Here is a 72089-nt window from a genome sequence, read left to right as displayed (position 1 = left end):
CATTTATAATTTCTATATTTTGAAATGTCATCATGTCCAAAAAATGATTAAACAGATTTAAAAAACCAGAAGTTAGAAGAAACGGTGCAACAAATGCTAGAACTACTCAACTGCATAGTGCAAGCAAAGTCTGGCGTACGTTTCACCATGTGCGTAGTGGAGAAATAGGGAAGGAATGGAACAACCTTCCCCCTCGATGGTGGAAGGCCCAAATTTCAAATAGAAATTCCCCATGTTCGGAGTAGCATGGAAGTTCTATGCCAAAGATGTGGCCAAAAAATTGGGAGCGAACATAAGGAGCAAATAGCTTCGCCTCCGAGGAGACACTGATGGATGAGAGAGGCATGCTTCAACAAAGAGAAGATGGAGATAAGGGAGAGAAAGCCCCCAAGACCTTTTTCATAAAGAAGAATAAAACACCAGCCTTGCCAAATAACGACCTTCTGAACTCATCAAACAAGAGGAGGAAGGAGCTAGACTAAAAAATGTAGGATCTTAGAAGCAAGAGAGTAGCTGTGCCAGGAGGAAAGCTAGGTGCCAATGAGTTTGATTAAAAATCTTAACTTTTGAGGGAGATCCAAGTAGAATATCTCCCTTCCCACATCAAAGAGCCACGAATTCCACCTTAAGTTATAACAAACCCAAAATGTCACTTGGATGCCTTTAATGAATTGATGAAATTGAAAGGAGTATCAACAAATGCTAGATACCAATGTTTTGCAATTACACTAAGAGGAGCCGCCTACAAGCGGTTCATATTCCTAGGGACAGGGATAATTTCTTCTTAGAGGCACCTTGCAGGGGAATTGCTTTGGCAATACTACGCCTTCCACGACTACACGACACACACTATGAGTTTTTCCTATGTAAATCAAGTTGAAAATGAAAATCTAGGAAAGCACATTAAACTCTTCAACACGAAGGTAGCTAAAGTGGGAATGTTATCTAAGGACGAGCTAAAATGGCCATCACTGCAGGGCTACATCCAAAGAGCAAAATGTTGGATAGTATGCTCAAGGTAGAAATAGAGGACATAAACAACTTTTATAAAAGGGTACTAAAGTAGATCTGAGTAGAAGATGACCATGACCACCTAAGGATAGGTAGAGCAGAGCTTCGATTTAAACCACCCACATAAACACCCACAAACACTCCACAAAACTAGAGAACGCTACAACATCCTTCTATGAAAATTCACCAATCCCTGAGAACTCGTGATGTCAATGGTTGTGAGGGCGAAAAGACCTACATTGTAACCCAAGTAATTCCCACCAATATAAGCACCTGGGAGGGAATACTTGTGCAAGCAAGAGCAAAATGATCAAAGTACTCTATGAGCTTAATCTCGCCAACCACTTGGAAGGCATCTCTTGAATCCATAAGTATTAGCTACCTTATGGATAGAAACTGAGTTAAAAGGTTCCACAAGGATGACCTCCTGATTAAGGCTACTACCTCCATGGGGGTGTAGGATCTCAAGAACGACGCCCACTAATTAGCATAAAGCGGCCACCAAGTCGTCTAGCCAAAATGGGTCTTAAGAAAGAAGCTTGCAAAAATAGTACTATGCCTAATAATGAGAAGGAAGCTTCTTGAACAAAACTAAAGCGTGTAGAAATATTATAAAAGGATGGCAAAAATCCAATGGGTTCACATGTCCTTACAAAAGAAAATATAGTCAAGGTGCACCAAAAAGACTATTGTTATCATGGCAAAGAAGACATAAATCATTCCTCATAAAGGAAGGGCTTATCAAAGTTCCATACATATAATGTCAAAAGAGGATGACAATGGCTCAAGTAACCAAAACATCCTCACAACCACTATAAAAATAAAAAAGGAGTAGCCAAAGCCCGAAGGGCTAATACACATTTAATAAAGACAATCAACAACACAAACGTTGTCACTAAAACAAGAGAAATTGTGTAAGTTCCTTACAAAAGAAGAACTTATATAAAAGTTCTCACAAAAGAAAGGGACTCACAAAAGTTCTCACTAAAAAAATAAAACGACTTATGAAAGTTGCTCACTAAACATAAAAGTCCTGGAGAAACCTCTCACACAAAATAAGATGAACAACAATATAACCAAACCGAAAGGCTAAATAAAAGCATGAGGCATTAAAACATGCAGGAACAATCAATCTGCTTTCAGGCCACCTTGCCTAGGAGGGGACGACTTCTTGTTGGCAGCACATTCACTAGTAAGTTGGACCGTGTCTTCTCCAAAGTGAGAGAAATCAAAGTTGGGGTCGATGTTCCATACCACAAAAATAAGATTCTTTGTTACTTCATCCTCAATATTTGTCTGAGCGGCCTCTAGCGAGCCAACCTTTGCCTCCAACAAAGCCATTGTGGACTTCTCAAGTCCCATACTAAAGAAAAATGAGGGCTTCTGAAAGTCTCGTGGTAAAGAAAGATGTGGTTCTCAAAGTCCCATGTCAAAGATAACAAGATTTCTTAAAGTCCCATATTTAAGAAAAAAGTGGGCTTCTCGAAGTCCCATGCCAAAGATAACATGATGTTGAAAATGAGAAATTGTCAACAATTTTAGGTCGGAAGACTCAAAGCTTAGCAAGAATAGAACTAAGAAAAAACTTAGAATGGACTTGAATAAAAATAAGCACAGATCAACAATGGAGTAAAAACACATATATTTCTTAATAGCTTGAGTATACAATGAATTTTTCAAATCCCTTTATTTGAGAGGTGTGGATCTTTTATAGCGCAGCTGTAATGGCTCCTGATGCACTGTGGTCCTTGGGGACCATATAGTACATAGGTACACTGTTAGTGTTGTGGAACAGATAGTAGTGGTGCAGAAGGTCGTGATGCCAACTCTGGTACATGGTTAGAGGCCTGCAAAAATGCTCATGGTCTTGTACCATATCGTACCTCCACCACTTGGCTGGCACGAACATCAGAGGTGTGCTGGGGGAGTCCTTCCCATGTACAATTCTTCTACTGCCACTACTTCTAAGGTACGGGTGTCAGGAGCGTGTTAATGGAGGCTCCACCATGTATTATCCTTGTAATGCCACCACTTGTCTGGCATGGAAATTCTGCTCATGCTTTGTCCCCTCTTGGTTTGTACATACATTATGTACCTATATGTGTACCACGTGCCTAGTGGATGTTTTCACCTTTCCGAGATGTGTTTGTGCCTCAAGCCTCTTTATATTTTGCTAAGAATCAGATTACATGTAGACTAGGAAGGGATTCATATAGGAGGCACGCTCTACTTATGGCACGCTCTCCTGGTGGCATGCTCTGGTGGTGACACGCTCTTCTGGTGGTACCTACCCTAGCAAATAGGGAAGGGCCTCATCAGTATGGCACATATTTCAAGTAGGCTTGAGAAATGATGGCCTTGCTAGTTGGTTTATGGGTGCAAGGTGTGAGAGACTTTGCAGAGTGTTTAGGCGCGGCCACAACTCTCATGAGGCAACACCCTTCATGAGGTGCACCCTCGACATGAGGCCACAAACCACGCAGGGGGCCACCCTTTCCGCAAGGCCACAATCAATGCGAGGCCAACATCTTCACCAATACAAACCTCGATGCAAGGCCACCATCCACGCTGGTCCCACCCTTGGAAAGAGGCTACCATCCATGGGACGTACCACCCTTGGTGCAAGTCCCAGCCCTTGGCACGAGGCCCCGTCCTTGGCGCAAGGCTACCATCCACGCCGATCCCGCCCTCGGCGCGAGGCCACCATCCATATGAGACACCACCCTTCGCACGAGGCCCCATCCATCATGAGATGCCTCCTTCGGCATGAGTCCACATTCCTCATGTGGTGCCACCCTCGGCGCGAGGCCACCACCCATGCGAGGGGCCACCCTTGGCGCGAGGGAGGGATCTTTTGAGGGACCTTGTGACGTGGTCTCACTTGGGTACTTAATCATAGGAGGTAAGTCTCATGTTTTGGCCTTGTTAGTTATTGGTGACAAGGAGCCTGCCTCATGCACATGTCAAATTTTTGACATCCACAGACCCTTAGCCATCTATTTCAACTAGGGATCATACCTTTTTTTCCTTGATATATTTTTGGCATCCACACTTGGCCCCTAGTCTATGATATGATCTTAAGGCTCTATGGTAGACTCTTTTTGTGCCATCTTTATGACACATAAGGTATTAGTGCATTTATTTGTTTTATGACATATAGAAAAGCATACTTCATGAGTGGTGATCCTCAGAACCCCTTTGAAGTTTAATTAACATAATTCATTCCTTTGTATAGATCCCACGGGTGTCATTTTTGTACAACATATCGGGCTCCAGTTAGGAGCTCGAGGTACACTACCCAAAGGGGCCTAAGTAGTATCATCTAGACAAGTTGAGATCTCGTGTGGTGCTCTTAAGATATTTCCCTTCGTGGTGTACACGTATCCAACAGTTGTCAGATTTTCGAGTGAAAAGTGCTTTAACAATTCTGTCTTGTGGTCCTTTCATCTTGCTGGCTTCCTATTCACTATTGGAGTAGTAGGTCGACTCGACCACGAGGTCTACCAGTACTTGCTCGTTGAAGATACACAATTAGTGTCTTGTTAGTGTTCCATGCTCATTTGAGGAGCATTTTAGCTCCTCTTTTGTATGCAAGTCAGTTTATTTTAAGGATGTGTCGACATTTTGGGTGTCTCCCATCCTCTTTTTATTTTAAATTTGTCATGCGTGCACTTTTGATTTTTTTATTTTTGATACAGAAGCATCCTTCTTGTTATTATGCATTGTACTATTTTTGCAAGTATTTTCTGTGAGACCCTTTTTGCGAGCGTCTTCTTTGAGACCCTTTCTACAAGAGTTTTCTTTAAGACCATTCTTGGGCTGGGTGGCCTTGGTCCACCTAGGAATATTATGAGGGACATTTTTGGTCCTTGATGTGATCTCCCCTTGGGTCAGTAAATGTTGACGGTGAGAACTCGTCAACTAAGTTGAGTTGGAAAAATAATCAAATCAAGATCTCTAACAAAAAAGCTGTAGAAACTTAAACAATCACTCAATAACAATGATAGGATGATAATGGAGAATTCAGCCTTTCATTCATACTCAAGCCTTTGCTATAGTAAAATTTCCAACCCCCTTTCAGGTGGTGTTAGAGTTCATTTTATAGTAGGCTCTAATGGCCTAAGGTACATAGTGGTCCAGGAGACCAAGGGGTACATAAGTACTATGTCAGGGGAGTGGCTTCAGAGGTTGTGGTCGTACATCAGTACAGAAGCAGGTGTCAGGAGGATGTCTCCACTACTTGTCTGTACCCATGTCTGATGAGTGGCGGCAGGCGTAGTGGCGTAGGTGGTAGTGGTGTCGACTCTGACCCTTGGCCGTAGACGTACGGGCCATAACTCTTATCCCAGCAGTCCCACTGGTACGGGTGTCCATACTCATTACTAGGTCCTACAAGTATGTCCCATTCGACTCGTACTTGAGCCTCTAAGCATAGGGGTCTCTAGGTGTAAGGAATGGGACCCTTGGTGCATGGCTCTACTCATGTGGCCACTAGGTGACGTAGCTCTCATTCCTTCGCGAGGCCCCCCTCGGAAGGTTTATTGATGGCCCAGCTGTCTTGGCTGTTCACGGGGCCGAATGTGTTGCGGATGTGACCCCCATGAGGTTATGTGCGAGGCCGCCACCATGGGGCTTATTTGGCGAGGCCACTCCGTGGGCAGGGGTGAGGCGACCATGGGGCCTATTCGGCGAGGCCACCTTGGGGCCATGGGCGAGGCCATTCGGGCCTATGTGGCGAGGCCACATTGGGGCCACGGGCGAGGCCATTCGGGCCTATGTGGCGAGGCCACATTCGGGCCACGGGCGAGGCCATTCGGGCCTATGTGGCGAGGCCACATTCGGGCCACGGGTGAGGCCATTCGGGCCTATGTGGCGAGGCCACATTCGGGCCACAGTCGAGGCCACTTTGGGCCTAAGTGGTGAGGCCACCTTGGGGCCATGGGCGAGGCCACTTTGGGCTTAAGTGGCGAGGCCACCTTGGGGCCATGGGCGAGGCCATTCGGGCCTATGTGGCGAGGCCACTTGGGCCCTTGGAGATGCGCGCGAGGTGGCCGAACGACGCCAGGGAGATGCCCGCGTAGTGGCCGAGCGACGCCAGGGAGCGCGCGCGCGGTGGCCGAGCGACGCCATGGAGATGCGCGCGCGGTGGCCGAGCAACGCCAGGGAGACGCGCGCGCGGTGGCCGAGCGACGCCAGGGGGTGCGCGCTCGAGGAGGGCCTCACGCCTGGGGCATGGCCGAGCGTGGCCATGGTGACGGGGCTGGGACCTCACACATCGCGAGTTGCTCCGAAGTTGCCGTCAAAGGATGATGGGCCTTCACGGGATCTTATATGGGCGCGGAACATTGAGCGTCCACACTTGCCCCCCAGTCTAGGAGAGGACCTTTTGGTGCTCTTGTAGACTATTCACCTTGATTCCTATAAATAGGCCCTCATGCATGGCCTAATATTTTCACCTTACTTCTTTGGCTTATTGGTTTGGAGAGCCCTTCCTTTTTCAAGAGGTGAGGGGTTCAATCCTCCACAACCCTGTTTCTTCCATAGTTTCATTTGTTTTATTTTTTCACTTCATTTCAGTTTTTTTTTTTTTTTTACATATGAGCTAGTTTTATGGTATGTCTATTTAGCGACTAACACATCTTTCTGGTCCATTCTTGCACACGTGCATTTTCGACTCTTTGGTGCTTTTCGCTCCTCGACCTCCTTTGGACCCCAACTTTCGCTCTCTTAATCGCTTGAGGTATATTTTCTTTCCTTCTCCCTTTTATTTTTTATCGGGTCCAAACTAGCAGTACTCGGGATGGGGTACCTTAGTCTGAGCTTGTAGTGAGTTTGACCATATGCACGCCCCTCCTCTTTTATTTTTATACCCTGTAGTGGGCCATTTAGGGCGTTTGCATCTAGAGATATTAAGCCTATTCTTTTGTGTTTTGTAGCTTTCCCTCATTTACACGTGAACCGCTTTTTGCTGTTGGGACGTGGTTTCATGGCCAGTGACGGCCCGTCCGACATACACCCCGGGGCTGAGTTTATTGACCTGTCCTCAGACTTAGAGTCCCCTGAGGGCAACCCTCACTAGGACTATGACTCATTAAGGCAAGCCCGTATCCGCCACCTTGAGTGCATGGCCGAACTTAGGCGTAAAATTTGGGTGGTGGAGAGCGAAATTGACTCGGTGTCGAGAGGAGACGAAGGACCTTCACCCCCGGACCTTAGTGACCATATAGCACGCCTTAGGATGACCCTTTTTGAATTGCAGTGGGAGTTAGAGTTTATGGACGGACATCTTCCGCCAGAACCTCCCACTCCCTCCTCGCCTGATGACGGTCATGGGGCTGCTAGCTCCTCTCTCCAGCCCCTAGTCTCAGTTCATCCTAGCTTAGTGCTTCCGCCATTGCTCCCTCGATGGAAAACTCTTGCTAGGAAGAAGAAATGGAGGGTTAAGTGTTCTGCCTCTTCCTCACATCTTTCTTTTGATTTTGCAGATATGCCGAAAGCACGCAGACAGGTATCTGTCCAGGAAGAGGACAACGCCCCCTTACTGGCGTCCAGTCTTGTGTCGCACGTGTCCACGAGCAAATTGAAGGAAATCGTGAAGCACTACCGTATTCCTCCAGAATACGCCCTATACGCTCCTCAGGAGGCTTGCCGGGCCGACCGCCCAAGGGAGGGTCTGGTGGCCTTAAGTGAACACATCTTGAAGGCGGGTGGCACCATTCCCTTGCACCCGTTTTTCGTGGCAGTACTTAATTACTTCGACCTGGCCCCCCTTCAACTGTCACCCAATAGTTGGTTGACCCTGAGCTGCCTTTTTGTCTGGTTTAAGGAACAGGCTAACCGTGCTCCTACGGCGCAAGAGGTGCACTTCCTGTACAACCTCATGGGATCCCCCAAGTCCAAGGGCTTCTACTACCTGCAGAAAGCCAATAGTGAGCTCCCCCTGATAGAGGGCTCGGTATCCAACATGGGGTCTTGGAAGCAAGACTTTTTCTTCGTAGAGGGCCCTCTTTCTGTCTGCGAACGCTTTCGCGATGGCCCCAGTAAGTACCCTGGTTCTCCTTTTTTTTTTTGTTAGAACTTACGGTTTTGTACTCTTGCTTATACTGACATTGGCGTGGATCATGCAGAGCAATTTGCTGATCCTGTGGTCATTGGGACAGAGGCGGAGGCCGTAAATGACCTCATCAATGCAGACTCCGCCCTGAAGAAGGCAGTGTCCATATTTACCGTGGAAAATCTCAACCGCCACCAGCTGTCACCGGTCTTGGACTCCAAGCTCCTGTGGTCAATTACTGCGTCTAAGAAGACTATGGCTACGTCGGCCGAGCCGTTCCTCGACGGTGGCGAGGCCGAGGAAGAGATGGAGGACGCCTCCCTTGAATGTGGGGGGTCTCACCAGCGCCCCCTGTCCCCCGGGGGATGCCCCCCTTATGGCTCTCACGATCAAGACATGGCCTTTCAACCTCAGGACCAGTATGTCACATCGGGAGGTTATGCTTCCCCTGACCTTGGTGGCTGCGACGCCTTCCCTCAGGTTCCTCACGACATTGGACCACCGGGGGTTGATTTCGTCGACCTTGCGGAGCCCCCCTCTAATCTACTAGGGTCTCAGTTTTTCTCCTTCCCTGTGCCCCCTCCCGCTTCGGCGAGCGGGTCGTCTGTCCCTGTCCAACCAGATGCTCCCAGTACGGAGGCGGAGCCTTGGGTGACTAGGATGGCTTCATCTTATGGGCAGCGTTGCATTCAGATTGCCTCGGGCCTCCCTGTATCCGACTGGAGGGGTCTAGGGAATGTGACTCAGCCAGACCTTGGGGAAACCCTAAGGCGTGCCGCGGCCTGGGTGAGTTCTTGCCCCTTGCGTCGATTATTATTATGTATAGATGTACATGTGTTTTTCTTTTTGTTACTTATCGTTGATGCCATTGAATTTCTTGTGCAGATCTACACCGTGTCTCTTCGGTATGCTGACACGTCCGGCACCCTCTCCGCATCTACTGCTGAGAGGGACTGCCTCACAGCCCGGGTCCAGGAGCTCGAAAATGAGCTTAACGAAACCAAGGTCAAGTTGTCAAAGGCCCGAACTAAGTTTTCCAACTTGTTCTCAAAGAGGGAGAAAGTAAAGGCCAAGACCAAGGAGCTAAAGGGCAAGGTTAAACGCTTGGAGCGCGACCTCCAGGAGGCCAAGGTCGCTGCGGTTGCGTCGCAGCAGAGAGTTACTCAATTGGAGACCGAAGTCGAGGCCCTTAGGGCCGAGCTACAGTCCGCGCAGGAGAGGAACGCTTCCTTGGAGGCGGCGAGGGCTTCCTTGGAGGCGGAGAGGGTCACTACCGAGAGCAGGTCTATAGATCGTGCTCTTTACAATGTGTGGAGGCAGGATCCTAATTTCGACTTCTCCTCCTTTGGTGAACATGCCGTTGCTCGGGCGGCCCTGTGGAGTGCTCACTTTAGGAGGCCTTGAAGTAGCCTTGCTCTTTTTTTTTTTTTTTAACTTTGTAATATCATCAACACTGCTACTTTTCTTTTGGAAACTCTTGTACTATTTCAATAACTCTTTTTTTTCTAATGTATAAATACATGTGTTGCTGTTTATTTCTTGTTCTACTGCATTTGAGGCCCTTTTAAGCTTGTATGATGGGGTTTGGTTGGTTCCCCTCTTTTATTTACCAGGCTGGAGGTCCTTTGGAGCCCATGCGAGAGGGTTCACTGGGACCTCTTTTGGTGCCTCTTGGTTACTTCTATAAGGATATTTTGACCCCTTAGGTCCTAGCTATCCTTTTATATATTCTTGCGCGCGCTTATTATTTCTTTGCGAGAAGCATCCTTCTCGTCGTTATTCATAGTACTATTTTTGCAAGGGTCTCCTTTGGGACCCTTTTTGGCTAGGCGGCTTGGTGGCTGCTCTAGAGTTATTATTATTGTTGTCACCATACATTTTTTGTAAGTCCCTATGGGCTCCCTTGGTGTTCACAAGGGTAGCTAATCCTTGTGATCCCAAGGGATTCCTTGTAAGGGGATGTCTTGTGAGGACTTCGTTTAAGGCCCTAGTATAGGGGGTCCCTTTGTTTTTGGGTCACTTCCTCCTGATGGAGGGCTCTTTTTAGGATCCTCTTGGTAGAGGGTCCCTTTTAGGTTCCCTTTGCTAGCCGCATGCTATCGACTCCTATCCTGCCCCCCAAGTGTCTGGTGAAATTTATTTCGGCAGACACTTTGGCTGATGCCCACGTAGCGAGGGAAAATAACACATGAGGATGCAAGTAGTTTCTCCCATAATATGTAGTTTCATTCATCACATTCATAACAAATAGTCTCATACACACAGTTGTAACGGTACATAGGAGATTTTCATAAAAAATAAAATAAAAAGACTCATACCTACTCAAGAGGCTATCTAAGTAACCTCTTTGATTTCTCCCTATCATTTTAAGACAGCGTGCAACACTTGCCCTTTTATCATCGGACGTGGGCGCCTTACTGGTAGTACTTCCTTAGGTGTTCCGCGTTCCATGCTCGGGGTATGATGGTGTCGTCCATGCATGCTAGCTTGTAAGTGTTCGGGGGTATGCACTGAGCAACCTGGTAGGGCCCCTCCCAGTTCATCCCCAGCACTCCTGCTCCTGGGTCTCGTGTGTTAGGGAGTACCTTCCTCAGTACCAAGTCGCCTACTCTGAAAGTCCTCTCTCGCACCCTCGAATTGTAGTACCTTGCAGCGCGCTGTTGGTATACCGCCACCCTCATTTGTGCTTTTTCTCTCTTCTCTTCAAGCATGTCTAAGCTTTCGGCCAAGGCTATGCGGTTGGCCTCGTCTCCATATGCCTGCACTCTGTGGGACTCAACTCGCATCTCAACCGGGAGCACGGCCTCGCATCCGTAAGCCAAGGAGAATGGGGACTCCCCAGTGGTCGTGCGCGGGGTGGTTCTGTAAGCCCACAGCACATTTGGTAGCTCATCTACCCAGGCTCCCTTCATCTTTTCTAGCTTTGTTTTCAAGTTCTTCTTAAGGACTCTTTTTATGGCCTCCACCTGTCCATTGGCCTGTGGGTGCACGACCGCGGAGAAACTCCTCCTTATGCCCCTTTCCCTCCAATACTCCTCGAAAGCTCCTCCCTCGAATTAGGTACCATTGTCATAAATAATTTTGTAGGGTACTCCATGTCTACAAACAATGAATTTGTTGACGAAAGAGGTGATGTGTTTGGCGGTTATCTTCACAAGGGGTTCTGCTTCTACCCACTTAGTGAAGTAGTCCACTGCCACTACCGCGTATTTCCCTCCACTCCTGCCTATAGGAAGAGCGTCGATCAAGTTTATCCCCCAGACAGTGAAGGGCCAGGGGGTGGTCATGCTGGTTAGTTCACTTGGGGGTTTCCGAGGGTAGATGGCGTGCCTTTGGCATTTGTCGCATTTTGTGGAAAATTCATGCGCATCCCTCTCCATGGAGGGCCAGTAGTATCCTTGCCTCATGGCCTTCCTGGCTGTGGAGGGTCCGCTCTCGTGGTTGCCACGCTCTCCCTCGTTTATTTCATGTAACACTTTCAGCGCCTCCTCCTCCTCTACACACCGCAGGAGTGGCATTGAGAATCCTCTTTTGTAAAGGACCCTATCTACCAGGGTGTATCTAGCGGCTTTGTACATCAACCTCCGGGACTCGTTTTTGCCTGCAGGCAAGGTTCCTTCTTCTAGGTACCTCTTGATTGGCTCAGTCCACGACTCCCTTGGGACACTAATCATATGCACGTTCGCGCCTTCGATGCTGGGCTTGGGCAAGTACTCCATGGGTATCGAGTCCAAGATATCACCATCCTTGGAAGATGCCAGCTTTGCGAGTGCATCGGCATGGGTATTCTTTTCTCTGGGGATTTGCTCTATATTATATGCTGCCAGTCGTCCCAGATAGCCCTTTACCTTCTCCAAGTAGGCTGTCATCTTGGGTGCCCTCGCCTGGTATTCCCCCTTTACTTGGTATACTACTAATTGAGAGTCACTGAAGATATGAAGACGCGTCACTCTCAGCTCCTGGGCTAAACGGAGGCCAGCCAGGAGCGCCTCGTACTCTGCCTCATTATTGGAGGCCTCAAACCCAAATCGGATTGCGCAATACATTCTGTGTCCCTCGGGCCCGGTCATCATGATGCCTGCTCCGGATCCTCCTTCATTAGACGCCCCATCAACATGCAAACTCCACTCCTCTAATCCTCCTAGCTCTTCCTCCATAACAGGCTGTTCCCCTCCTTCATTCCTTCCTTCATTCGGCTGATGGGTGAGCTTTACTATAAAATCTGCCAGCACCTGTCCATTGATGGAAGCTCTTAGGGTGTATACAATGTCAAATTGACTTAGCTCGATCGACCATGTCATTAGTCTCCCCGAGGTCTCAGGTTTATGTAAGCCCTGTCTCAAAGGACTATCTATCAGGACTTCAATTGTATGTGCATGGAAGTAAGGCCTCAACTTCCTCGAAACCACTACTAACGCATAGGCCAATTTTTCGATCTCCGAATACCGGTTCTCCGCATCCACCAAATGCTTGCTGATATAATATACGGGTCATTGCTGCTTCTTCTCTCCTTTAACCAAGGCTGCGCTGATGGCATGCTCGGACACTGCCAAGTACAGGTACAGCTTCTCGCCCTTCTCTGGCTTTGCTAACAGGGGTGGCTTCCCCAGGTGCTCTTTCTGCTTGACAAATGCTTCCTCACATTTTTCATCCCAAGCGAACTTTTTGCTCCCTTTGAGGATGTTAAAGAATGGGAGGCACTTGTCGGTGGACCTTGAGATAAACCTATTAAGGGCCGACACCCTTCCCATTAGGCACTGCACTTCCTTTTTATTCTTTGGCGGGCTCATCTCTATTAGTTCCTTTATCTTGTCAGGATTGGCCTCGATGCCTCTGGAATTGACCATGAAGCCCAAGAACTTTCCTGAGGATACCCCAAAGGTGCACTTGACTGGGCTCAACTTCATCCGGTATTTCCTAAGTGTGTCGAACATCTCACCAAGGTCCTTGTTGAGCTCTGTTGCTTCTTTGGTCTTCACTAACATATCATCCACATACACCTCCATATTCCTTCCTATCTGGTTAGTGAAGATTTTATTCACCAACCTCTAATAAGTGGCTCATGCGTTCTTGAGCCCGAAGGGCATCACCTTGTAACAGTAGAGCCCTTTGTCTGTAATCAATGACGTGTGCTCTTCATCTGCTGGGTTCATGGGGATCTGGTTGTATCCTGAGTAGGCGTCCATGACACTCAGTAACTCATGTCCTGCTGTCGCATCTACTAGCTGATCTATCCTTGGAAGTGGGAAGCTGTCCTTAGGACAATCTTTATTCAGGTTCGTGAAATCGACGCAAGTTCTCCATTTCCCATTTGGCTTCGGCACGATTATTGGGTTCGATACCCACGCAGGGTAGAAAGACTCACGGATGAACCCGTTGGCCTTCAACTTGTCAACCTCCTCTTTTAATGCTGCGTATCTTTTTGGGTCTAGTGCCCGCCTCTTTTGCCTGACGGGCCTTGCCTCTGGGGAGATATTCAGATGGTGGCACATCACACTGGGGTCTATTCCCACCATATCCTCATGACTCCATGCAAACACGTCTAGATTATCTTTCAAAAATTTTATCAACTCCTCCTTCACTTCATTTTACAGGCTTCTCCCTATCTTCAACTTTCTTAACGGTTCCTCCATCACTGTAACCTCTTCTACTTCTTCCACTGGTTTTGCTCTTGACTCCTCCACGACTCGGGGGTCCAGCTCCTGCGGACCCCCTGTGGGCACACGCCGGTCCTCATGTATCACCATAGTCATTGGTTCTCGCAGCTTCATAGGCACACGGAGTGAGGTATTGTAGCACTCCCTTGCCTCTCTTTGCTCTCCCTTCATACAGGCGACCCCTCCTGGAGTCTGGAACCTGACAACCAAGTGATATATTGAAGTTATGTCTTTCAATTCTCTTAGGGATGGTCTCCCCAATACCACATTGAAAGCTGATGCACAATCCACTACAACAAAGTTAGATATGATTGTAGTCTGCCGGGGTTGCTCCCCCATGGTAAGTGTCAATTCGATCATTCCCAGGGGTTGCACTGAGTCCCCCGTGAATCCGTATAGGGATGATTGGCAGGGCTTCAGATGACGTATGCCCAGCCCCATATTTTCCAAAGCGGGGCGATATAAGATGTCCACCGAGCTCCCGTTGTCCACTAGGACTCGATGCACATGCATATTTTCCAATTGAACTGTCAACACCAGTGGATCATTGTGGGGAAAGTGTACCCCCCGTGCATCTTCCTCAGTGAATGTTATCGAGTCGTTTTCCCCCTTGAAACTTTTCGGGGGTCGCTGTTCTAAGCTCATGACACAGGGGGGTGGACTCCGCCGAGCCTCTCTTGCATATCTATCTCGCCCCTTCCCAGAGTCCCCCCCAAATCCTGGACTTCCGAAAATGGTTCGAACCTCACCCTGTATTTCTGGGGCTCGCTCTTGTGTCTGGGGTGCTGTAGGTGCGTCCTCTGGCCTTTGCCTTTCCCTCCGGACATAGCGGCCCAGATGAGCTCCTCAATTTCTTCCTTCAAATGGATACACTCTGCCGTTGTGTGACCGATGTCCTTGTGGTACTGGCAGTATCTACTGGGGTCGCTTTTGGACCGATCCTTTCTCATTGGTGGGGGCTTTTTGAAGGGAACTCGATCTTCGTTGGTGAGGTAAATATGCTCCCTGGTGTCCGTGAGGTTCATATAGTAAGTATAAGCTGCTTGCCTATGATCATTCCCTCGTTTGTTTTTCCTCTGCTGGTCGTCTCTTGGTCCATCGTACGCTCTTTTCTTTTTCGTTACATTCGGCTCGTCGTTAGCTGGGGGCTTCACGTGGAGCTCCTCCTTTCCTACCTTTAAGTTGGCATGGCCATCCTCAACACGGATGTACTTCTGCGCTCTTTCGTAGAAGTCGTCTAGATCGGTGACTTCCCTCTTCAACATGTTGTCCCACAACTTGCTTCCTGGGAGCACTCCTGCCGTAATGGCCATTTTCAACTCTCGGAGAGTTAAGCTGCCCACTTTCGCGGCCTCAATATTGAACCGGTGAATGAAGCTCTTCAGGCTCTCATTCTCTCCTTGCTTCACGTTGGCTAGGCTGGTACCTGACATCGTGTATTCTCGCACGGCATGGTGCTGTTGGAGGAATTCGTCAAAAAACTGCTGCCAGGATCTGATGGACCCCAGCCTTAATCTTTTGAACCATTTGTAGGCGGGTCCTTTCAGAGTAACAGCGAAGCAATGGCACCTGGCACCACTTCCAATCCCCCTCAGTTTCATCAGATCATTAAACGCATCCAGGTGGTATTTTGGATCCGTGTTCCCTTCGTAGGGGGTCATATTGGGCTCCTTAAAGTTGGTAGGGAGCCGGATCTCCTGAATTTCTCTCACAAAGGGCGACTCATGGTCGAAGTCCTCCTCAAAGGCCTGGCCGCCTGATGCGGTGATGATCTTGCTCCGCAGGCTCCTCATCTCCGTGTCTAGGTCCTGCCTCCTCTTGCTTAGAGTGTCCCTCAAAGCGGACGGGCTAAGATCCGCCTTTCCCTTGCCCTCTCGAAGCGCCATAGGGGGCGTGGTCCCTTTGGCCGCCCTCTTTTTATTGAGCTCCTCCCGCAAGTCTGAGGGAGCTCTTTTAGAGGTGACCTCGTCCTCATTGCGAGGGGCAGCGTTGGTCCTCGGCACTGGTTTCTGGGCCTGCTTAGGCGGTTCAGGGTGATCACGTTGCTTCGTTCGGGGGGTGTTACTGGTTGAATGTTGGGTTCTCCCATCATCTACCGGTACAGTGGTCTCCACCCCATCCTTGCCCTTCTCCTTCCTCTTAGGCAAGGTCACGCTCGACTTACCCTGCAACAGGCCGTTCAGGACCTCTTACATGATTTCCAAGGTGGTTTCCAACCTTTTGGTTCTTACGGTGGAGCTCACGTATTTCCTCTTCATAGAATTGAGACTTCGAACTTGAGCTCACGGAATGGACCCGGGGATGCTGATCATGCCTACGGGTTGAGGGGCCCAGGTCCTGCCGGCCGGAGTTCGGTGCCTGCGGTGGTTTTGGAGGAGGGAACTTGTTAGCGTTTCCCAGTGGTGCTCTTGGAGGACTTCCTCCAGGTGGAGCGGCCGGTGACGAGGCCACTCTATCACCTCCGTGAACCTCGGGGTCTTTTGGGGGCTCCACGTCTCTGGGTGGAGGAGCGTCCTTCATGGAGGCCTTCAGTTGGACTCCATTCAGGTGAACCTCTACCTCCCGTGGCTCCGTCAGTCGCTTTGAACGTCTTGGCATCTTCTTCTTGCCGGAAACAATGGTGGAACAGTAGCTTGAAACTAATGTTCCCACAGACAGCGCCAAACTCTTGACGGTGAGAACTCGTCAACTAAGTTGAGTTGGAAAAATTATCAAATCAAGATCTCTAACGGAAAAGCTGTAGAAACTTAAACAATCACTCAAGAACAATGATACACGATAATGGAGAATTCAGTCTTTCATTCACACTCAAGCCTTTGCTACAGTAAAATTTCCAACCCCCTTTCAGGTGGTGTTAGAGTTCATTTTATAGTAGGCTCTAATGGCCTAAGGTACATAGTGGTCCAGGAGACCAAGGGGTACATAAGTACTATGTCTGGGGAGTGGCTTCAGAGGTTGTGGTCGTACATCAGTACAGGAGCAGGTGTCAGGAGGATGTCTCCACTACTTGTCTGTACCCATGTCTGATGAGTGGCGGTAGGCGTAGTGGCGTAGGTGGTAGTGGTGTCGACTCTGACCCTTGGCTGTAGACGTACGGGCCATAACTCTTATCCCAGCAGTCCCACTGGTACGGGTGTCCGTACTCAGTACTAGGTCGTACAAGTATGTCCCATTCGACTCGTACTGGAGCCTCTAAGCATAGGGGTCTCTAGTTGTAAGGAATGGGACCCTTGGTGCATGGCTCTACTCATGTGGCCACTAGGTGACGTAGCTCTCATTCCTTCGTGAGGCCCCCCTCGGAAGGTTTATTGATGGCGCGGCTCTCTTGGCTGTTCACGGCGCCGAATGTGTTGCAGATGTGACCCCCATGAGGCTATGTGCGAGGCCGCCACCATGGGGCCTATTTGGTGAGGCCACTCCGTGGGCAGGGGCAAGGCCACCATGGGGCCTATTCGGCGAGGCCACCCTGGGGCCATGGGCGAGGCCATTCGGGCCTATGTGGCGAGGCCACATTGGGGCCACGGGCGAGGCCATTCGGGCCTATGTGGCGAGGCCACATTGGGACCACGGGCGAGGCCATTCGGGCCTATGTGGCGAGGCCACATTGGGGCCACGGGCGAGGTCACTTTGGGCCAAAGTGGCGAGGCCACCTTGGGGCCATGGGCGAGGCCACTTTGGGCCTAAGTGGCGAGGCCACCTTGGGGCCATGGGCGAGGCCATTCGGGCCTATGTTGCGAGGCCACATTGGGGCCACGGGCGAGGCCACTTTGGGGCCACGGGCGAGGCCACTCGGGCCCTTGGAGATGCACGCGAGGTGGCTGAATGACTCCAGGGAGACGCCCGCGCGGTGGCCGAACGATGCCAGAGAGACGCGCGCGCGGTGGCCGAGCAACGCCATTGAGATGCGCGCGCGGTGGCCGAGCGACGCCATTGAGATGCGCGCGCGAGGAGGGCCTCGCGCCTGGGGCATGGCCGAGCGTGGCCATGGTGACGGGGCTGGGACCTCACACATCATGAGTTGCTCCGAAGTTGCCGTCAAAGGATGATGGGCCTTCACGGGATCTTATATGGCTGCGGAACATTGAGCTTCCACAGTAAACTTATAGGGAGATGGTACTTGTGAAGCCTCGTAAACGCTTCTTTTTAAGGCACTTTTTCCCTTAGTAAGGCAACTTCGTCGATCTGGACTTAGGGATCTCTTTGGGCTCCCCTTTTTTCTTCTACGACGTGGTCCCTTTGTAAGGTGGGTGTGTTTGTAAGGTGGGTGTGTTTGTAAGGAAGTCAGTTTTGAGGGACCTTTTGACTTTCTAAGAATCTATAAGGGTAGCTAGTCCTTATAGATTTAAATGTTGTCTTATAAGGCTCACCGTTCATACATATATATTATAAGTATTTATATATATATATATATCTAACGAGGCCAGACACCTGTTTTGCACATGGCTAGGCACTCGTTGAGGCTTGTAAAGCTAGACACCTATTTTGCACATGGCTATGTCCCTGTTGAGGCTTACGAGCTTAGGTGCCTATTTTGCACATGTCTAGGTGCTTGTTGAGGCTTCTGAGGCTAGGTGCCTATTTTTCACATAGCTTGGTGCATGTTGAGGCTTGCGAGGCTATGCGCCTATTTTTCACACAACTAGGTGCTTGTTGAGGTTGGGTATAATACCTCCCAAGTGGTTCATCAGATCTATCTCACTCGACACTTTGTTTTTCGTTCTTTCTGATACGCTTTGACAATTCTAATTGACAATGGAAGTCTGTGCATCATATAAGTGTCCTTGGAGATGAGAGATGTAATATATAAGATAGGTTCTTTACATTAGTAATAGTAGGCAACGTGCAAGGGTAAACACAATGCCATTGTCATATTGCATCTTGGAGTCAGCTTGGTGACCTCTTTGGATCCTATCAAGTTAACTTACATCTAGGGGGCCATTTGTGGCAAAACTTTTGATTCCTTATGAGGCATAACTTGAATAAAAAAAAAACTATTACTACTACTTTGTGGAGGCCAATTGAGGTGATTTATTCAGTTCTCGAGTGACACAAATAAAGGGAGTCTTATCAGAGATTGTAACGTCCCAAAATTACATAATAAGGTTAGGGCCTTGATTAGGAGGCTATAATGGCAATATATGGAATTATATGCTTAAGTTTTATATTTAATTGTAATTATTTTGATTATGTGATAATATTACTAGTTGTGCATGTTTAGAGATATGAAATATGCATGTGGGCCCGTTTCTTATTAGAAGGGAAATTATGATAATTTAGCTCGTTGCGGGCATAATTGTATATTTATGTGCATATATGTGATATATGTGAGAGACCACATTATTATGTGGATTTATCTGGGTTACTCAGCACGAGACGATCCTAGGGAGCAAGTTAGCGGGAAAGTCACAACAGGACCCAATACCCGACTTGGGGCGAGTCAAGGGATATTTTTGGTATTAAGCATATAATTTGGTTATCGGGTAATGAAAATAAATAATTAGTGATATATTTGAAGTTAGTGAGTTTATGAGGGAATATTGGGGAATTTGACCATTTTTCCCTCAAGGACGTTTTTGGTACCCCGTGCCTCAGAATTAGCTTAAGTCATTTAACCTTAGGAAACAAAAGGCAAAACACAAGAAACACTTGGCAACACTTCTCTGACAGACTCTCTCTCTCTCTCTTTCTCCTTCACCCTTTTTCTCTCAAACTTTCCTAAGATTGTCCTTGAAGAATTAAGAGGATTTTGAGTTAAAAACACAAGAATTGAAGGCTTGGGATTGGGAATTGGATAGCTTGTGGCTAGAGGAACTTCATTCACAGCTAAGGTAACCCTTCAAACATTCTGTTATAGTTAAATTTATGAAGAAATCATTGTTGTTTGAGGTGTTCTTGATCCTTTTAGCTCAAGAATTTAAAGTGGTATTTTGATGAGTTTTAGGAATGGATTTTGTTGGGTTTTGTTGCTAGGAAGGTGTTAGAAATATTGTGGTAATTTAATTATGGTTTTGGAGTGATTTTGGGTTAGTTTGGATTGAAATTAGTTGCCGAAAATGGAATAAATTCTGGGTTCGAGGGGCAAAGTCACGACTATGTTCTTGAAGGGTTGCGACTCAGCCTGAACCTAGGGCCTTGGGAGGCCTCTGTCTGGGGGGTGCGTTGCGACCATCAAGGGAAAGTCATGGCCTATGCCCCTTGACAGAGGGGAGGAGGCTTGTTGTTAGGAGGGGCATGCTGCGACCCTCAAGGCTAGATCACGGCCTGCCTGGGCATTTTTTGCCTTGGGAAGCTTTTTAAAATGGGAACCTTTTCCTTAGGGCTTGGGATCGATTCCATTACCCGTTTTAGTGAAACTTGAGGCCGCGGAGGCTAGGACTCGGTCCAGAAGCCTTTATTTGCTCATTATTGATGGAATCCTTTTTTATGGTTGTGACTAGGTTACCATTAGGGGCTTGGAACTGGGATCATTCTCGAGGGTCGTTCTTATTTACGCTATACTGGAACCTGAGGTAAGAAAATTGTACCCAATACGTGTTATATGTGATTAAGGCTTGGCCCGATTGTTATCAATTATCATGACCTAGCTTGGGCCCCAGGGACATTTATATTTAAGCTAATGGTTCACATTTTGGTTGATAATTGCTTAAGTGTTCGATGATTGTTGTATGAATTATGTGGTTAGGAATGAGGCCCCATTAATTATGTATGATTAGCATCATTAGAGTGTTTATTCGATGGTGTTATGTGATTAACATGTATGCATGCTTATTTATTGGGATATGCATATCGATATCTGTTTCTGTATTGAGGTCTATATTCCTGGATCAGGGCTCGACTTATTAGTCAAGGATGGCAATAGCGCGTTGCGCGCTAGATGAAGGCCTAAACCAGCATTGTATTATTATGTTCGCCGATCCTATGGTTGAAGAAACATTAAAGCACCAGGTATGCTGGACTAGCTCTATGGCTAGTTACTCAGGGCTAAGGGCAAAGGCCCCAAGTGACTCTATGGTCATGTAGCTTGGGCATAGGGCCCCATGATTTACTCTATGGTCAACTGTTCAGGGAAGCATCCCCAAATTGGTCCAATGACCATTTGTTTGTAAATAAATTACTGTATGTGTAGATTATTACTACTGGACACGCTAGATAAGTGTCTAAAAGTTTATATTATCTGTTTATGCACATGTTGGATTTTCTTGTTGAGCCTTGGCTCATGGGTACTTTGTGGTGCAGGTAAGGGAAAGGGAAAGCTTGACCAGCCATGAGTTGGAGAGCTTCAGTGGCGGTGTGCACATAAGCGGCTGCTCGACCACCACGGCCGGAGTTATCTCAGAGGAACTAGGGTTATAGCCCTGTTTTTGCCGCTTTGACCGGCTGAAAGTAATTTTTGAAGAATATTTACCTTTTTTAAAAGTTGAGTTGTAATATTTTGGGATCCCATGTTTGTATGAAACTTTTTAAATAAAAGTCAACAGTTGTTTTGACCAAATTTTTTTTAACCCTAACCCTTAACACTAACCTTAGTTACACATTTTAAACCAAATGACTTGATTAGCAAGTCTGACACAACTTAAAGTACACAGTGTAACGGTCCTGGATTAGGAGGATGTTACAGAGGTTATCCTTCATGAATCCTACTAGCTTCTTCTTGAAGACTTCTTGTAGACCTCTTCCAATCTTCAACTTGATTAGAAACTTCTCTATCATAATGATCTCTTCTACGTATAATCTTTAGATGTATTGCTGGAAGGTGCATTGGAGGAAGGTTTGCTTTCCGTAGCATGCAAGTTCTCATAAACCTCTTCCACACATTATACTTTTGTGCTCTTTCAAAGAAGTCGTTTAGTTGGTCGAACGACTTCTATCCCATAACTTCTTCAGCATGCTAGGGTTATACCTCCCTCTTCACCATGCTATCCCATAACTTCTTTCTGGACGAACTCAGCTTGTGATAGCCATCTTGAGCTCTACTTTAGTTGAAATTCGTAGCTTAGTGGCTTCCATATTAAATCTATGGATATAGCGGTTCAAGCTTTCATTCTCACCTTATTTTATGTTAGCAAGGTACTCGACGTAACATAATCACAAACCGCGTGGTGTTGCTGAAGAAATTCCCCAAAGAATTGCTGCCACGACCCGATTATTCTTGGCCTTAATCTCTTGAACTGCTTGTATGCAGCTCCTTTGAGTGTAATGGCGAAACAATGGCACCTTTCCTTGTTATTGACCCCGCTTAACTCCATCAAGTCGTTGAAGGCGGCTAAGTGATACTTTGGGTTTGTAGTGCCTTCGTACGGAGTCATGCGAGACTCTCTAATGTTGGTGGAGAGTTTCTCTACCTAGATTTCCCTTGAGAAGGGCGACTCGTGGTCAAACTAATTGTCACCTTTATCCCCCTAGGTGCAATGGCTACCTTGCTTCGAAGGCTTTACATTTTGGTGTATAGTTCATTTCTTTTTTTTTTACGGAGTCTCGTGGGTTCTAAGGGTGAAACCTTGCTTTAGTTGTGTCCCCCAGGGGAGCTGCAGGGGGTGTGGATTTTACCTCAGGCCCTCTCTGGTTGAGTCTCTCCCTTAAGTTAGATGAAGATCTTTTGGAGGTGTTCTTTGGTTCGCACCTACTATGAGTGGGGTTCGCAATAGGTTGCTCCATTGGTGTAAAATCTTCCTTTTGTCCTGGGGCAGGTTATAACAATTGGAGAGTTGCATTTTGCCACTAACCATAGGTATGGTGATTTCTCCTCATACAGGTTCCTCCTCCTTGTGCTTGGGAAAAGGCATGCTTGACTTCCCTTGTAGCAGGTCGTTCAACACCTCCTTCATGTTCTCTATTGTGGCTTTTAGCCTTCGATCCTTTTACGTGCAACTCACGTATCTCATCCTCATAAAAGCGAGTTCTAGGGCTGGAGCGCACGGAGTGCACCTGTGGGATCTTGCTGGCCAAGTGCATAGATGGACCTGGATCTAGGTGGCCGGAGCACAGTGCAATTGGTGGTCGAGCAGGAGGGTGCGTACCCAAGCCATCAACAAGGGCAATAGATAGGGATGATGCCTCCTTCTCCTCTCTAGGGATGGATGTTCCTCCAGCGTACATCCATCCTCCGTTGGTGGAGGGTCTCTTCTGGAGGCTCTTAGTTGGTCTCCGTTAAAGTGGTTCCCAACATCTTGAGATTCCCATAGGCCTTTTGAATGCCTTCGCATTTCTTCTTGTCGGAATTGATTGAAGAACAACGGCTTAATACTTGTCCTTCCCACAGACGGCGCCAAATTGTTGACAGTGAGAACTCTTCAACAATTGTAGGTCGGAGACTAAAATCTTAGTAAGAAAAGAACTTAGCAAAAATTAGAATGGACTTCAATAAAAATAAGTATAGAGCAACAGTGGAGTAAAAACTTGTATATTGCTTAATAGCTTGAGTATACAATGAATTTTTCCAACCCCTTTGTTTGAGGGGTGTGGATCTATTAATAGTGAAGATCTAATGGCTCCTAATACATTGTGGTCCTTGGGGACCATATAGTACATTGGTACACCGTTAGTGTGGTGGCACAGATAGTAGTGGTGCAGAAGGTCGTGGTGTAGACTCTGGTACATGGTCAGAGGCCTGCAAAAATGCTCATGGTCTTGTACCATGTCTGGTACGAACATTAGAGGCGTGTTGGGGGAGTCCTTGCCATTTACCATTCTTCTACTGCCACTACTTCTAAGGTACGGGTGTCAAGAGCGTGTTAATGGAGGCTCCACCATGTACTATCCTTGTAATGCCACCACTTGTCTGGCATGGACATTCTGCCCATGCTCTGTCCTCTCTTGGTTTGTACATACATTTTGTACCTATATGTGTACAACGTACCTTGTGGATGTTTTCACCTTTCCGAGATGTGTTTGTGCCTCAAGTCTCTTTATATTTTGCTAAGTATCAGATTACTTGTAGACTGGGAATGTATACATATGGGAGGTATACATATGGGAGGCACGCTTTACTGGTGGCACCTACCCTAGCTAATAGGGCAGGGCCTCATCCGCATGGCACATATTTCGAAGAAGCTTGAGAAATGATGGCCTTGTTAGTTGGTATATGGGTGCAAGGTGCGAGAGGCCACAATCCACACAAGGCGCCACCCTTGGCGCGAGGCCTCCATCCACACCTGTGCCATCCTCAGCGCGAGGCCACCATCCACGCAAGGTGCTACCCTTAGCGCGAGGCCTCGCTCTTTAGCCCGAGCCCACCATACACGTCGGTGGCACCCTCAACGCGAGGCCACCATCCACACGAGGTGCCACGCTTGGCGCGAGGCCCCATCCATCGCGAGGCTCCTCCTTCGGCATGAGGCCACATCCTTCGTGTGGTGCCACCCTCAGTGCGAGGCTACCACCCACGCAAGGTGCCATCCTTGGTGCGAGGGAGGGATCTTGTGAGGGACCTTGCGATGGGTACTTCGTCGTAAGAGGAAAGTCTCAAGGTTTGGCCTTGTAAGGTATTAGTGACAAAGAGCCTGCCTGGGGTGCATGTCGAATTTTTAACATCCACAGACCCTTAGCCATCCATTTCAATAAGGGATCATACCTTTTTTTCCATGATGAATTTTTGGCATCCACACATGACTTCTTAAAGTCCAATACTAAAGAAAAAGTGGGCTTCTGAAAGTCCCATGATAAAGAAACAAGTGGGCTTCTCAAAGTCCCATGGCAAAGAGAACTGAACTTCTCAATGTCCCATAATGAATGAAAAAGAAGGGATTCTAAAAATCTCAAACCAAAGAGGGAAAGGGAAAGGGTCTTACAGTTCCATTATACGTAATTCACAAGAAGTACACTGCAAGAGCCCTCTATGTGGGAGGTACACTACGCAAGACCTCTATGTGAGGATCTTATGAAAATGGTCTACATGATAACATGTGAGGCCACATTTCTAAAAGTTATTATACCTTGGTGTTACCTCGATACACCCCTAAAGGTCATGCTAATAGACTCACCTCAAGGGGTCATTGTGTGTGGCCACACCTTAATAGCACACCTCGCGAGACAATTAGACGAGACGAATGTCGAGAACCTAGCTAGGGAGAGCATGATAAAGGTGTCCATATCGAGAGGCTTATTATACATGTGTCATCTCAAGACCTTGTCACACCACACCACCATGTGTAACCGTTGCTCACATCCGCATAGTTTTTCTGGGGATAAAACCACAAAGTTCAACATGTGCAAAGCTTACTCTCTAAGAGAAGAAAGTCCATCACTTTACCATACTTTGCGCACCATGTTGGAGAACTTTCCATCAAGTATATATCCAGAATAGCATGGGAAGCCTCTAGGTGTGAGGTACACTAACATGCTTCTCACATTACAAAAAAGGTAGTGACCTTTATTAAGATCATCTTAAGTTCTAGAGATAAGGGCCTTATTTTATTCAACATCCTAAAAGGGAACAAAATGTATGCTCGAAACAAAGAATGCAAAGGTGCCTTCACCAAGTTGGAGGAACACTTTAGTTAATCATCTTTTTAAGCCAAGCCAGAAAAAAGGGAAATTTTTTACCTCTACTCGCTTGTATCCGAATATGCCATAAGTGTGACACTAGTGAAAGGGAAAAAGAAACACCAATAACTAGTTCACTATGTTAGCAATATCCTAGTAGACGTTGAGTCCCACTACCCTAAAATGGAGAATTTCCTTACTACACTCATAATAGCCTCTCAAAAATTGAGGTCCTGCTTCCATGCACACTGGATCAAAGTACTCACCAGTTACCCCTATAGCAAGTCCTTCATAAGCTCGTAACTTCGGAAAGATTGTCAAAATGGACCATGGAGTTCAGCCAATTTAACATCACCCATACTCCAACGGTATCAACCCACGTGCAAGTCTTGATGGACATCATGGCCAAAATGATCTACTACACTGAAGGTAATGAAGAATTCCAGAAGATTGATGGACCATAAGAAAGGGTAAAGGCTGATCAAACCACAAGAACTCTCAAAAATCAAATCACAAGAAAGAGTTGTTAAAATGCACTTCACCCTGAAACAAGGAAAAATAAAGGCTTCTATGAGGAATTGAACTCAACACCTCTTGGAGAGCTAATGACAACTCCATAACCACAACAAAGTATTGTCCAAGTATGAAAACCAAGCTTGGATTAAGGAGGTATTTTTGAGCCCTCCTAACCGTTGGGTCAATCTTGGCATGAAAAGTGAAGAATGAAAGCCAAGGCATCAACCCCAAAGATTGATTGGTTCTCCTTCAACTTCAAAGGAGCCAAGAGGATCACCACCTATGAATTGTGGATTTTCACACATCAAAAATAGAGAAACATGCTTAAACCATATATTTCCTAAAGATTGAATAAAAGTATACAAGAACACCTAAACGCGTCCTTATAGACCTGGGGGCATGTGTAAATGTTAGGAAAAAATAGATTGCCTCAATGGAAATGGTAAGATAATACAACTCTATGCAATAATATTACAACTAAATATTGATTGATTAAATAAAGTTACAACTCTATAACTGAAAATTACAAATAAACAAAAAAAAAGGAAGAAGATGATGAAGAAGAAGAAAATAGTGAGAATACAACTCTGAGCAAAAGATTATAAGTAAAATAAAGGTGTTTGAAACAAAAGAAAGGAAGATTACAACTCTAAACAAAAGTTACAAGTAAATAGAACAAGAGAATAAGAAGAAAGTAATAGAATAAAATGTAAGAACAGAAACAAAAGTAAACTCTCACTTGCACAACCTAAGTGAAGAGGGTTGGGGATCACCAACTTGAACAAGGTTTAAAACCTTTGTCCAAAAGCTTATTTCCCCCTAACTCAAGCACTAAGGGATCTCTCTCAGATATTGGAAATGCTTTCTGGAATTATCAAGCCTCAAGGTGTTTCTAGCCAAGTGCTCTAATGGATAGAAAATGTTGTGTCTTTCAAGTGAGCTATAGGCTCCTATTTATAGAGTTTAGAGACACCCTTTGAATTTCAAATTCCACCAACCCCCATGGTTGTTACCAATGTTTAATTGGATTAATATGGAATTAAAAATGAGATTTGGGAGTTATTTGGGTTTTTTGAGCCGTTCAACAAATATTGAAAAATTGAAAAAAATGGTCAGTTTTTACTTGTGGCCGCGGTCAGAGACATTAGTGCTCGAGGCCACTACTCTCTGTCCCACAGGCCGCGGCCACTTACCATTTTCTGCACTTAAAAATGTGTTGTTTTTCCAAACGATTCCAAATCCTCCCAAATGATTTTGTAACCCCCAAAACACATCATTAGGGTTAAAATCATATCTCTAACAGCCATTTCACATGTGGCTTTATGAAATTTATCTCAATATTGTGTAACACCAAATTTACACAATAAAGGGTAAAATTTGGAAGTTAAAAATTTGTAACACCAAATATGTTACATTATTTGGATATATCTCATATATCTAAATATTGTTACTGTCTATTATATCTTACAATATGTGACACTCTTTGTCACATTTATTTAATCTAAAACATTATATTATAATATAATATTACATTATATTATAAAATAAAATAATATAATATAATATTACATTATATTATAAAATAATATAATATTCCCCCCTCGATTAAATAGTTATCTATTGTAACACTTATTTAATCAATCATTATATTTTAAAATATAACATATCCCTCACTTGATTAAATAAGAACTCTCTCTTATAGGAGTCATTGCATTAGTGCATAAAGAAAAGTGTTTTTCAACTTGAACTTTACTATAGTGTAATTATCACAAAATTTATCGAAAATTTGGTTGCATTAGGCATTGAACCATCTTTTCATGATAACAAATCGGTGATAACACACACCCCTTTGCGATGTTCACTTGAGACCTCTATGTCTCACTTTGCACCATAATGGCAATGTGCACTTTCCATACATTGACGTTCTTAAGAATACTCTCAATTCTCATGGGAGGCGGCACAACTCCTAGGTCCATATAGGTAGAATTCTTACTGTATTTTGTTACCAAAAATACTTGTCTCCACAAGACTGAATTCTATTAACAAACCTTTCGGTTTTAATCCTCACCTTGGTAATACACAAATACTCAATATCTCGGAAGGGACTTATTTTGAGTACAACTAATATTCACTTGATTGACTTGTTGTTACCTACCGAACCTAACACTAGTAGAATAACTAGTGTTAAGATAGGTTACCATCAATCGTGAATCTCTTTAGGGAGTTTAAGTCGCATCCCTCAAGATGATGCAGCCACTCAATCCCTCGTTAGTGGCTTAGTGAAAAGATCCGCCAGATTTTCACTTGTTTTCACATAGGATATTGAGATGACTCCTCTTTGAATCAATTCTCTTACATATCCATGTCTTAGACTAATATGTCTAGACTTCCCATTATACACTCCGCTGTATGCTCTAGCCAATGTCGCTTGGCTATTACAATGTATCGATATAGTAGATACATTCTCTTTGATTAGGGGAATCTCTATCAACAGATCCCTTAACCATTCGGCCTCTTTGCCGGTAGCAGCTAGAGCTATAAACTCTGCTTCCATAGTGGAATGAGAGATACAGGTTTGTTTCTTGGAACCCCAAGAAATTGCACCTGTACCAAGTGTAAATACCCAACCAGTTGTGGACAAGTTGTCCCCAAGATTGGATATCCAACTTGCATCTTTATATCCTTCTAAAATTGAAGGAAATTTGGAGTAGTGAAGGCTTAGTCCTTTGGTTTTCTTGAGATAACCTAGGACTCTTCCAATTTCCTTCTAGTGATCCACATTTGGATTACTTGTAAACCTACTAAGTTTACTTACCGCAAATGTTATATCAGGTCTAGTACATTGGGCAGCGTACATTAGACTCCTTATAGCACTAGCATACTCCAATTGAGCCACCGCTCTTCCTTCATTCTTCTCCAGTTTTACACTATGATCGAATGGAGTATTGGCATCTTTAACCTTGAGATGGTTAAATTTGTTCAATACTTTGTCAACATAGTGGGCTTGCCCTAACGCAAAACCCCCACTATGTTTCTTTACTTTGATACCAAGTATGGTGTCAACTTCTCCAAGATCTTTCATCTTGAAGGTTGATGATAGAAACATCTTCGTTTCTTCTATCTCTTTCATGCTATTACTTAGAATAAGCATGTCATCCACATATAAGCAAACAATGATCACATATCCCTTACAAGTTTTGGAATACAAACACTTGTCTCCATTGTTATGTCTAAACCCATTAGGCATGATGGCATGATCAAATTTATCATGCCATTGCTTAGGAGCTTGTTTCAATCCATATAAGGATTTTACAAGTCTACATATTTTATGTTCATATTTTGGCAGGACGAACCCTTCGAGTTGTTCCATATAGACCTCCTCATTGAGGTAACCATTAAGTAATGCCGTTTCGACATCCATTTGATGAACATACAAGTTGTGTATAGAAGCTAAAGCGAACAAAATTCTTATAGAAGTTGTTCTTGTAACAGGCGCATATGTATCAAAATAATCGATACCCTCTTTTTGCCTAAACCCTTTAGCTACTAATCTAGCTTTAAAGGTTTGGATAGTGCTGTCAGTGTGGTATTTTCATCTAAATACCCACTTACACCCAATTGGCTTAGACCCCGGTGGGAGGTCTACCAATTCCCAAGTGTTATTGGCAACAATGGAATCCATCTCATCATTGATGGCTTCTTTCCAAAATTCACTATCTCTCGATTGCATAGTTTCTCTATAAGTCTTAGGATCATCCTCAATGAGAAGTACAATAGGAATTTTCCTAATAACTTCCTCTCTATTTCCTTCTACCATGTAGAATGAAATTCGTTGAGAATCTATCTCATCCACTACTAGACTTTTATGATTTTTAAGCATTTGACTTCTTCTAAGTTCAAAGGGTTGCTTAACATCCTTTTGAGAATTCTCCTCTTGAGAATCAATTTTGGATGTAGAAGCTTGAGAATTGTTCTCATATAACAAATTCTCCTTTAGAGATGTTGAAGCTTGAGAATTGTTGTCACATAACATATTCTCAAAAAATTCAACTTCTCTAGATTCAATCACAATATTAGACTCTAAGTCTAATAGCCTATAAGCTTTACTATTGTTGGCATAACCAACAAAAACACACTTTATAGCTCTTGAACCTAACTTTGTTCTATTAGGTTCGTTTTTCTTGCAATATGCAAGACACCCCCACACTTTGAAGTACCCTATGTTAGGTTTTCTTCCTTTCCAATGGAGATATCTCATTTTTCTTCATCGGTATTCGATTAAGAATGTGACAAGCGGTTAAAAGTGCTTCACCCCATAATTTGAAGTTCAACTTAGAAAACACCAACATAGAATTTATCATCTCTAGATAAGTCCTATTTTTCCTTTCGGCAACACCACTATGATGTGGTGTATAAGGTGCACTGCACTCATGAATTATACCATTTTCTACACAAAATGTATTGAATTCATTAGAGAAGTACTCTCCTCCTCTATCACTTCTTGGCACCTTAATCTTTTTATTTAGTTGATTTTCAACTTCTAATTTATACAATTTAAAAGCATCAAAAGTTTCATCTTTATGCTTTAAAAGAAACACATAGGTATATCTACTAAAATCATCTATAAAAGTAAGAAAATACATTTTACCACCTCTAGTTAAAACACCATTTAATTCACAAAGATGTAGAGTCCAAGAACTTTACTTAGCTAGTTAGATAATAGTAGTAATAGTAATAGCTAGTACTAGTTATAGTATGTTTATTACTGTGGATTTTGGTTCAAGCTGGGACTTAGTTGGACACTCGTAGCATCCCTTATAGATTTTATAAGTTTAACCTATAGTTTAAGAATATTAATTATAACCTAAGGTTTGATTAATATGACTGATTATGAAGATGACATTTATTATACTATAAGGTTTAGATAGACCCAATAAGATAATGACATTTTTCATGTGCATGTTTAATGAGAAATTAAGTAATTTTGAGGAATAGTTTATTAAGAGTAATATTTGAAAATCCCAGAGTCTGCCAGCAACTTTAAAATTGTTATGGGACTCAGTCAAAGTTGTTTACTCAATTCAAATTAGGCTGAAAAAGTGTAATTATGTGTATAATATTTTAGTGTATGCCGATATATCGCAGCTCTAGGGGGAGATATATCGCTACTCGGGGTATAGGAAAACACGTGAACTTCGCACGAACACTTCGACGAGCCTCAAGAATATGAGCCCAGGCGATATATCGCCTACTAGGGGCGATATATCGGCTCTAGGGCTGCATTTTCAAATGAATTTGAAACCAAGCTCATTTTATTCCATAAACCTCTTCATAAGCCAGAATCTTTTTGACCGAGTCTTTAGCCTCTGCTGAAAGATTATTCAAACGTTTTTCAATTAAAAATTCATTATCTTTATTCAAGCTAAATGAAGATCTTTTCATTCTTGAACTCTATAAATAGTACCTAGTACCTAGCCATTTCTTTCATTCTTCAAGCTGAGTTCAGAGCCTTCAAGCTGCTAGGTTTACTATAGAGTATTAAACAATTGGGTTGGGGTTATAAGCTTTATCATTCTAAGCTTATTAAACACTTGGGAAATAAGGTTCATAGTGTATTATTCGTTATCGAGGTGTAGTTCAAGTATAGCAATTCCAAAGGTATTCTTATTCTTAGTTCCTTTCTATATTGTTTCATTAGTTGTTATAGTTTTTCTCTACTCAATTCCTAACTCACTGTTTTCATTCGTGGTTAGGCATCTAAGTTCTTTGAACTTGAGTTTCTTGTCGGTAAGTACCTTCTCGGTTGTTTAGTTCATTCCTTTTCATCTTTTTCTTTTAGAATACTCACCTTTCCTAATTATGGATTTTAGGAGTGTTCCAAAATCTCATCCTTGTTCTCACATCCTGGTATTTGGTAAGGAAAATAGGATAGTTCCTATGTGATATGTGCTACGATTTTAATATGTTATGATTATACTATAGTATGATTTTATGTGTTATGATATATGTACATTTGGGGCTTACAGTTTCTATATAGAAAACCCCAACACTTTTATGTTTCTGGGGCTTATAGTAGCTTAACTAGCAAACCTCATTGTAGTTTGACGCTTATAGTTGCTTAGTTAGCAAACCCCAATAGTCACCATGTACATGGGTTAGAATTATGATATATGTGTTATAGTATATGATATATGTTCATAGTTTATGTGTATGATTATGTTTCATGCTTGTAGTAGATTTTCCTTGCTGGGCATTAGGCTCATTCCTTTATATTTTATATGTACAGGAAAATAGTATGGCAGCGAGAAGATTCTTGGCAGCTTGGGATTATGTATTGAGGGAGAATGGAATCGATGGACTGCACGAACGATTCGAGGATGAAGTTGTTTAAGTCTTTTAATTATGATTTCTACGTATTTCCGCACTTAATATTGTACCCATTTTATTTAAGATTTAAGTTATGTTATGTTTTAGTTTCAAAACAATGGGAACCCATATCCTACTATGAATTTTATGTATTTTAACTTTTTTTTTACAGTTTTAATGACGTTGTGATTATTTCATATGTATGTTTTCTTAAAGATTAGTATCTATGTATAGCAGTTATCAATTGTCCAAAGTCTAGAATAAGTTGGGTCATTACAGTTGGTATCAAAGCAACGGTTCATCCGCATGAAGTTCTCCTCGATACACACACTCAAAGCTCTGAATTTGATCGCCAAGTAAGTGTTTAAATTATAGTTATTATGTTTATAAGTATAGCTAACAATTTTAGCCTTTATGTTTCAGTTAAGAATGAACGGACCATTGACTTATGAGGATATCTGAGCCATTAAGGCTTTAAATGGAATTAGAGAACACCGAAACACCGTAGGAGTGCTAGAGAGAATCACTCGGATGCTACTTTTGTTCCACAGGGAGATAGGTCACCTCCAAGAATCTAAGCAGATCATGATGTGATGGACAGAGCAATACGTTTTAGTACTTAGACTTTTTAGAGATTATCCTACCATGACTGCAGCCTTAGAAGAAATTTGGGAGACGATAGATGATGAAGATGAATTGCCGGTAGCTACGAGATATTATTTTCTCATACTTAGGTTCACTTCAAAAATGGAATTTCAATGTACAAATGAACAAAAACATAGAATTTTTACGAATCTTCCACGAGGGCATTTTGAGGCACAAGACAATGATGACTATGAAGAGATAGAAGACGATATGCTAGATGAAGAATCGGATGTAGAAGATCCCGATTTTTAGAATAGACTAGTTTCATTGTTTATTTTTATTTATTATTTGTTTTCTTTTATGTTTGTAATTAGTGAAAAAAAATTCCATTTATCATGAATAAGTTTGATTTTTCTCTTGCAATCATAATAAATAATGACTAAGTTCGGTGAGGGTGGATACAAATCAATGAACCAAGTTTCTATATTGAGAGTTAGGGGGCCATAGTAGTGGGAACGATTTTATTGATCCCAGCCCTCCCTCAATATGGTTAACTTTGGAACAAAGATGAGTTTCGAGCCTGAGAATTAAGTCATATAGGATGATTAGAAACAAACTTAGAAAATAATAAAGATGGATTTTTTTTTTAAGTATAGAAACCCACTCTAATAATAAAGAAGACTTATATAATTTTCATAAAAAGTCATAATTAATAGGTCTGAGTTATGTTTGTTTAGATTAAGTTTTTCCCTTAGAGCCTATTAGGTTAAAGTTCTGACATGTTTCTCTCAACTGTTAGAACTCTGTTGTGATGTCGCTCTGAAGATCTGCTCGCACCAACTAAAATGCCTCCATCGCTGCCCCGGTGAACAATGAAGCCCCTCGGGTTCGCAGAAGGGGAGTGTGTGCTACTGCCAGCCGCAATGCACCGCCGACTCCGCCAGTTGACAACACTGCGGAAATCGCCAGATTGCGACAACAAGTCGAGGAACTATTGCAGCAACAGTGACAGCAGGCTTAGCCTCAAACTCAGCCTCCGCCTCCGCCGCAACCACAGCCACAGCAAATGGCCTCAGCACCCCAACAAGTTGGTCCATATGGGGGATGGCTAGTGGTGAACTATGTGCCATATACAGTTCAACATATGGAGCCAGTTTATGAGCGGTTTCGTAAGCAACACGCTCCGAAATTTGAAGGGACTACAGACCCCTTCGAGGTAGAAGAGTGGCTAAGAAACGTGGAGCCAATCTTAACACACATGAACCTCAGCAACGTAGACCGCATATCCTGCATTTCATCTTTGCTCAAGAAAGATGCCAGGATATGGTGGGACTTAGTCCAGCAGACACATGATGTTGCCACTATGACCTGGACCCGATTTGTGGAGCTGTTCCATAAGAAGTACTATAATTCGGCTGTACTTGCTTCAAGAGTTGAGGAGTTTGCCAACCTGAAGCAAGGGAATTTATCAGTGGAAGAATATGCTAGGCAGTTCGATCGATTAGCTAAGTTCACACCGGAAATGGTTCCAACTGACTATCTGAGGGTGTCTATGTTCATTAGAGGACTTCGACCGAAGATCGAGCTAGGGGTTAAGCTAGAAAACCCAGGAAATACTACATATGCCGATGTTCTAGAGATGGCAATAGATGTAGAAAGGCTGCAGGCTAATGTTAGTAAAGAAGAAGCCAGTAAGCCTGAGCCTAGACAGCAGAATCAACCTCAGACTAGTCGGAACAACAACGATCACAACAACAACAATCAGTCCAGCAACAACAATAACTGTAATGCCCCAAACTCCAGGGACCGTTACGGTGTGCCTTGCAGATAGTGCTAAACTCGCTAACCGAGTCATTTGGCCAAAATCGTGAACTAAGTATGGTTAGCGGTTTAGGGATTAAACATTTTGGTTAAGATGTAACGTTTCACTAGAACATTTAATATATACATTGGGATCCCGAAAATATAAATTTCAGAGTTTATTACATAAAATATTTACAACAGGCCGTTCTAAGCGGCAAAACAGGGTTCAACCCTAGTTCCACTTTAAACCTCGGCCGTGACGGACGAGCAGCTGCATATGTACACGTCACCACCTAAGCTCTCCAACTCAAGGATGGTCCAGCTTCCTCTTGCCTTTACCTGCACCACACAGCACCCGTGAGCCGAAGCCCAGCAAGAAAACATATTACTTTTCATAAACATTATCAAATGATTATCATTATAATCACACGGAGCATAAAGCTTCCAAACCAATGAGCGAACATCATATGATTCAAGAGGGAGAGTGGCCGCTAGGTAAGCCACTAGCCTCCATGTGCTTATTTCATTCATCGACCCGCAAGGTCGGTCTTGCATTAATGCTCTTTGAGCCATTCAATGCTGATAGTCGATTAGATCTAATCTCTGTTGGCTTGCCTGATCCACGCTAAGGCCGTTCTGACTAATCAGCCAGCGCTATGTGACCAGCGTCCAGTATCACTGCCAAACTTGACTAGTAAGTCACAGCTTCACAGCTGATACTAGCACCTTTGCCAATTCTGACTGATAAGTCAATGCAACGTGACCAATGCCCAGTATCACCGCCGAACCTGACTCATAAGTCACAGCTTCACAGCTGATACCAACACCTTTGCCAATTCTGACTGAAGAGTCAGTGCATCGTGACCAGTGCCCAGTATCACTGCCGAACCTGACTCATAAGTCACAGCTTCACAGTTGATACTAGCCCCTTTGCCAAATCTGACTAATTAGTCAGTACCATGCACAAGTAAGCAATGCTATCAACATGTATCATATGCCAGTTATCCAAGAATAGGGCATTCAGCATGCTTACTAAACAGTTGCTAGCATAATCATGATCATGCACAAACTCAGAGACTCAAGCTCTGGCCAATCTCATATTCATCACTCATGGCATGCCCTAATCACATGTTTCTCGTGCATCGCATGCATCACACTTAATCATCCAGCATGCCTCAATAATAATCATATGCAAATGGGCAAGATCGTCAAGCATTCATTATGCTATCAATGTTTACATTTAAACATCCAACATGCATCAAGAATAGCCATGCATGTCATACTCAATAGCCAACCAACATGCATCATAATAGCCATGCATGTCATGCTCAATAATCAACCAACATGCATCCATAATAGCCATGCATGTCACATATACACAGGGTGCAGTTTTCTTACCTCAAAGTCGAGCTAGAACGATTAAAAGAACACCCCTTGAGAACGATCAACTTTTAGTCCTTTAGCGGTCACCTAGTCATAACCAAATATAAGGTATCATCAATAAAAATGATCAACTTAAGTTCCCAAATCAATATCTAGCCTCCAGGACATCAATCCCCACTTAACCGAGTACTAGGACCAACCCCGAGGCCTATGGTAGACATCCCTAGGCTAAAAACACAATTTTGGTCAAATCTGCCCTGATGGGCCGCGGCTCACCACAGCCATGCCGCGGCTCACCCTCCTGACAGAGCCATTTTCACCTTTAGAGCAAACACAGGCCGCGGCACACCATAGAGAGGCCGCGGCTCATTTCGCAAATCAGCCAAGAAACCAGCACGCACCAGCCAACTCTCCCCTGCGTTTTCCCTTGGAACCAAGCCTTCAAACCAGTTCCAAACCTTCTCCAAACACACAATTAAACCTCTAAACATCACCCATAACTCACCCACATCAAAACCCAAGTTAAACATCAATTAAACTCCCATTAATTCCTAACTAACACATCAAAATCACAAGCTGAAACTTAATAGAAAGAAACAGGGTATAGCTCAAAACTCAAAATTAATTCCTTACCTCAAGCTCGGTTTTCAAACCCCTTCAATGGCTGAATCAAGTCCCTAAGCCCAAACCTTGATTTTCCTAGCTTGTTCCTTCAAATTAGCTTGAAAAATCCAAAGGGAGAAAGAAGAGAAATGGTGTACGGGTGAGGAGAGAGAGGAGGTTGATGTCTCTGTTTTGGCTCTTTTTCTACAGCCTTCCAAACCCCAAAGCTGATATAAATCCTTAAGGTCAAAAGACCATAATGCCCCTAGGCCAATTTAAAAGCTTCTAAACACTCCCAAGGGTAAATCCGTCATTTCCAACCTATACCGTTAATTATAATTAACGCTCTCCAATTCTCGCTAATCTCAACATTCTCAAATACCAATAAATCACATCCCATTACCCTTTAATTCTCGGTAATGCTCTAATCATCAAAATGACCCCGAGACTCACCCCGAGCCCCGAACTAAATCCCGTTATGGCTAGACCGAAAACTTGCATCTCATGATCGTCTCATGTCGAAAAGCTCGAACCAATCCACATATAATGTGGTAAAATTATAATTCACCCATATGCATAAAATTACACAATCACGCCCCCAACGGCCAAATTACCAAAATGCCCTTGCATTTAAAATAAGAGCCCATATGCATGCATTCACCATCATATAATAATATAATTCACATAAACATACATATACTCATTAAATATCATAATAAATCAATTATGGCCCTCCCGGCCTCCTAATCAAGGTCCTAGACCTTATTATGAAATTTGGGGCATTACAATAACGGTAAGGAAAGAAGGCATCCTAACAATAAGCAATTCGATGGCGATAAAAGGGTAAGGACCAACAATGGAGGCAGTAGGACGGATTATGTAGAGTACCCGCAGTGCACTAAGTGCCAGAACAAACATCCTGGTGAATGTCGGGCAAACACCAAGGGATGTTACTATTGTGGTCAAGAAGGACACCGGAAGAAAGAATGTCCTTAGCTCAAGACAGAAGGGAAAAAGGAAGAGAAGATGGTTCCTGCCAGGGTTTTTGCCTTAACCCAAGGAGAAGCTGATGCTAGCAATAAAGTGGTCACAGGTTAGGTTTGTATCCTCAATAATATATGTTTTGTATTGTTTGATTCGGGAGCCACTCATTCGTATATCTCATTAGGAATGATAGAAAAACTAGACAAACCTTGTGAAAGATTTAGAACTAGGTTTGTAACTGAGTTGCCCTCGTGCAAAGTTGTTCTATCATCACGGATAGTACAAGGCGTACCGATCAAGATTGAGGACGAAGAATTAGAAGAAGACCTGATAGAACTGGAGATCAAAGACTTCGACATAATGCTAAGAATGACCTGGCTAGCACGACATGGGGCATCCATCAACTGCAAACGCAAGAAAGTGACGTTCGAGACTCCTGATGGCCAGAGACTATGCTTCATGGGAAAATTTTCAGGATTACGCACACCGCTAATATCATATCTCAAAGCTCAAAGGATGATAGAAAAAGGATGTCAAGCATTCTTAGCCAGCATCACAGACGTAGTAAAGGAAACACCGCTTAAAGTTGGAGACGTCCGCATTGTACGAGAATTCCCAAAAGTAATTCCCGATGACTTACTAGGGTTGCTGCCAACTTAGGAAATTGACGTCACGATAGAATTAGTACCGGGCACCAAGCCTATCTCCAAGGTACCATACCGGATGGCACCTACAGAACTCAAGGAGTTAAAGACACAGCTACAAGAACTCCTAGATTTGGGGTTCATTAGACTGAGCCATTTTCCATGGGGAGCACCGGTTCTATTTGTGAAGAAAAAGGATGGAAGCATGTGGATGTGCATAGATTACCGCGAGCTGAATAAGGTAACGATTAAGAATAAGTACCTGCTACCTCGGATTGATGACTTGTTTGATCAACTTCGAGGTGCGACCATATTTCCAAAGATTGATTTACAGTCCGGGTACCATTAGCTCAAGGTGCTGGGAGAAGATATTCCTAAGATAGCTTTTAGGACTCGTTATGGGCATTACGAGTTCTTAGTTATGTCTTTCAGTCTTACCAACGCTCCAGTCGCATTTATGGACTTGATGAATAGGCTCTTCACGGACTACTTGGATAAATTCTTCGTAGTGTTTATCGACGACATCTTATTATACTCCAAGGACGAAGTTGAGCACGAGGAACATTTGAAGTTAATCCCATCGTGACTAAAATAGCATCAACTCTACGCCAAGTTCAAGAAATGTGAGTTTTGGCTTTTGCAAGTGGCGTTCCTCATGCACATTATATGCAAGGACGGAGTTGCAATAGACCCATCTAAGGTAGAGGCTGTAAAGGATTGGCCAAGACCAAAGAATGCATCCGAAGTAAGAAGCTTTCTGGGATTAGCAGGTTATTATAGGAGGTTCGTAGAGGGCTTTTCTAAGATAGACACTCCACTAACCAACCTGACTTGGAAACAGCGAAGATTCAACTAGAATGATAGATGTGAAGAAAATTTCCACTTGCTTAAGGACAAGCTTTGCTCAGCACCAGTTCTCTGTGTACCGACACCCAACGATAAGTTTGTAGTCTACTACGATGCATCGAAGTAAGGGTTGGGTTGCGTGCTGATGCAGAATGACAAGGTGATAGCCTACACCTCAAGGTACCTGAAGGAGTACGGGCAACGCTACCCAACTCACGATATGGAGTTGGCAGCAATGGTCTTTGCGTTGAAAATCTGGCGCCATTATCTTTACGGAGAATGGTGCGAGATTTATACAGACCACAAAATTTTAAAGTACTTCTTCACTCTGAATGAGCTCAACATGAGGTAGCGCAGGTGGTTAGAGTTAGTAAAGGATTACGATTGCGAAATCCTATACCACCCGGGAAAGGCAAATGTAGTTGTCGATGCACTAAGTAGGAAGAGTTATGGAAGTTTAGCAGCACTAGCCAGAATAGAAAGGCCGCTGCAGCAGTAACTGATCAATGCCGGAATGGAAGTAGTTGTCGACAAGCTGGCTAACTTGTCTACCTAGTCAAATCTACTAGAAGATATACGGATTGGGCAAGGGCATGATGACACACTCGTAGAAAACATGGATGCAGTTAGAGAAGGCAAGGCCACAGATTTCTCAATATCTGGTCAAGGGTTATTGAGATATAAGGATCGGGTATGCGTGCCGAATGATCAAAGGATTAAGATGACGATTCTAGAAGAAGCGCATAGTACCCCGTACTCAGTTCACCCAGGGTCGACCAAGATGACTAACGACATCAAGGCAATGTATTGGTGGCCAGGGATGAAGAAAGACATAGCGAAATTTGTGTCTAAGTGTCTAGTATGCCAACATGTGAAAGCAGAACATCAGCGGCCTGCAGGCTTATTGCAGCCACTTAGCGTACCAGAATGGAAATGTGATGATATAGCTATGGATTTCGTGACAGGTTTTCCATGAACAAAGAAGCAGCATGATTCGGCTTGGGTAGTAATTGTTGACCCACAATTTAGCCAACTGACACGGAGTCAAAATATGAATGATATAGACGAATGTATAGAGAATAACGTAATGACAAAAGTAAAGAAAACACAGTAATTTATAGTGGTTCGGCCCCAGGATCTGGTAATGACCTACGTCCACTTAGAATGATATTGATATGGAACCAAAAGTGTGATCAGAGAACTTGAGTTCAATGAGTTTCAACACTTCTGACAAACAATACAAGTTTACTAGGAGAAATTCTATAATCTCTATGATTCAGAAGCTCAACCAATCTAAAATTCCCTTCCCTTGAGCTATCTCTTGCTATTTATAGGCTCATGGAGGGTTACAAAATATTGTTACAGATATTATCCCCTGAATAATGGGATATCCAGAAGATTGCATGAGATAAATTCGGGATTCACAAAGATCTTCCCATAAATGTTGCCTTGTCTGCGGAACTACCGACCAGACTGGTCGTGGGTAAGACAGGCTTGACCTGCTTCTGCTGTGCATCCTGGTCGATACTCTAGCGGACGCCTTCCAGGTATCAGCCACGTGTTCAAGAGATTATTTTCCACGTCACAAATGCTAATTTTTGGATAACATTTGCCCCCCAAAGTTTATTTACTACGAACAGTAAATAAACTTTGAACGAGCGGCTCTTCGGTAACCCCTCCTGACGTGTCAGAACCCTTCGTGTGCTCTTGAAAGAAGAAACCCACTTCTGTCCAATCATGACTTTTCGGTTTCCCAGAAACGATTTCGACGGCCATCACATTCCCCTATACTTCGAAAAAGGAAAAATAATGATTACACCTTTTTAGTATCAGAGACAAACTTATATAAGACCATCAGAGCCATCTCTTTTATTTTCACACACGCCATTATTCTGCCAAAAACCCTAAAAACCAGAGCTTTAAACTTCTCCGGCGAACGTTTTCTTGTGCCTTTCACGACTCAGACGGTGGGCTCCTTAATCTCCGAAGACCTCTCTTCCACCTTCACGACCATTATTCTTGGTAAGTTCCTGAAACCCCATTCTTCTAATTTCTCGTGGTGTATGCTTTTTATGGCGTACTGTTTAAGTTTCTTCGGCTTCTGGTTTTAGGTGCTTGTAGATAGAATGTTTTGTAGGTAGAGTAGGTTTACGAGTTAGTTTGAAACCCAGGATCATGCTTTTTAGGACGTAAAACTGAAGTAACATTTCGATTTTTAAGCTAGTTGAAAAAATAATTTTTCCCGCCCTAAGGGGAGTTGAAAAAAGCTTTTCAGGTAAACTTTTCACTTTCACCCTTTAATCCGTTTTTCGAACTGTTCGCATAGAAAGATTTAGTTTCTTGTTAGAATGCTGTTGTATAAAGGCTTAACTTTTATACTCGACCAGCGTTATTCTAAAAAACCTTCTAAAGTTCTATCACCTCACCTCCCCATCCTTCTGTTTGCAGATTTTAATGCCAGATTTGTGGGGAGGTGAGAGACCCATCGACAATGACCTCCTCGCTCAGCTGCTCGAGGGAGAAGAATAACCAGTTGATCGTATCCATCAGATACCTTTCTCGCGATCCTCTTCCAGACCACATCCTTCCCCTCCAATGGCCCGCTCCAAGTCTTCTGGCAAGAAGAGGCCTGAGTCTGAAAGTAACACTACTCCCCCTGCCCAGCCTGATTCGCAGGCTAGGGCTCCCTCGACCAGTGGTCGAGAAAATCATGTTCCTGACCCTAATATCCAAACTAAGGCTCGCCCTCGTCATCAGAATCCGCCTGATGTCGAGTGGTATACTCCCCCAGCCAGTTCAGTGACCATCCGAATGGTTGCTAACTGCTTCAGGAAATTTCCCCTCACGGGGGTAACCATTACACGTCCCACCGTGGACCAGAGGTCTAACCGTCCAGGAGGGGCGAACAGTGCCTGGTCCCGGTATCACATTGAGGCGGGAGCTTATCTCCCTCTTCATCCTTTCTTTGTGGGGGTGGCCAATTATTTCGGCGTCGCTCCCTTTCAAATAACTCCCAACGGATATAGGATACTGGCCGCACTCTATGTTCTGTACAAACTTAACAAATGGCCAGAACCTTCACCCCACGAGGTCAACTATCTTTTTGACCTTAAGTCCAACCCTCAGCACAACGGGACGGGCTTTTTCCACTTCTGCCACCAGGAAACCGGCCGGACGTTCTTGAGTGGTACTACCCATATATCAAACGTGGGGCATTACAACAAGGAGTACTTCTTTACTCCGGACATAACCAGTGACAACTTGGCCTTTGCGAGAGGAGGTATAAACTTGTCTTTGTCTTGGTCGACACTTTATCATAGAGTATTTCCTTTTATTTTCTCTAAAACTTGATCTGTTTTTCAGGCCCTTGGTTACGTCCGACCCCAACACCAAGCATGGTGTCGAGGTCTAACACTCTGGCCAGGATGTCTGATGCAGCAAAATGTGTCAAGACCCTGACACTCGAAAAAAACTTGAGGTCGTCCGGCCTCCTGGCTCCTCGCCATGAAAATAGAGGGCCCGTGGTGGGCGATGCCACTACTGAGGGGGTTCCCGAGCAGCAACCTCCTGTGCCTCCTCCTAGGAGGAGGCCAACAGGAGTTACGATTAGGGAACCCACGGGCAGCCCTTCTGCCGAAAGGCCTTCTGCTCCCCAAGGCAAGGGGAAAGAAAAGGCCACAGAGCCTGTTGTTGACTTGGGAGAGTCTTCTTATGACAATGGTAACGTTATTTCGCTTTTAAATGGTTTGACAATTCCCTGTCATATGTTTGATGGGGATGGTAACTTTACATATGCTCCAAATCTAGGGCCAGACTTCTTAATGCCAGAAAATGAGTATATGATTAATAGAGTCAATAGTATAGCGACCAGTAGTTGTAGCTCGGGTATTTACTTTGTTATCTTCTTTCCGTTGTATTACTTACTTTCACCTTTCTCTTTCCTTATTAACATCTTGTGTTTACTTCCATGCAGATATGTCGACTCCCAACATCTTTGACATGTATCAGGCCGAGGAAGAAGAAGAAACCCCCCAACTCACACGGAAGCCAAAAAAGAGAACTGGTGAATCCAGTCGGGGCCCTCCAGCCAAGAAAAGTCGACCAGAAGACCCTCCTCAGGTCACACCAACTGGGCAAAGTCCTGCGCCAACTGGGCGAACTCCTACTCCTCCTCCAGCTCCTTCTGAACAGCAAACTACTCCTGTTCGGCCGAATCCTCCAACTGTGCCTGCCAGGGAGCATCTTTCTCGTGAAGAGTCTCATGGGGCCAGACTTATGAGCCGTGCCATCCGATCCGCCCGGGACCGCCTCAATCGCATTGGTAAAGGCGAGCGTGTTAGGGCCGCAATGGTTCAAGCTGAAGAGCTGCCAGTCGACCAGATCATGAACAGGGCTTTGAAAGAAATCTCCAGCGTAAGTGCTTCTTTATTCTTTGAGTCTTTAGTTTTCTAGTCCTCGTGATAAGTTCTGACTCCTTTTTCTTTATGCACAGGCCTTACTTTCTGCCATTACTGCCCGTACCCGAGCCCAAGCTTACCTCGAACAGGTCGAGGCAAAAGCCATCGAGAGGTTCTAGGTTAAAGCGGCCGAGGAGCTCTCGGCTGCTGAGGCTAAGCATGCTAAGGAGTTGGAGGCGGTGATCCGAGAGAGGGATGCAGCGGTGACTAAGCTGTCCGAGGCTGAAGCTGGGAAGGAAGCAGCGGTCAAGTTGAGGCAAGAGTACCGGGAGATCAACAAAACCCAGCTCCGTGAAATCAAGCATTTAGGGGAGGTACTCAAGACCAAGGATAAGGCTATTCTCTCCCTCGAGGGCAAAGTGAAGCAGTTGGAGCTTGACAACTCCAAGAATCTGGAAAAGTATAAGAGGACAACACTCCGATGTTTCTACAATTTCTGGAAACACAATCAGGGTGCTGACTTTAGCTACCTTTTAGAGGAAGTCAGAACTGCAGAGCTGGCCCGATGTGCTGCCCAATTGGCCGAGGAGGAAGCAAGAGCCGCGACCCCTGCCACTCCAAGCGTTGCTGGTTTGGAAGAAGAAGATGTTGTTGAGGACGTGACTAACCAGGATGCTGCTCAGGACCCTCCAGCCCCGAATGCCTCTTGAATTCTTCTTTGTTTTTTCTTCTTTTTTGGATATACGACCCAAGGGTCGTGGTGTAAAGACAGTAATTTCTTTTTAAACTTTTCTGCACGGGCAGATATCTTTTTTATTTGAACAGTTACATCCAAGCAGCGATGCTTGCGGTGTAAAAGCTTAACTCTTGGTGCTATAATATTTTATTATAACATTTATCCTTATGACCGGACTTAGCATAATACTTTGGCATGATTTAACAAAACATAAATTTTGAAAAATACTCTAAGTACTGTAGCATGCTTTCACTTATTTTGTTCATGTGTTTACATACCTTAAGAGTATGCTTTGCAATCGATGTGCCTTATATGCCCCCCAAGTGATCGAGGAGCTTTAGGTCCTTGGTCACTTGCCTTGACCATAACCTGTTCGAACGTTCCTGTTCGTAGTAAAACTGATACTTGTAATACAGCAAAATAACACACGTAATGAACAAATACTTGTAAATATAAATTCACAAAGGTTGGCAAGAATGACTGGCTGAGCACAGTCCCTTATAATCTCGTATTAAAAATGGACTAAACATGTCTTTACGAGTGATTCTGAAAAAGAATCTTATATATACGAGCAGTTAGCCATACATCATGGCTAACCCTCTTTGCAAAACTTGTAAAAATTAAAAAGAGAAATTTAAACAAGTCAGTCCTTTAAGAAGGGTTGTTCATTGATAATACTTGCGCAGGTGTTCTCCATTCCAATAGCGCGGAACGAGATCTCTATTTAAGCGTGCAAGTTTGTAGGTGCCTGGGTGAAGGACTTCTTCAATCTGGTAAGGCCCTTCCCAGTTAGGTCCGAGCACTCCAGCAGTGGGGTCGCGGGTATTTAAGAAAACTCATTGTAGCACCAAATCTCCGACGTTGAATTTTCTTTCTTCAACTTTGGAGATAAAGTACCGGGCGACTTTTTGCTGGTAAGCAGCAACGCGGAGTTGAGATTTTTCTCGTATCTCATCGATCGTGTCTAGGGACTCCATCATCAACTGGCTGTTCACGTCCTGGTCGTAAGTCAAACGCCGATTTGAGGGGGGATCTAACTCGACAGGTAACATTGCCTCATATCCATAGGCTAGAGAAAATGGGGTATGCCCTGTTGCTGTTCGATGAGGTGTTCTATACGACTAGAGGACTTCAGGCAGCTGTTCTGGCCACGCTCCTTTAGCTTCTTCAAGTCTTTTCTTCAGGGTGTCCTTGAGAGTTTTGTTTACAGCTTCGACTTGCCCATTCGCTTGGGGGTGTGCGACTGAAGAAAAGCTCTTAATAACCCCGTGCCTCTCGCAGAAATCGGTGAACAGGTCGCTGTCAAATTGGGTCGCGTTGTCTGAAACTATCTTTCTGGGCAAACCATACCGGCATACAATGTTCTTGATGACAAAGTCAAGGACTTTCTTGGTCGTGATGGTTGCAAGTGGTTCAGCTTCAGCCCACTTTGTGAAATAATCGACTGCCATGACTGCGTACTTTACTCCTCCTTTTCCTGTTGGCAGTGATCCAATCAAGTCTATTCCCCATATTGCGAAAGGCCACGGGCTCTGCATCTGCTTTAGCTCGTTTGGAGCTGCTCGTGGGATCTTGGAGAACCTTTGACATTTATCGCATCTTCGTACGTACTCCATTGAATCTTCGTTCATTGTTGGCCAGAAGTAGCCTTGTCTTAGAACTTTTTTCGCCAAACTCTGCCCCCCAGCATGATCTCCGCAGAAGCCTTCATGCACCTCTTTCATGAGTTCCGTAGCTTTTTCTGATGTAATGCACCTGAGTAGTGGCATTGAATATCCTCTTCGGTACATAACACCGTCGAGCAGTATGTACCTAGCAGCCCGCCTTTGCAGAGTTCTGGCCTTGTTTTTATCTGCTGGCAATGTTCCATTTATCAGATATTCCAGGTAAGGCGTCATCCATGTATCTTCTGCACGAATCTCCATGTTGGCTTCGGCCACTTCAATGCTTGGCTTACTCAATCTTTCTACCAGGACTATGTTCAAGGTGTCAGCATCCTTTGCACTTGTGAGTTTAGCTAAGGCGTCTGCATTCGAATTTTGGTCTCGCGGAATTTGCTGGAGGGTGTATTTTGTAAACTGGGCTAGCAAATCTTTCGCTTTGTTAAGGTAGGCCATCATCTTTAATCCTCGCGCTTGATATTCTCCCAGGACTTGATTCACGACCAGCTGAGAGTCGCTGTAAATATCAAGCACTTTTATACTCGTATCCTTGGCCATTCTCAGTCCAGCGAGGAGCGCTTCGTATTTTGCTTCATTGTTTGATGCTGCGAAGTCAAACCTGATTGCACAGTGAAATCGATGCCCTTCGGGCGTTATCAATATCTCTCCCGCTCCAGCGTGGGATTCATTGGATGAACCATCCGTGAATAGTTTCCACGAAGGAGTCTCGTCTTGCGGCATGGGCACTTCAGGCTGTTTGCACAGCTCACTGTTGGGGAGTTCGGTGAACTCCGCAATAAAATCGGCCAACATTTGCCCTTTTATTGCTACCCGCGGTAAATAAGTTACATCGAACTGTCCTAATTCGACCGCCCATTTTAACAGTCGTCCAGCCGCCTCAGGTTTTTGGAGGACTTGCTGAAGGGGCTGGTCGGTCAGAACTGTGATAGGATGGGCTTGGAAGTACGGACGCAACTTTCTGGAGGCTAGAATTAAGCAATATGCTAACCTCTCGATTGGTGGATATTTCAATTCTGCACCGATAAGCCTTTTGCTGACATAGTAAACAGCTTTCTGTACACCTTCTTCCTCCCGTATTAGTACCGCACTAGCAGCAACTTCGGTAATCGCCAAATAAATATACAAAGTCTCTCCTTCGATTGGTTTTGATAGGATGGGAGGTTGCGACATATGAGCTTTTAGGGCCTGGAATGCTCGCTCGTAGTCCTCTGTCCATTCAAACTTCTTATTCCCCCTGAGTAGATTGAAGAATGGAACGCACTTGTAAGTTGATTTTGAGATGAATCTACTTAGGGCAGCGATCCTTCCGGTCAGGCTTTGTACATCCTTGATTCTCTCCGGCGACTTCATGTCGATCAAGGCTTTTATCTTGTCAGGGTTGGCCTCGATTCCTCTTGAATTTACTATAAACCCCAAAAACTTCCCTGATCTGACTCCAAAGGAACATTTGAGGGGATTCAACTTCATCTGATACTTGTTCAACACATCAAAGCATTCTTGCAAATTCCTCACATGTCCTTCTGCCTTCTTGGAATTTACCAACATGTCATCCACATATACCTCCATGCTTACCCCGATCAGCTCCTTGAACATGTGGTTGACTAGTCGTTGGTAAGTTGCGCCTGCGTTTTTCAGCCCGAAGGGCATTACTTTGTAACAATATAAGCCCGTATCGGTCTGAAAGCTGGTATGATCCTCGTCAGGAGGATGCATGTTGATCTGGTTGTTACCTGAATACGCATCCATGAACGAGAGGATCTCATGTCCTGCAGTAGCATCGACCAACTGGTCGATCCTTGGTAGTGGGAAACAGTCCTTTGGGCAGGCTTTATTGAGATCTGTAAAATCCACGCAGGTCCGCCATTTTCCATTAGGCTTGGGGACCAGCACCGGATTGGAGACCCACGATGGATAAAATGCCACCCTGATGAACCCATTCTCTTTAAGTCTTTCGACTTCTTCTTTCAAGGCTTTTGATCTGTCTTTATCGAGCAGCCTTCTTTTTTGTTGCACAGGTGGAAAGGCTTTATTTATGTTCAGGACATGGCTGATTACTGCTGGATCTATCCCAACCATGTCTTTATGCGACCAGGCCAAAACTTCCTGGTTCTCTTGCAAGAATTTCACCAGTGCCTGCTTTGCGGTAGGCTCTAAATTCTTCCCAACCTTCACGACTCTGGTCGGGTCTTTTTCATCGAGTTGGACCTCCTCCAGGTCCTCGACGGGTCCAACATTTTCTTTAAAATCCCCAAAGCGAGGATCCAAATCTATATCCTCACTTTGGGCAACACCCTATTTGGTGACGTTACCACCTGATTGGGCTTGTCTGTCTTCTGTCATCTGCAATCGGTCTGGGGTAGCGCTCTTCGATGTTCCACTTTTTGCCTTTGTGATCGAGGCGTTATAGCACTCCCTGGCTTCCCTTTGGTTTCCTAAGACGCATCCTACCCCTGCGTTCATTGGGAACTTCATGGCTAGGTGCCACATGGAGATGATGGCCCTTAGTTCAACCAGTATGGGCCTTCCAATAACGGCGTTATATGCTGAAGGACAATCGACCACTACAAAAGTGGTGAGTAATGTCCTTGAGGCAGGTGCTGTACCCGTTGTTACTGGGAGTTTGATCATTCCGGCTGGGGCGAGTCCTTCTCCAGAGAAGCCGTATATGGTTTGATTGCAGGGCTCCAAGTCTTTTACGGACAACTTCATGCGTTCCAGTGTTGACTTATACAGGATGTTCACTGAACTTCCTGTATCGACCAGTATTCTTTTTACCATCATATTGGCCATCTGGATGTCCACGACCAGCGGATCGGAATGTGGGAACCAGACGTGTTGGGCATCGCAATCAGAGAAGGTTATCCCATACTCCTCTAAGCGAGCCTTTTTTGGCGCACGGTCCTCCACAGTCATCATCTCGATGTCCTGGTCGTGACATAGAGTCCGAGCATATCGTTCTCTAGCCTTTCCGCTATTTCCCACGAGGTGCGGGCCTCCACAGATGGTTAAGAGTGTTCCGGCTACGGGGGCAGGCTGTAATGGTGGTGAGCGTTGGCGTGTGGACGTCTGCTCATTGCCACCTGGAGCTTCTTGTTGGGAAGTTCCCGAGGCCCGTACGTACCTTCTCAAGTATCCTTGTCTAATAAGGAACTCGATTTCGTCTTTTAACTGGTTGCATTCATTAGTGTCATGTCCGTAGTCGTTATGGTAACGACAGAACTTGGTAGTGTCTCTTTTTGAAATGTCTTTTCGAATGGGCCTAGGTTTCTTGTAAGGTACACTAGAGCTTGTGGCCTGGTAAACCTCTTCCCGAGACTCGATGAGGGCAGTGTAGTTAGTGAACCTAGGTTCATAACGATTACTCTTGGCTCGTTTATTATCGGAGGTTGAAGGCTCATTGTGCGGCCGTTTCCCACCGTTCTTGCCATTACCGTTGATGTGCCCGTTGCCTTTGCCATAGCCATCAGGTTTGGAACCATTGGCGGCTTTGGCGGGTTCGGCGGCCTTCTTACCCTTGTTCGAGGGTTTTCCATCATCAGCAATGGCCTCTTCGAGCTTGATATAACGATCAGCTCGGTCCAAGAACTCCTGGGTGGTTCTAACCCCGTCCTTACGAAGACTCTTCCATAGAGGCGAACGGCGTCTCACTCCTGCGGTTATAGACATCATTTTTCCTTCGTCTCCGACTGTCTTTGCTCCAGCTGCTGCTCGCATAAAGCGCTGGATGTAATCCTTCAGTGATTCTCCATCCTGCTGGCGGATTTCGACCAGCTGGTTTGCTTCGGTTGGGTGCACACGACCCGCATAGAACTGTCCGTAGAACTCCCTTACGAACATTTCCCAGGAAACTATGCTTGCAGGTGGGAACTTAAAGAACCACTCCTGTGCTGCTTCAGAAAGTGTTGTAGGGAAGATCCTGCACCGAGCGTCTTCGGACACTTTCTGAATGTCCATCTGAATCTCAAATTTATTCACATGCGAGACTGGGTCCCCATATCCATCAAAGTTCGGGAGCGTAGGCATTTTGAACTTGCTGGGATTTTCGGCGTTAGCTATCCTCTGTACGAAAGGGGTACCTTTCCTCCTGTCGTGGTCGATGTAAGAAGTCCTTCCTCCGACCAGCTGCTGCACAGCCTGATTGAGTGCGTCTATCTGGGCTTGCACTGCGGCAGGAATTGTGGTGGCCTCTGTGGCTGGGGGGATGTTCTCGCCGTGCCTTTCTCGACGATCGTTGAGTACATCTCTCAGGTCTTCTTCTCTTCTTCGTTGCTCGCTACCTCCGAGCCGGTTGAAGACATTATTTTGTCTGGGCTGCCCCCCAGCATCTTGTCTATTTGGCTGGTCACCTTGAGGTATTTGGCTCCTGCCTTTACCTCTTTCTCCATTCCTCCCACCAGCATTTCCCTTGCCTGAGTCGGCCTCATTGTACCCGTGACCATCTCTGAACCATGACTGGCTGTGGTGAGACTGACTGTTTCCTCTGTTACCGTCTCTGGCAGAAACGCCCCGAGCGTTAGAGGGGGGCCTGCGCTGGTCGCGGTGTCCCCGTGCATCGTTATTCCGTGGGGGTCCACGGACCGCAGAGCCTAGTTCCGAGTCCCTTCTGTTACCAGGAGAGTAGTGACCTCTGTTCGCTTGGTTTGGCCTGTCATTCTCATGGCGCCTAGGACTACGAGGCTGACGCTCGGTCCTATTCTGCCTTTGCTGCGGGGAATTACCCCGAGCAGCTTGGGATGGCGGATTTGCCTCGGGGTCCAACGGGACATCGTCATGGGGCGTCTGAGGCTGCTCAGGCCTTTGCGGACTTGAAGGTTGAACTGGTGGGCTAGGATCGGGACCCTTCTGTGGTGGCCCATTTTCCGGTTGGTTAGGCTGCGAGGCAGGTGTGGCCTGATTTCTAGCCAATAGCAAGGCCGCTTCAAGGGCTGCCGTGGCCTCGGTCTAGCAGCAATCCACCTCTGCTTGTCTCTCGCTCAACTCCGCCAGCTGACGGTCAAGCTCCTGCTGCTGTCGCGCCATAACTTCTGCGACATTCTCTTGATTGGCCCTCAGACTAGCCAATTCTTCTTGCAACGCGCCCAGGGTGCTCTTCAGCGTCGCATCGTCCATTTCCTCCTCTTCAAAATCTAGTTGCGGCTCATCTTCCGCCATGCTTGCAGGGGGAGGATGAGGTGGTGGGTTCGACGGTGCAGCGGCAGTTGCCTGCCCAGTTTTCCTTCCTGCTTTCGCCATTGGTTTTCTTAACAATAATGAATCGTCCTGTCAATGAAAGCACCAGAATGTTGACCCACGATTTAGCAAACTGACACGGAGTCAAAATATGAATGATATAGACGAATGTATAGAGAATAACGTAATGACAAAAGTAAAGAAAACACAGTAATTTATAGTGGTTCGGCCCCAGGATCTGGTAATGACCTACGTCCACTTAGAATGATATTGATATGGAACCAAAAGTGTGATCAGAGAACTTGAGTTCAATGAGTTTCAACACTTCTGACAAACAATTCAAGTTTACTAGGACAAATTCTATAATCTCTATGATTCAGAAGCTCAACCAATCTAAAAGTCCCTTCCCTTGAGCTATCTCTTGTTATTTATAGGCTCATGGAGGGTTACAAAATATTGTTACAGATATTATCCCCTGAATAATGGGATATCCAGAAGATTGCATGAGATAAATTCGGGATTCACAAAGATCTTCCCATAAATGTTGCCTTGTCTGCGGAACTACCGACCAGACTGGTCGTGGGTAAGACAGGCTTGACCTGCTTCTGCTGTGCATCCTGGTCGATACTCTAGCGGATGCCTTCCAGGTATCAGCCACGTGTTCAAGAGATTATTTGCCACGTCACAAATGCTAATTTATTGGATAACAGTAATAGATAGACTAACTAAGTCCGCTCATTTCCTGCCTGTTAAGACCTCATACACGGCGGATCAATACGCAGACATCTATATCCAAGAGATAGTAAGGTTGCATGGAATCCCCAAGACAATAGTGTCGGATAGAGGATCGGTGTTTACATCGAGATTTTGGGGAAGTTTACAGCAAGCCATGGGTACTAAGTTAAGTCTTAGTACAACTTTTCATCCTCAGACAGACAGTCAGTCCGAGCGTACGATACAGATTTTAGAGGATATGCTACACGCTTGTGTACTTGATTTCGAAGGATCATGGAATAAGTACTTGTCATTGATAGAATTCTCCTACAACAATAGCTACCAGTCAACGATCGGGATGGCACCTTATGAGTTGCTTTATGGACGGAGGTGTCGATCTCTGCTACACTAGGACGAGGTAAGAGAAAGGCAGCTTCTCGGTCCCGAAGCTGTTAGGAAAGCTCAAGAAGTAGTAGTGCTGATTAGACAGCGCATTCTTGCTGCTCAAATCCATCAGAAAAGCTATGCGGATGCCAAGTGACGTGATGTGGAATTCAAGGTCAGAGATCAAGTCTTCCTAAAGATATCTCCTATGAAAGGTGTGAAGCAGTTTGGGAAGAAAGGCAAGCTTAGTCCCCAATTCATAGGTCCTTTTGAGATATTGGACAAAGTGGGAACAGTTGCGTATAGCTTAGCCCTACCACCAGCCCTAGCAGATAGCCACAACGTGTTCCACATCTCAATGTTACACAGGTATGTGTCAGACCCATCTCACGTCCTCAAGTATGATACAATAGCACTCTAGAAAGACTTGAGTTACGAGGAACGACCGGTTAGCATCCTAGATAGAGGGGTGAAGAAGTTATGGTCCAAGAGTATTCCGATAGTAAAAGTCCTATGGAGTGATTGTTCTGAACGGGAGGCAACATGGGAATTGGAGAAAGACAAGCAAGGACGATATCCAGAATTATTTGGTAAGTAAATTTTGAGGAAGAAATTCTTTTTAGTAGGGGAGAATTGTAGAGTCCAAGAACTTTACTTAGCTAGTTAGATAATAGTAGTAATAGTAATGGCTAGTAGTAGTTATAGTATGTTTATTACTGTGGATTTTGGTTCAAGCCGGGACATAGTTGGACACTCGTAGCAACACTTATAGATTTTATAAGTTTAACCTATAGTTTAAGAATATTAATTATAACCTAAGGTTTGATTAATATGACTGATTATGAAGATGACATTTATTATACTATAAGGTTTAGATAGATCCAATAAGATAATGACATTTGTCATGTGCATGTTTAATGAGAAATTAAGTATTTTAGAGGAATAGTTTATTAAGAGTAATATTTGAAAATCCCAGAGTCTGCCAGCAGCTTTGAAATCGTTATGGGACTCAGTCAAAGTTGTTTACTCAATTCGAATTAGGCTGAAAAAGTTTAATTACGTGTATAATATTTCAGCATATGTAGATATATCGCAGCTCTAGGGGGCGATATATCGCCACTCGGGGGATACGAAAACACGTGAACTTCACACGAACACTTCGACGAGCCTCGGGAATATGAGCCCAGGCGATATATCACCTACTAGGGGTGATATATCGACTCTAGGGCTGCATTTTCAAATGATTTTGAAACTGAGCTCATTTTATTCCATAAACCTCTTGATAAGCCAGAATCCTTTTTACCGAGTCTTCAACCTCTGCTGAACGATTATTCAAATGTTTTTCAATTAAAAATTCATTATTTTTATTCAAGCTAAATGAAGATCTTTTCATTCTTGAACTCTATAAATAGGACCTAGTACCTAGCCATTTCTTTCATTCTTCAAGTTGAGTTCAGAGCCTTCAAGCTGCTAGGTTTACTTTAGAGTGTCAAACACTTGGGTTAGGGTTATAAGCTTTATCATTCTAAGCTTATTAAACACTTGGGAAGTATGGTTCATAGTGTGTTTTTCGTTATCGAGGTGTAGTTCGGGTATAGCAATTTCAAAGGTATTCCTATTCTTAGTTCCTTTCTATATTGTTTCATTAGTTCTTATAGTTTTTCTCTACTCAATTCCTAACTCGCTGTTTTCATTCGTGGTTAGGCATCTAAGTTCTTTGAACTTGAGGTTCTTGTTAGTAAGTACCTTCTCGGTTGTTTAGTTCATTCCTTCTCATTTTTTTCTTTTAGAATACTCACCTTTCCTAATTATGGATTTTAGGAGTGTTCCAAAATCTCATCCTTGTTCTCACATCCTGGTATTTGGTAAGGAAAATAGGATAGTTCCTATGTGATATGTGCTACGATTTTAATATGTTATGATTATACTATAGTATGATTTTATGTGTTATGATATATGTATGTTTGGGGCTTATAGTTGCTATATAGCAAACCCCAACACTTTTATGTTTTTGGGGTATATAGTTGCTTAACTAGCAAACCTCATTGTAGTTTGAGGCTTATAGTTGCTTAGTTAGCAAACCCCAATAGTCACCATGTACATGGGTTAGAATTATGATATATGTGTTATAGTATATGATATATGTTCATAGTTTATGTGTATGATTATGTTTCATGCTTGTAGTAGATTTTCCTTGCTGGTCATTAGGCTCATTCCTTTATATTTTATATGTGTAGGAAAATAGTATGGCGGTGGGAAGATTCTTGGTAGCTTAGGATTGTGTATTGGGGGAGAATGTTATCAATGGACTGCGCGAACGATTTGAGGATGAAGTTTTTTAAGTCTTTTAATTATGATTTCTATGTATTTCCGCACTTAATATTGTACCCATTTTATTTAAGATTTAAGTTATGTTATGTTTTAGTTTCAAAACAATGGGATCCCATATCCTACTATGAATTTTAACTTTTGTTTTATAGTTTTAATGAAGTTATGATTATTTCATATGTATGTTTTCTTAAAGATTAGTGTCTATGTATAGTATTTATTAATGGTCCACAGTCTAGAATAAGTTGGGTCATTACAAAATATCACTATGGATTAAATCTAGTAAATTAGATGATCTTTCTACACTAGGAAATGGTTTCTTAATCATTTTTGCCTTAACACATGTTTCACATTTACCAAAGTTTTTAATATTGCATGCAATCATATTACATTTAACTACTCCTTTCATGATTGAAAAAACTATATGCGATAGCCTAAGATGCGATAAAAATAAAGAATCATACTCAACAATATAGGCGGAATTAGCATTTTTAATGATAACATTGAAAGTTACATCATTGGTGCACAATTTAACCATACCCTCACAAGAGTACCCTTTTCCCAAAAATACATTTGATTTGGTAAGTTTAAGTTTACCAGACTCAAACACGGCTTTAATGCCGGGCTTGCCAAGCAAATCACCACTTACCAAGTTTCTACTCATTTTGGGAACATAAAGTACATTCACTAATGTTACTTTCTTGCCGGAGGTGAAAAAGACTTCAATGGTACCTTTCCCAAGTACCTTGGATTTGCCCTCATTGCCCTTTTGAATCTCATGGTTGCCCTTTGACTCTTCAAAGGTCTTGAACAATGATTTGTCATAGGTGACATGGACGGTGGCACATGTATCATAACACCACCCTTTCCCTTGCCTTGGACCGCATTCACCTCACTAGGGTAGAAACTATATTTTCCTCTTGAGTTGCGTTCCCCTTAGGTCCTTGTTGGTCTTTTCTATGCCTACACTCTCTAGCATAGTGACCCTTTTTCCCACACACAAAGCAAGGACCTTTCTCGCCCTTAAACTTTTTTGGGTTGGTTTTTGGACCCAAAGGTTTCTCGTTACCCTTTTTCCCTTTGTTTTTGGGATGTTTTGGTTGTGACACCGCATTTTCTTTGGAAGTCTCTCCATTAGACCCCTTCCACAAGTTTATCTCTACATATTGATTCCTCTTCGATTCGAATATGCTTTTAGATTTCCTCCAAAGAATAATCCTCATTTTTATGAAGGAATCTTTTCCTATAGCTCTTCCAAGTTGGTGGTAATTTAGCCACTATAGCACCAACTTGAAAGGCCTCGGGAAGCTCAATCTTTAAAGCTTTCAGTTTGTTAACAATTATTTGCAATTCATGTATTTGAGGATGAATAGGTTTATCACCAAAAAATTTGAAATCAAAGTATTGAGATATCAAAAACGTTTTGGTACCTTCCTCTTCCGCCTTGAACTTTTTCTCAAGTGCATCCCATATCTCCTTGGCCGATTTGGTCTCGGTGTAGAGGTCATAGAGCTTATTGGAAAGTGCATTGAGGATATGACCCCTACAAAGGAGATTGTCCTTCTCCCTCTTCCTTCTTTTTTCCACCTCCTCGGGAGTGTCCTTGTCGGATGGCGTTGGGAGAGGTTCTAGAGTGGATTCTAGAATGTAGGCGATTTTGAGAGTGGTCAAAAGGAATCTCACCTTGTCTTGCCACCTAGTGAAATTGGATCCATCAAACCTATCCAACTTCACCCGGTCTTGATTCATTATCTTGATTGTCTCACCTTCCATTGAAACAAACAAATGGATAAGCTTTTGAATGTTAGGAAAAAATAGATTACCTCAATGGAAATGATAAGATAATACAACTCTATGCAATAATATTACAAACAAAAGTTACAAGTAAATAGAACAAGAGAATAAGAAGAATGTAATAGAATAAAATGTAAGAACAGAAACAAAAGTAAACTCTCCCTTACACAACCTAAGTGAAGAGGGTTGGGGATCACCAACTTGAACAAGGTTTAAAACCTTTGTCCAAAAGCTTATTTCCCCCTAACTCAAGCACTAAGGGATCTCTCTCAGATATTGGAAATGCTTTCTGGAATTATCAATCCTCAAGGTGTTTCTAGCCAAGTGCTCTAATGGATAGAAAATGTTGTGTCTTTCAAGTGAACTATAGGCTCCTATTTATAGAGTTTAGAGACACCCTTTGAATTTCAAATTCCACCAACCCCCATGGTTGTTACCAATGTTTAATTGGATTAATGTGGAATTAAAAATGAGATTTGGGAGTTATTTGGGTTTTTTGAGCTGTTCAACAAATATTGAAAAAGCTGAAATAATGGTCAGTTTTGGCCTGTGGCCGCGGCCACTACTCTCTGTCCCACAGGCCGCGGCCACTGACCATTTTCAGCACTTAAAAATGTGTTGTTTTTCCAAATGGTTCCAAACCCTCCCAAATGATTTTGTAACATCCAAAACACATTATTGGGGTTAAAATCATTTCTCTAACAGCCATTTCATATGTGGCTTTATGAAATTAATCTCAATATTGTGTAACACCAAATTTACACAATAAAGGGTAATATTTGGAAGTTACAAATTTGTAACACCAAATATGTTACAATATTTGGATATATCTCATATATCTAAATATTGTAACTCTCTATTATATGTTACAATAAATGACACTCTTTGTCACATTTATTTAATGTAAAACATTATATTATAATATAATATAATATTACATTATATTATATTATAATATAATATAACAGTAGATGCTGAAAATATCACCAAAACAAAGGTCTGAGCACAAGGGTCACGAAGCCTCACCTCACAAGCAAGGCCTCTGCCTCACATACCTAGGCCTCATGGTCTCGCATTGGTGGCCTCCATGTCACTCCAGGGCAATGCGAGGTGTGGATGAGGAAAAATGGTAAGCGACGCCATGCGCGGAACAAGCACCCTAGAGGAGTCCCAAGAGATAGGAAAAGCCTCGCGGATCGAATTCGCTCCTCCTTGGAGCTTGGAAGCGAGCTTAAGCTTCCATGGAGTTTATTGTTTACTAAGCAACAAATGTAACCATGGAGAAATGACAAGAGAAGCTAATCAAGATGCCAATGCCCAAGTGGTGCTTTGAAGAGATGGAGGAGACACGAGGACCAAGCTCACACCCTCTAGGACCCCAGGGGTGAGCTTAGGGGGGATCCCACCTAGGGGCAACCTGAGGGGCGATCTCGACTAAGGGGTGAGCTTAGGGGGCGACCTCAGGGCCCTCCTGAAACCCAAGCATAGGTTTGACCCTGCCATGGACCATGAAATGTGTGTAAAACTCCCTAGAAGCTAATGATATCATTCAAAGGGCCTCAACAACCTTGGAATACCAGCTTAAGACCATCACTAAGCTTGAATGGAAACAAGCTCAAAGAATCCCTATAGCCTAGAGGCAAAGTAGCTCCTCAACCTCAAGCTATAATCGCCTTTCACTAAAGCTCAAGATTTAGAGAAAGAAGTGGTAGAAAAAAGGCATGAGTAGTACGGAGTACGAAGTAGACACAACCATCAGAAGAGTAGTGGTTGTACATGTTCAGATAGGTAGTGGTCATACAAAGTACTAGGAGGAGGAACACCTCCTCCCATACCTCCGACAAATGTCAAGCCTGAAGCTCGACACCACTAATGTCTGCTCCATGATCCTATGAGGTGCCACATAGTACTACCACATCTTGTCCCCTTGCAACTGTTTTTGTAATGTGAGCCATTAGAGCTTCCATATACATAAGGCCTTCCATGATCATTTAGATGAGGTTTAAAAACTCTTTGTATCCAAAGGCAATTGAGCAACACAAACACTATTTCTCTTCAACTTCATTTTATGTTCTATGTTATTTTCACATTCTTCTAAGTTCATTAATTTTTTACTAAACTATGATTCTTTTTATCTAAGTTCATTCACAAGTTATCACCGTCTACAACATAATTGGTTGAAAAGCTCCAATCAATGTCGATCGCCTCCAATCTTACTCAAGGTAGTAGTTTTTCCCAACCTTGGCTAATTATAGGGTATTTTGGATATGATCAACGTTCTGATTGCCACACTTAATGCTACAAGATCCACAACCGCAATTCTAAAGAGTGTTTCTGTTGACGTCAATGGTAAAAAGAGTCATGATAAATTCTCAAAAATGCATATTTATTATCTTAAAAATTAAAAATCAATTAAATTTTAATTAAATTAATGACATATATTTTTATTTTGAAAATATTTGTTGAACTATTTTCGAAGGAGTATGAGCATTGTGGCAGATCTAAAAATAATTTTAAAAGGAGCAAAAACAGTACCCATGACCAAGAAAGTGCCATTTTTGCAAACAAAACAATAAGAGAAAATTACACCACACAACCTATAATTGATTTTATTTACAAATTTATCCTCCAAATGTTTAACTACAAAAATAACATTTTTATACCGAATATAAACATTTTTGTACGTTTTTTAATTACTAAAATAATCATTTAATTCTCTCTCTTCTCCATAACATTAAAATAAATTATGGCCACACCGTTGATCATTTTGGCTAAAGAGTGGAACCATCACGACCTACTATTCAAGGTAATCATTTTGATATGTTGGAAGCATATGCTTTATCACCATCACCGGAATCAAAAGTAATCATTTTGTTGCTTATAAATACCAATTAGATACTGATTCGTTACATTTTTACAAAAAAAAAGTTATTTTAGTTAATTAACTTTAAGCTTATTTTCAAAATTTGGTTAATAGTTTTATGTTATGTATGAAAAGTAACTTTTTAGGAGTAATAACAAGTTTATGTTATGAAAAAAAATAACCAATTGGTATTATTTTGTAATATATGATGACTGATTAGAGTAACTTTTTATAATATATGATGACTGATTAGTTTCTAAAACAGATTTGAAGGTAATGTAAAAGTATCTTAAATAATAAGACTTGCAAATTACATGAGTTACTAAAAAAGTTTATTAAAAGTTAACATGTAGTATACTAAATTAATTTTTATTAATAAAGTATATGGTAACTTATTATGCTATATGACAACTCATTAGTTTCTAAAATAAGCTTGAAGGTTACCAAAATGTATCTCAAATAATAATATACTATAATATAACCTAAAAATAACTTATTGGTATATTAAGATGTCTACAAATAAGTTTTGGAGGTAACCAAAAGGTACTAAAATAATATGATCTAAAAATTATACTTTTAATAAAATAAGTGACTAATAGGTAACTTATCACCATTATAAGTAACCAAAAGTTTACTTTTGAAGACCGAGAAAAACGGGAAATTCGGGATTTCAGGAATATTTCCAATTCTGGTATATTATTTTTAGAATGAGGTATTTTTTTATGATGTGGCAAGGAATTTTTGCAAATAAAATTTTGTAGGTGATTTTTGTAATTATTTTATATTATATGTATATAATTTTAATGATCCCAAACAATAACCCAAAGTGCATCAGGCCCACACGGCCTAAGGAGCAAACGACCCAAGTTTAGATTTTTGCTATTTTTAATTGAAAAATTACTCTATGTAATTTGTAATAAGTTTTATTTCACTCTAATCATTTTACCTTACTATAAATAGATTTTTAGGCCATTAGAAGAATAAATCGTTTTTAGATAGAGAAATGTAGAGAAAACTTTGGATGCGCTCAGAGACAATTTTATTTACTTATTTTGTTATGGGTTTCTAAGTTTTCTTACTATAAAAATGGAAGATGAAACCTAGTATACTTAATTAATTATTTATTTTGGTATTGATTCTCAATAATACAATATAATGTTAATTACTTTTGCTTCAATCAATAAATTATTCATCTTTGAACATCTAGGTAACTCTAGAAAACATGTGGACCAAAATGATGATGGGAGCTTAGCATCACGTCCACCAAATGCCCAGTTAAGGAGTCATCTTGCTTAGACTAACAGGCTGATTGAGGAGATCTTGGCTCGATTACCCCCTCCTGCAACCGATGTTAACATCAGAAGAAGGTTGGTCCCATAGGTCCCACAGGAATAATCAACCTAATCTTAGTCGCTTGGTGAGAACTGGAAATTCGAGCTCCATACAATTAGAGCGAATCAAACGAATTACTCAACCTGCTAACACTCATTGGAATCATTGACCTCATGTCACTTGGTTTGTTTGGACTGCGACCCCGAGCTTCGTACCTTCTAAATATACCCCACAAAATGCTCAACGTACCAACCCTCACAGGAATGGTCATTCAACACACACTCCCAGAAACCAGCCTTACCAAACAGGGCAAGTTGGGACTGATTCGAGGAGGCAAGACATCCTAGAAAATCCATCCATGCTATAGCCAGACCTCTGACACTGAGAAATGAACTGACCCTGCATCCAACTAGGGAAGTTGGAGTAGGCCATGGGCGAGCTAATCTAGTAGACCCCGATGGAATAAGGGCAGTTTCACCAATAAAACATCCACTGTCACTAGTTCAACATCCAATTCCACCTCACCCACAGAGGAATGCACCAACTAGAGGGGATGGCAGGATAAATCCTCCTCCCTCTGTGGACATTTATATCCCATGGGCTCGCGCTAATAATTTAGGTCGTCAATCCCAGCCACGAGGTGTAAGCTTCGGTAGTGGAAGCTACGGGATAGAGAGCCAGCGCAGAGGCAGGCATGAAAGCGACCTAAGGAATCACTAGAGCTCCGCCCAAAGTCTTCGTTTTGACCCATATCCCAACCCACATGATCATTTAAACTCATAAAGAGGATATCCAAATCGCCATGATGATTTCAGAAGTACTCAGCCTAGGGGAGATATGTCTATCGTACACAAAAATGGGAATGTCCCACCTAACCTAGCTCAAGCTTAGAGGGAAAACAACCCATCTAATGCGTACAACAGGACGAGGGTTGATAATAATCTCCCAAATAACCTAGATGCGATGGATCCAACCCTTGAGCGACTGACCTTAATGGAAGAACAAATGAAAAGACTCCTATCTGGAAAAGGAGCCGATGGTTGAGATTCCAATGAGAAGCTCGAGCATTTTGTTCCTAACATTGTGGCAGCTCCGTATCCTATTGTCTTTAGGATGCCGACCATGAACGCATATGATTGAAACACTAAGTCCTCCAATCACCTAGGGATGTTCAACACATTGATGATAGCCCACAACGTTGGATTCAACTTATGATGTATCTTGTTCCCCACAACATTGAATGGACTGTCCAGATTATGGTTCAACAAGTACAAGAAGCATTCAATCACCTCATGGAAGAAACTGTCTTCCAAGTTTAAGAGACAGTTCCAAGCCGTGAAGGTAGCTCGCGTTGTAGCCGATTCATTGGCTAACATTAAACAATAACCTGGTGAGTCTATGTAGGCATATCTGAACCAGTTCACCAATGTAGCAGCACGAGCTAGGGATGTAGATGACAACTCCAAGCTCATGGATATGAAGACAAGGATCATAGTAGGAGGTGATTTATGGAAAGAACTCCAGTGGAGTATTCCTAGCTCGACCTCATTAATGGATAAATCTAGATGAGGTACAATCTACTATCACAGGAACCAGCCAGACCCCTATTCAGCCCGCTGGAGCGGAGGTGAATGTTGAAGCTATGGCTCAGCTCGTTATCAAGAATTACTAGGCAGGGAGAAATAAGAGGAAGGGGACTTGTGAGGGCGACCAGAATGGAAGAAAAAAGAACAAGCCCGGTTGAAAAGACAAGTCCATCTAGACCGCCTATACCGACCTGACAGATACACGAGAGCATATCTTCCTGACAAACTCTAATGGCCTTCCATGGAAGAAATCCAAGCCCCTGAGGCACCAAAGGGCAAAGAAAGATCCCGCCAAATTTTTTCGATATCACAACAACATCGACCATAATATTGATGATTACCATCAGCTAAAAGATGGGATTAAGACTATCATCTGAGCTAGACCGTTAGCCCAATATGCTTGAAACAGAGTAGTTAACAATCAGCCAGCCGGGCAAAATATTCATCCAGCTATGGAAAATCTGGTCAATCAACCCCACGCTCAACCAGATCAGGGGAATTAAATCATCCCCATCCAATAGAAGGGCGGGATGTAATCACTATCGCTGGAGGACCTCATTTGGCAGGAACGAGTAATAGGGCAAAGAAAGGTACATCCAGGAGCAAAAAACCCACAATGGCACTGAGTTCATTCCAGAGCAAAGGTTATCAAAACAACAGTGGTTGGAGAAACAACTAGTCATTTTTACAAAAGAGGACACTAGCCACATCAAGTTCCCTCATAATGATCCGCTGGTGATAACTATTATGCTCACCAATCGAAGAGTACAGAGGATATTGATTGATAATGGGAGCACTGCAAACGTGCTATACAAGTCCACCCTAGAAAATATGGGGCTGTCTGTAGCCAATCTTAAGGAAACCACGATGACCCTATACAGATTCTCAAGAGAAGGGACAATAGCCATAGGGATGACCGAGCTCGTAGTGACACTAGGAGATGATGTGCGAGTTGTTGCTAAAATGCTCGAGTTTGTCGTAATCCACTGTCCAGATGCATACAATGCAATTTTGGGACGACATTAGGTATATGTAATGTAAGAGGAGATCAACTCATTGCCAGAGAATTTTATAGCATGCTATGAGGGAAAAATCACAACCCCGACAGCAAGCAATGTTCATCATTGAGAGGGATGAGGATCCTTGAATAATGGAAATTGCTCATGGGACAAGAGAACCTGGAGAAGGAGATAACGAGGTCGCCCAATAGGATGACATTGATTCGAGATTAGGCAAAGATAGATCTGAGCTCCAAGTATTGGAGGAGCTCGAGGAAAACAGTATCAACCCAGAGGTACCTTCAAGGGTTGTATAAGTTGGAAAGATACTTGGAACTGAAAGGAAGAAGGAGGTGGTTGAGTTTTTGAGAAATAACCTACAAAGGTACAGAAATGAAGTCTTTTGGGGAAGGAGCAATCAGAAGCTTTAGAAGAAGAAGTAGCTCACTTACTTAAGTGTGGATTCATAAGGGAAGCAAAATATCCGACCTGGATCGCTCACCCTGTTTTGGTCCCAAAGCCCAATGGAAAGTGGTAACTTTCATTGACTTCTTTCACCAAAATAAGGTATGGCCTAAGGATTATTTTCCACTACCTCGTATCGATCAGTTGGTAGACACAACAGCCGGTCACGAGCTCATGTCTTTCTTGGACGCATATTCTAGATATAACCAGATCGCGATGAACCATGCAGACCAAGAGCAGACTAGCTTCATGACTGAGCATAATGTATACTGCTACAAGGTTATGCAATTCGAGCTGAAGAATGCTAGTGCAATGTACCAACGACTGGTCAACAAAATGTTTGTTAACCAGATTGGGGAAAACATGGAAGTTTATGTCGATGATATGCTCGTTAAATGAAAGACTGCTAGTAACCATGTATCCAATATGGAAGAATATTTTAGCGTGCTAAAGAAATATGACATGAAGCTAAATCCTATGAAGTGCGCTGTTGGGGTTTCGTCGAGAAAATTTTGGGCTTCATAGTCAACACAAGGGGAATAGAGGTGAACCCAGAGAAGATCAGGTCATTATTAGAAATTCCTTTGCCTAGTTCGCGTAAAGAATTTCCAATCTTAACTAGGAAAGTGGCGACCCTAAACCGCTTCGTTTCAAAATTGACTGACAAGTGTTTCCCGTTCTTCAAGTTTCTCAGTGGAAACAAAAAGTTTGAATGGACCGGAGAATGCGAGCAGGCGTTTCAGAATTTGAAAACTCACTTGGTTGAAACCTCCATATTATCAAAACCAGCAGCTGGAGAATGTTTGTTCTTATACCTAGCTATGACAGAATAAGCGGTCAGTGTCATATTAGTTCAAGAAGAAAATCGGGCGCAAAGCCGATGTACTACGTGAGTAAAAGGCTTCAGGAAGCTGAATCCAGATACCCTTTAATAGAAAAACTCTCTTTCTACTTGATCTTGGCCGTGAGAAAAATTACGTTGTAGGTCCAATCCCACACCATCCACTTCTTAACCAATCAGCCTTTAAGGTGGGTCCTGCAAAAACCTGAAACATTGAGACGTTTGCTTAAGTGGGCCATCAAACTTAAGCAGTTCGAGATATTATATGAGCCACGCACATTAATCAAGAGTCAAGCGCTCGCTAGTTTTTTTTTGTAGAATAAAAAATTTTTCAAGACAAGCCGATCAGAGAACTAGTGTAAGAGTTGTGGAAACTCTTCGTTGATGGATCATCTAACCAAAACAGATCCAGAGCTGGGATAATTCTGATCTCACCTAAGGGACATAGATTCCATAAACCCTTAAGGTTTGGATTCGAAGCATCCAATAATGAAGCAGAGGTCCAAGTGATTGACACAGTATCGACTTGGATAACCCCCATAGTGGAATACCTCACAACCAGTAAACTACTAAATAACTTAAAGGACGCAAGAAAATTGTTATATCAAGTCTCATGGTATGTTATGGTTAAGGGGATTCTCTACCAACATGGGCATTCGCTACCCCTCCTGCAGTGTGTTCTGCCCAAGGAAGCAAAGACTATCCTATATCAGATACATGAAAGATTCTATAGAAACCACGCTTGGGGAAAAAACCTAGCTCTAAAGATATCGAGGCGGTGTGTATTTTTTTCCTATGCTCAAAAAGGACTTGGACTCATACCACCAAAAATGTGATAAGTGCAAATGCTTTGCCAGAATTGCTTGAGCATCACCAATAGAGTTAACCATGATTTCATCACCCTGCCCATTCCTATTATGGTGGATCAATTTGATTGGTTCATTACCAGCAGGAAAATGTGGAGTTCGCTATGCAGTTGTCGCCATCGACTACTTTACAAAGTGGCTCAAGGTCTAGCCTCTAGCAACCATAACCTCGAATAGAGTCCTGGATTTCTTCGTGAAACAAATCATATGTCGTTTTGGACTCCCAAAGAAGATTGTGTCTTGACAACAAAACTCAGTTCGATAGTGATCTTTTCACGAACTTCTGTGAGAAGTACTACTTAACCAAGAATTTTTTTTCAGTGGCATATCCGCAAGCTAATCGGCAGGTTGAGGGTGTAAATAAAACCCTGAAGGTGAGTTTAAAGAAATGACTACATGAAGTGAAGGGATTATGGCCCGAGCAGCTCCCGCAAGTACTTGGCCTATAGGACCTCACATCGCACCTTCATAGGGAACACTCCATTCTATTTAACCTTTGGAAGTGATGTTATGCTCCCAATGAAGGCACTAGTGACGTCACATAGGTAGAAAACCTTCAATCAAGATCAAAACCACAACTTTCTTAATGCTTCTCTGGACCTGACCAGGGAAAAATGGGAGGAATCACAATTACAGCTCACCCATTATCAGCTTAGAATTACTTGTTACTTTAACTCGAAGGTAAAAGGACGTAGACTCGAACTAGGTGACTTAGTGCTCTGAAATATGTTTTTGGAAAGTAAAGATCCTAAAGATGGTGTATTGGGACCGAACTAGGAAGGACCATACCAGATCATGGAAATCTTAAGTGAAGGAACCTTCAAACTAGCTCGGTTAAGTGCATAGTAGGTCCCACAGACCTATAATGCTCTATATCTCAAAAAAATACTATCAGTAATAGGAAGACTTTGTTAATTTTTAATGTATTTAGTATTTTTTTGGGTAAGACTTATTTATAAAAGCCATTCTATTTTATTAGAACTAGATTGCTACAAATTTAAACGTAGAACAAATATTTTTATCTGATTCTTGTGATATATCACGTGCTCATTTTGTAAAAGCGGCCTAGAATATTCATAAATTATGATCGCTTGGGCATATAACTCCCTTGAAAGTCTTTATAGTATTTAGCAAATTTGGATAAATTTGCGAATTTGTGAAACTTAGAATTTTGAAAATTGTTTATTCAATGACTTTTTAAAGCTTGAATTTTCAAAGAAATTTTCGATACAGGCTAAGTTAAGAAAATTCAAATAACCAAAACCTAGAATTCAACTAGAAAATCATGGATATAACCAGGTTTGATGCCTGATTCCTAACACGGATAACGCTATTAGGCGAGCAAACTCCTGGATATCACAAGGTTCAATGATTGATTCCTAATCGGTATAACGCTATTAGGCAGGCAAAGCCATGGATATAACCAGGTCATCGACCAGAATTAATTGGTCAAGCCATAAAACATTTTTCTCGATCTAAAGATAACCCCTATGATTGTGAATGTATAAGGACTTAAAGCTCATAAGCATAGAAAGATAATAGGTTAAGGGGAACAAAAATAGATCATAAATTAAGGAACATGTACTAACACAAGTATATGAATAACTCTAGGAGAAATAACCTCAAACTAAGCCCGAAGGCGATTGTTTCAACTTTTGAAAGCTTAATTACAAGGGATTCATCAAACCTGAAATAAAGCTCAAATATAAAAAAAAAAAAAAAAAAAAAAACATGAAGGCTCTTTAAACATCATTGAGCTCTGGTAACTTTCCCTTATGATGTCTGCTCATCGTTGCCCCCTTCAGTAGCTCCAGAAGCCTCCACGGTCTCAGAGGGCTCTTGCGAGAGTCGACTCTGCAATATGGTAAGATAACGGCCCAAAAGCTCAGCATCCAAAAATGAGAAATCTCATTCTTGGTTGTATGCCTAGCACTGGTATAACATCTCCTCCAAGGCGTTCCTTGCCTCGACAACATCCTGCTTCACCTTTCGGCATCCTCCTTAGCTTTCTCTTCAACCTTGAACAACTTCTTTTTGAGCACATCGACTTCCTCAAGTTTCTTGTTGAGGCTGCAGACCTCAGCCTGCAGCTGGTCTCAACGCTGGCTCAATTCAATGACCCGTTCCTTGGCGGTTCACTCATTGTCTTGGGATGCCACTAGGGCTGTCCTGACCTCATCTCTTTGTGCTCGGATTCATGCGATGTCGTGGATTTGAGCTAAACAAGACTACAAAAGAAAAATACATGGCATGTGTAGCTCGCGAAAAAAAAGGAATGTAGCAAGGAGGAGGATAACTCACAGTTAGATTCATTCCCAAGGTTGATTCCAAGACGCTCCCTTTGGAATGCTCCTCTATGGCCTTCAATTCCTTGCCGTTCACATAGTTGGCATGACCCATGATGTGATTTTCCATGTCGTGAAGCGATCCATGAAATACTTCTGGGATCATTTCGACATGACTGGGAGTTGCAAGTCTAGGAGCTGCATGCCTAAGAGCAGACCAGATGGGGCCTCGCCCTGAATTACTTGAGGAATCAGAGCAGGATCGCTGGCAGTTTTTTTTTATGCTGCAATTTTTTATCAGAACTGTCAGCTTTATCCTTTTCAGGGGATCCAGTGGCAGCTTCAACTCTAGAGGCGCTTTTCTTAGATATTCTCTCCTTTTTAAAGATGGGTCCATTTCTGGCCCCGCCAGATTTGAAGGTGGTTTTCAAGTCCTTATATTCGTCTACAAAAGGGCGAGCGTCAGGTCCAACAAATGATTAGTCAGGATAACACAAGGTACATAATAGAATAAGAACCCTACCCTACGAGCTAGAGGAAGAAACTACTATGATCAGCTCTGGATTACGAACCGGGTTCGGTGAAACCTCTAACTCTTGGACTATTGGAAGAGGGGGAGACTCTAGTATTATTACATTTTGGGACCTATGAGGTTCAAGCTCCTCATCTGGACTAGACTCATGCTTGGCCTGCCTAATACCCGAGGTAAAAACACCATGACAAAGGGAAGGCCACGACAAAAGGTTTGAACCTTATTCCACGAAAATAGTGGAACTAAAGTGAAGGGTATTATCTAAAAGTATCGTACATTTACGGTATCTATGGTCATTACGTACGAAAAAGTGATCCACACACTGAAAGAGGGTCTCATTCAGGTCCAGATCAACCGGGTGTCGACTCATGAGCTGCCTTGGGTTGAATCAGACTAGCCTAAATGTCGATTCATTTCTCTATATGGGTTACCTTGGACAGAGGTGTGAGCTGCTGCCCCCGATTCATCTTAACCTTGGTCAGGATTTTGTCCGTCTTCAGAAACCTTTCTTTTGCGCAGCAACTCCGCGACCTCCTCCTCTTCATCAACCTCTTCAATGGATAGGATGAGTTCCTAGGAGGAGGGAGCTTGGGGAGGGGGCCTCGAGCTCTGATGGCCACTCTCTGGTCTTTCAGGGTTTGGTTGCAGGCCACCATTTTGGAATCATAAACCATAATTTCAGACTTTTTCTCCTTGGTAGGAATACGAGCTAGAGTCTCATATTGACCTCCAAGGGTCTCTGACGACCCCGTTCTCTTATATATAGTTGCACAAGGTAACAACTCGATCTGAATATGTTTAAACTTTGTTGAGAAGGAATTAAAGTACAAATTTCAAGGAGCTCAGAAACTTACGAAGATGTTTGAAATATCAATGGGTGTTGTTCTTGAACCCATTAGACATAAAGAATTTATCCTTGCAATCATTCGGGGGGCTATGGAGTTCAACGGTGGAGATTGTACTGGGAATCTAGTGAGGTAGTAGAACAATCACCTTGTCCTTTTGATTATGGATTAGCTTTGAGGCAAAAGAAGTACATAATATCAGTGGGGGTGGGGACCTCCCACTCGTGCCTCAAAAATAGATATTTTACCCCCGACAAAAGTCGGAATGAATTTGGGGGGAGCTGAAACGATGCCAATTTGACGTAATTTAAAAAATCTATGAAATACTGGTCCAAGGGAAGAAAGGCACCTGCCTGTAGGTTCTCATCACTCCAAGCCCAAAAGTTGTCCTAAAGCAAAGTACAGCTCCGTTCTCCCTCCGGTGAAGGACAGGCAACAAGACCCTCAGACCCCAACTCGATCTCATGACTCAGTAAAATTTTATTCACCTTGCTAGAGTCTTTATCTGGGATTCGATATGCTCAGCCTCAAAGAAGGCGTTGGGGTCAACCACAATCTCTCTATCCCCTACTGCGCAGAAGTGGGGAATAAGGATATCAGATGAAATTTGCTTACCCTTATTCTTATTTTAGGAAGAAGAGCTTGCCAATGACTTCTTCTAGTTAGCCATAATTTACCTCGCCTGGCGACAAAGCGGCCTGTTAGAGGTGACCTAAGAGAAAACCTTGCTACGATGATAAAGGTATGGAAACCTAAGGGTTTGGATTTGATCTATTCGACCTAAGATATATACGAGCTAAGATTCCCCTAGTGCCAATGCGTGTGCGCACGCCTGGTCACTAACCACGTGTCGTAACCTCGAGAAACCCATAATACTTCAGGATTTGCAAGTCGAACCCAATACATTTATGGAAAGATTTTTAATACAAAACCACTCAAGAAACCGTAACCCTTAAGCTACCCAGAAAACCCTAAAATCCTTACATTCACATACTCAAACAATCCTCTTTTAAACCCCGAAAATCACATGTTTCTTTTTGTGCATTATTTCTAATCAAACCTAGTGGTATTGTTTTTGGACTAACAAAAACCCATACTAAACTCAAACAAAGCTGAAGTTAGAAAATATACTAGAAATTTCATAAAACTTATTGAAAAAGAAGATGATAAAATTTAAACTGGATATAAAGAAACTTACAGTTTGGTTTTTCGGTCGAGGAAATGATAGCAACACCAGGGGTATTAACCTAGAAGCTTCTAGAAAATGAGGGAACGTAGAAAGCTCTAAAAGTATTTGGAGAAGAAAGAAGACAAATTTTTTTGAATAAAAAGGTAGTGAGGTTCATGTTTGGTTCTCCTATTTATAAGTAAACTTCGGGAGCTGATCTAGGACACACGATTAGATCAGTTCGAGCTCCAAGGGCTTGGGTTAAAAAACCAAGCTGTGGCAAAAAGTTGATAAGACAGTTGTCACAGTACTCAAAACCCGAACATGGACCTATTATAGACTGATACATGTCTTGTACTCGAGTGAGTGGGTAGGCACATTTTCACAAAACAGAAGCCTAAAAGCCCCTATTGTGCGTGTTAGAAGTGACGTCATGCACGAGTATTACCTTGGGGGTCAAATGTTTTACCCCAAAATAAATACAAACTAAATTACTTAGCACGGGGTATAGTTAGCAGACAAGCGTATGAAGAAAGCTTACAGATAGAACATCTAGGTAACTCTAGACAACCATATAGTCTCCAAATCGCCTCTTGCGCCGACAACTTAGTTCGAGATGAGCGATGGCTAGATCACCTTCTAGAAACTCTTAACGTGACCCATGTTAGTTCAAGTTAGTTCTTTGACATCCAGCTTGAAGGAAGTGTTCAGCTCGCGGAAGCCTAGTCATGATGAACAGTGAAGGATCCCAAAAGACTCGGAGATTCCTTATACACTCATTATTGCTCAGATATTATTTTGTATTTATTATCCGATATTGGGAGCATAAAATTAATAGGCATTAATGTATTTATGGGAATGGGATGTTACCATATTTATGCACAATTACCCAAAATTTTCCGGTGAGAATTTCCTATAAATACCGAGGAGAATGGACAGAAAGAAAAGGACAGAATATATACTGAAACTCTAGTGAAATTGTGACAAAAAATTAATGATGAGAAATAAACAAATTAATAAGAGTGGCTATGGGAAGTGTAGGTGATCTTAATTATTTTTTTATTTATCGAATTATAGTTTAGCAAAACCCTTATATCTCTCTTTTCAGATTTCTTAATCCTCGGTTGGTGAAAAATCGCATCACAATAAATATTAAAAATCAATTAAATTTTAATTAATATTTTCATGAAATTAATGCATATATTTTTATTTTGAAAATATTTAGTTGAACTATTTTTGGAGGAGTATAGAGCATTCTTGCAGTCTAACAATAAATTTAAAAGGAGCAAAAATAGGACCCATAACCAAGAAAGTGACATTTTTGCAAACAAAACAATAACCCAAAGTCCATCAGGCCCACACAACCTACGGACCAAACTGCCCAAGTACTGTCACGTGTCGGCCTTTAAACACGCCAGAAGGTGGCCCCATCTATCTCTCCCTCTTTCACACTTCAGGTTTTTTTACTTTCTGCTATAACAATATTACTTATCACAATAAAAAATTACTTATCATCAACAATATGTTACTTACCTAATATCGTAAAAATAATTCAAATTACATACCAGTTTTACCATATTGCCCTGAACTGTACACTTTTTTGGACTTCAAATTACCATATTCTCCATACTTTTCACAGCCACATCACTAGTATTATTTCCATCCAGTTTTGATAATCGGTTCATCAAGTAAAAATTTTAAAAAATAAAAACACAAAATTTGTTGATAGCTTGACACTTGGCAAAAATTTTGGGCCCCACATGTTGGACTAAGTCCTCCGAGGAACTAAAGAATTGGCCTAAATATATATAAACAAAAACATTTGAAAGATTTCAAAAGAAAAATAAATTTTATATAATTTAATGTTGTATATTTTTGGATAAATTTTTCGTATATTTTTTTAAAAAAGTTTTTTTATAAAACAAAGTTTGGTTGATTTTTTTTAGTTATTTTTAATTGTATATGTATATTTTTGGTATTTTTGCGTTATTTGTTATATTTTATGTATTTTTTTTTGGTTGATTTTTGATATAATAGTATAGATTTTTTTAAGTATATATATTTTTGTATACTTTGGATATATATTGAGTATATTTTAAATTTATGTTAGATATACTTTAGGTTGATGTTTTCATCTTTTCTTTTTAGTTTAATTTAGGTATACTTCAAGT

Source organism: Humulus lupulus, chromosome 5 (assembly GCF_963169125.1).
Source record: "Humulus lupulus chromosome 5, drHumLupu1.1, whole genome shotgun sequence".
Taxonomy (NCBI): Eukaryota; Viridiplantae; Streptophyta; class Magnoliopsida; order Rosales; family Cannabaceae; genus Humulus; species Humulus lupulus.
The sequence above is the reverse complement of the archived record's forward strand: the minus strand, read 5'-3'. Positions refer to the sequence as shown.